The sequence below is a fragment of the Ostrea edulis genome, chromosome 9, assembly GCF_947568905.1.
Source record: "Ostrea edulis chromosome 9, xbOstEdul1.1, whole genome shotgun sequence".
In the NCBI taxonomy this organism is placed as follows: domain Eukaryota; kingdom Metazoa; phylum Mollusca; class Bivalvia; order Ostreida; family Ostreidae; genus Ostrea; species Ostrea edulis.
In genome coordinates this window covers 66,693,599-66,765,687 of record NC_079172.1, presented here as the reverse complement: position 1 = coordinate 66,765,687, position 72,089 = coordinate 66,693,599, and the positions used below count along the sequence as shown (strand labels likewise).

General features: G+C 36.6%; 4 protein-coding genes across 5 annotated transcripts; all 4 read left to right on the top strand.

Annotated features, from left to right (window-relative positions):
* The first annotated feature begins 11,069 nt into the window (after positions 1-11,069).
* On the top strand, positions 11,070-30,197 carry LOC125659982 (uncharacterized). Its single transcript, XM_056150363.1, has 8 exons — positions 11,070-11,478; positions 17,515-17,592; positions 17,676-18,958; positions 20,905-20,995; positions 22,010-22,060; positions 22,481-22,660; positions 23,874-24,056; positions 29,312-30,197. The coding sequence occupies exons 1-8, from the start codon at positions 11,172-11,174 to the stop codon at positions 29,551-29,553; spliced, it is 2,415 nt and encodes an 804-aa protein (XP_056006338.1). The 5' UTR covers positions 11,070-11,171; the 3' UTR covers positions 29,554-30,197.
* Positions 30,198-41,374: 11,177 nt separating this feature from the next.
* LOC125659977 (tumor necrosis factor ligand superfamily member 10) lies at positions 41,375-60,955 on the top strand. 2 transcript variants are annotated; one of them, XM_056150362.1, is made up of 6 exons: positions 41,375-41,551; positions 49,905-49,943; positions 56,692-57,313; positions 58,445-58,481; positions 58,715-58,819; positions 59,892-60,955. In XM_056150362.1, the coding sequence occupies exons 3-6, from the start codon at positions 56,933-56,935 to the stop codon at positions 60,314-60,316; spliced, it is 948 nt and encodes a 315-aa protein (XP_056006337.1). In that variant the 5' UTR covers positions 41,375-41,551; positions 49,905-49,943; positions 56,692-56,932; the 3' UTR covers positions 60,317-60,955. The 2 variants fall into 2 exon arrangements, with proteins under 2 accessions (XP_056006337.1, XP_056006336.1); XM_056150361.1 differs by lacking the exons at positions 41,375-41,551; positions 49,905-49,943 and having other exon boundaries at positions 56,615-57,313.
* Positions 44,444-48,737, top strand: LOC125659980 (tumor necrosis factor ligand superfamily member 15-like). The gene is made up of 4 exons (XM_048891826.2): positions 44,444-47,240; positions 47,383-47,425; positions 47,556-47,651; positions 47,900-48,737. The coding sequence occupies exons 1-4, from the start codon at positions 47,022-47,024 to the stop codon at positions 48,322-48,324; spliced, it is 783 nt and encodes a 260-aa protein (XP_048747783.1). The 5' UTR covers positions 44,444-47,021; the 3' UTR covers positions 48,325-48,737.
* An 8,105-nt stretch (positions 60,956-69,060) lies between the features above and the next one.
* Positions 69,061-71,741, top strand: LOC125659985 (uncharacterized). Its single transcript, XM_056150359.1, has 3 exons — positions 69,061-70,394; positions 70,769-70,817; positions 71,083-71,741. Exons 1-3 carry the CDS (start codon positions 70,176-70,178, stop codon positions 71,556-71,558), a joined length of 744 nt encoding a protein of 247 aa, XP_056006334.1. The 5' UTR covers positions 69,061-70,175; the 3' UTR covers positions 71,559-71,741.
* The last annotated feature ends 348 nt before the right edge of the window (positions 71,742-72,089 follow it).

Sequence of the window (72,089 nt, the reverse complement as noted above, 5' to 3'; positions counted from 1 at the left end):
CTAAAGAATTACTTGTTAAACACAACTCTGATTCTACGCACAAGTACTCTGAAGTTGAAATTAAAAAAGATGCCGGAGTTCCTTATTGGCAATATCTTTGTAATCTTTGGTGATCATGTCTTCCAACAGTTTGTTGGAATTTCCATGGGCACGAATTCTGCTCCTGTATTAGCTGACCTATTTTTACATTCGTATGAACAAGAATTTATTCAAAAGCTTCTACAAAAGAAGAAATGCTACCTTGCTATGACCTTCAACTTGACGTTTTATAAACAATATTCATTTTCATTCATATGTCGAATTCACCAGTATTACAATCACCACGAAATAAAGTGGATGGCATTGTATTTAGATGAAAGACATAAGTAGAATTACATTAGCCTGACGAGATATTCGCAGAAATCCCTTCGATAGAGTTGGTTTATACCCCGTGAATCGGTCTCGAAGTAGGTAGCTCCCTGTTTGTTTACATGATTTTTTGCGCATCTTTACAGATATTAGTATCTCACAAGTGGTCATCTCAAAAGCTTACAGAAGGTACAAACTGACTATTCAGAACGACTGGTGAGGGTAATCGGCGCGGAAATAACAAATTTTGGATAAATTATTGGTTCTGTATAAAAAACGATTCATTCTAGAAGGGGATATGTACATAAGACTTATACAAGGTAACCATACTTCATGTGCCTGTGTTCAAATTCAGTATATAAATGACGGTCTAACAATAGGCATGAAACACGTCAAACAGCATTTGACCCAATGTTAGGTTGTATAGGCAAACTAGATCGTAATAAAGACCAAAGAATTTGAGTAATGTTGACCTTAAATGAGGTTGTTGAAATCCCTGTAACATCAACTTGATTTACGAATTGAACATACGCAGAACAAGCTCTTGCGTATCGAATCAGCTAAAAGTCATAAACAGTATATGCAGGTGATAATGGAATATTGCTAAAATAAATATGGAAAGTTGGCGAAGGAGAAGCTGAAATCATCCCGTTTATCATAAAGTTGAGTTTTTATATCCAAGTTGAACTCTGTTCAGAATACTCATTAATCGTCCATTTCTGTACCATTTCGTGGTTTCCATAGCACCAATTATACAATAGACCTACTTAACCTTTCATTTTTATAAAACAGCTAGTTATTAAACATTCGCACCACTTGACTCATCGCGGAATTTTCTCAAATCAAACTGTCTTGTTATTGACGGAAGATTCACGATAAATATTGGCTATTTCATTACAAAGTACAGTTACTATCATCGATCGTATCATCTAATGATATCAAAAGAGGACACTTTTTAAAAAAGCAAAATATAAACGCTTCAAACATCTCCAGTCACGATAGGTGTAGTGTGTGGGCAAACATCATTATGAGATGCACTCGAGATCATAGGTTAATTATCGGTCATTAGTTATCGTGAACGAATATCAAGGAAGATAAATCAAAAAGAGTCAAATAATACATTTTAACATATCGGTAAAATCGCACTTTTACTAGGTCACTAATTCAATTAATGGTAGGTAGTGAAACTCTTTATATCAAGATCTCTCTAACTTCTGTCACTTCACTGGAAAAAAGTGAGACAACAACAATGTTTCAACAAACTGTTTGCCCTGTGCATATTGTTTTCACGTCCCGCTCATTTTTTCCCCACTTACTCATATATGGCGACGTCCCCATTGCCGGTGAAGGGCTGCAAAAATTAGGCCTTTGCTCGGCACTTACGGCCTTTGAGCAAGTAGGGATCTTTATCGTGCCACACTTGCTGTGACACGGGACCTCAGTTTTTGCGGTCTCATCCGAAAGACCACCCCATTTAGTCGCCTCTTACGACAAGCAAGGGGTACTGAGGACCTATTCTAACCCGGATCCCCACGGGACAAGAATGTAAATGAACGACTAGAAGTAAATCACTGACTTGACCGTTCTTTATTTTTATTTCCTCAACAACAATTATGATTTTGACTCTTTAAGATACCATTTTCTCTCATATCTACGTATGTAAGATACAGATATTCTATGAAAGAACTTTCATAGAATATCTGTATCTTACATACGTAGATATGAGAGAAAATGGTAACTTAAAGAGTCAAAATCATAATTGTTGTTGAGGAAATAAAAATAAAGAACGGTCAAGTCAGTGATTTACTTCTAGTCGTTCATTTACATTCTTGTCCCGTGGGGATCCGGGTTAGAATAGGTCCTCAGTACCCCTTGCTTGTCGTAAGAGGCGACTAAATGGGGTGGTATGTAAGATATTTCTATCTTTCATACCACGTGACGTTTATCTTACATATCCCGTGACGTCATAATCAATACACAACTAGCTTGCAACTTACCTCGCCTCGATTGACAAACACTAGCGTCTGCAAAGCTCTTGTACAAAAAATGACAGATTGTAATGTCCCTGATAATCTCCAGGTGTATGTGACCGGACACAAATATACACATTCCTTGAACAATTACTGCACAGTGACACTCAACAACAGTCACAAATTCCTCGTACACCTATGTCATCCGGTGCATTATGCCAGTTCACAGAAACCCTGCCCACACGGTCTATTAGTTCTAGGCCTACCTCCACATTCACTCTGTCAACGTCTACTGTCCGTGTCTCAGGTGAAATAAGTGCCTTCAATGTCCATGAGACTCGAGTCCTTGCACGCGTGGAAAACGAAAGTCTAGTCATACCCATATTCACCAACAAAAACCACTTGGAATCTCTCTTCACACACTCGTCATTAAATAACTGCTCAATTAATATCAATATCAATGCTCCTCTAAGAAAAAAAACCAAAAAAACAACAACACCGTGCTGTTGTGGCTTCATATTCTGATTAGGTCTGTCAAAATGTTTCGCGCTGATGGACTGTCGAGTTACGTCACGCATCACCCTGATTATTGATTTATTCAAAGAGGAATAACTCTAATACAATTAACTTATACACTCGTCGGCCGATTTTTTGTCGGCAACGTAGTTGCCAAAATGAAGGTCGTAGAATTCGATTCTGGTGTTATTTTTAATGTACAGCAAAAAATTAATTAATTGGAAAATTCTCAAAATGGCGTCGCTGGGCACAAGGAAAACGGAAAACTCTAGAAATATGAGAGAAAAATACTCTCTTATGAGTTGCCATGAAATATTAAGGTGATTCCACCCTCGGGGTTGCAAAAAAGCGGTAAAACCCTCGGAAAAGCCTCGGGTTTCACAGCTTTTTTGCAACCCTCGGGTGGAATCACCTTATATTTCATGGCTACTCATAAGAGAGTTTTATAATCTTATCTAGTGTTCAGTCAATTGATATTGATTTATCTGACGGCCGCCATATAAATTAACTGGTGACCGCCAATTATTAACTGGCGGACAACATATATAAATTAACTGATGACCGCCACTTATCATCTGGCGGCCGCCATATAATATAAGTGGCGGTCACTATGCAGTTAATTTAGATGGCAGTCGCCAGTTGATTTATGTGGCAGCCGCTAGATAATAAGTGGCGACCGCAAGTAAAATTACTATTTTGATAATTAAAATTCTACATCCTGGCACCTACTTTAATTTTTCCAAAATTGGTAGGCCAAAAATGGCATATTGTGGATCAAGTTCTTTAGACCTTATATGTTCAGCACTCAGGGCTGTAGCAGTGAGGGTGTTTGAGCGTGCCAATGTCTGCCGCGACACAGGTCCTCCATTTTTAAGGTCATATCCGAGAGACCTGTGATTCTCACATCTAAATGACGAGCGTTTGGCGAAGGAACAATCATCACCTATGTTTGAACGGCGCTCGAACTCATGACCTTCCGGTTACGAACCGCACGCTCTACCACTGAGCTACCGCGACCGGTTTGAAGGCAGTGGGGTAGCTACATTGTAGCACTGTAAGCACGTGCTTACAAATATTTTCTTATCACCGTAAGCGAAAAATTTCCTCAGCTTCCCTGCTTACAAATATTTTAAACCTAGCTACGCCACTGGAAGGTCAAGTTAATGTCCCAGAATGCCGTATTGGAACACCCCCTCCGGAGTTAAATGAGATAGCTTTGGCCGATTGTTATATTATACTGTACATGCTCTGGGATATTTAACATGTGATATATGTTAAGGAAGTTTTACTCGCTGTACGGATATAAAGAGTGGAAATGACGAAGACAATCTGTAGTATGATGTTTTCTTGTACCCAGATGCTCCACACCAGTCGCACTACTGAGTGAAAGCTGTACAAATTGTAAACCGAGTGGAAGATATATATTGTGTAAAGGATCCAAACCAGAAGTGGGGGATATATGAAAGGTGAAGATAACGAACACTGATCAATCTCATAACTCCTACACGCAATACAAAATAGATAGTTGGGCAAAACACGGACCCCTGGACACACCAGGGGTGGGATCAGGTGCCTAGGAGGAGTAAGCATCCCCTGTGCATTGTGTAAAGGTTCCAAACCAGGATCCCCAGAATGCCTGAAATTATGCAAGAGTAACTGAGGGGTCTTTTACTCCCACACACACGGGGCGATAACTCCTGTTATGTATCAAATAAGACCTTACAAAAAAGTCGTACAATTGCTATTTTGATTAAAATATACAAATTTCATCTGTTTCCCTGATCTTTTTTCTCGAAATAAACAAAATCTGTATGTGTTACGTATGTCTGGAACATGGTGTAAACAAATCTGAGTCCATACAACATGAATGTCCTTGTACAAATTATAAAGAAAGTTTTCAATTAATTTTCCAGTATATTCCTATGTAAAATTCTAAACTCGTCTTGTGTTTCCATGAAGACTCTGGTGGGCATTCTACACCACACGAGCAGGCTTGGATATTTATTTGACAAATTGTTGTATAAACTCAGACTTGTTTACACTATGAAATCCCGAAGAAAACATTGAGGATTTAACTTTTTATAGATGGAAATAGATGGTTAAATCCTTTGAAAATCTTCTGCTCAAGAGCTGCAGGGGTGCAATATGATGGAGGCCCCCTTGTGTAGATTAAACTGCTGGGGTACAATATGATGGAGGCCCCCTTGTGTAGATTAAACTTTGAATACTCTGTGACAGACAGTACCAAGGCTTGAGTAAATTCTTCTAACTTTTACAATCTTCCTTTCAAAGACTCTGCGTGTCAAATCATGATGCAAGTTTCCTTTTATAGGGTAGATTTCATTAAGAGTGAGCAAACCATGCGCCGCGAGGCTATAGTTAGGATTCAGTGCAAACCATGCGCCGCGAGGCTATAGTTAGAATTTAGTGCAAACCATGCGCCACGAGGCTATAGTTAGGATTCAGTGCTTCACACCAGTGGCGGATTTAAAGGGGGGGGGGGGAGCGCAGCCGGCGCGCGCCCCCTAAAATTTTCAAATTCAGGGTAAATCGTGGTATCTTGTTTAAAAAAATGTACTAAACGATAAAAGAAGCAATAATTTCTTCAACTCCCGGAGAAATAAATGACAAAACCTTTTGATTTCTTGAATTACTGTATTAGGAGAACTTAATTTTTTTTTCAAAAACCCTTAAAATTTGCCTCATTTTACTAATTTCACCTTATTAAAAATGATAGAAAATAGTACAAACGATTTAAACAGGAGACACATTTCAAGCCCTATAGAATTTGTAAAATCCAGAAGCTTCCGGGGGTTTCGTCCCCTGGGCCCCTACCAGGGCTTCTCCCTGGACCCACTGGGGGCCTCAAGGCGGCTCCCAGATCCCCTGCCTCATAAAGTGGCGCTCCCCGTAACCGCAACTCCTGGATTCGCCCCTGCACACGGTAAAATATAACACCTCATATGAGCGATACGGTCTCTTATGTATCATCAGTTCAACACATAAAACTATAATTTATTATTATCTTAGCAGTTAGTATGAAGAACTTGTACAATACTTTAGATACCTGCTATCATAGAACGCCCCCCCCCCCCCCCCCCCCAATTAAGACTAACAAGTTGACCCGACTTTACAACACCTGACACGTACGAAACGTGACGTGTTCAGGTAACTTTACGTACTAAGCCCATTTTCTGACCAACTTCCTGTTTTATATAGCAAAGACAACAAATTTCACTAACAAACTGCGGTATTTATTGATATTAGTCGGAAGTTGTTTTGTTCAACAGGATTCAGGATTAAAAATCAATTGTTAAAATTAGACTTTCCTCCAAACTTAAATCAATATAATCGATTCTGAATGAAGCGCTGCAGTAGGATGTACAAAATGCTCTTTTAATTACGATCGCTACGTCACAGAAAAAAAGGTAGATACTAATTTCCATTCTTTAAAAGAATTTCAATGTCCCTTTAGACAATTGGTTTTTCTGTAGATTCGAACAGACATAAGCAATAAGCTTATTCTCTTAAGAGTATGGACACATTTGATATTCTATGGACGTTAAATTTTAGAACTCGGGTGTCAGTCGACCGGGGGGGGGGGGGGGGGGGGGGGGGAGATATACTTAATATCTGTTTGCACACCGACAATGAAGAGGCAATGTTTTTTCTATCGTTTTTGAACCACAGGAGCTTTTCTTCAACCACCCAGAATGGAAGACGCGCTCTTATTTGTCAATTCAATTTGCTCCTCAATTTCGATCAAGTTAGAAACTTGAACATCGTGTGCAAGTACATGTATGTAGATTAAGGAAGCTGAATTATTACACTTGTATGTAAACTAGTTGAATCTGGTTGGTCGAGAAGCATTTGATTGATTGTATATTGTTTAACGTCCCTTTCGAGAATTTTCACTCATATGCAGATGTCACCATTACCGGTGAAGGGCTGCAAAATTTGGACATATGCTCAGCGCTTACGGCCTTTGATCAGAGAGGAATCTTTATCGTGTCAAACCTGGTCACAGTGGTGTGACATGGGACCTCGGTTTTTGCGGTTTTATCCGAAGGACCGCCCCATTTAGTCGCCTCTTACGGCAAGCAAGGGGTACTGAGGACCTATTATAACCCGGATCCATTTGATAAACACATTGTTACCCTCTGAGAACAGAAACCACGCCCTCCGAGTTAATATCTAGCAACGGGGAACAATACTTGACAACGGGTGATATTACAAAAATTATCACATGCGCACTGATTGTACGCGTAAGGTTCACGAAAGATTTCTAGACGACTTAGCCGGTGAAACATCTAATAGCTGTATGACATTCAGTATAGGTAGCAGGGGACAGTTTCGTACTATAGGCCCGACCCCATATTTGAAGTGATATTACATGTGTAAAAATGTGTACAATAATTTTAGGATACATGTCAAATGTAGCTGAGTGTTTAATAAAAAATGTTGATATACAACACGTAGGTGTCACCATGATTCCTAGCATATAGATGGGTGCAAATACGAAACTAAGACACGTGGTCAGTTGCTGAAGAAATTCCGGTGAAAACATGCATGGTCCATCAAAAGGTCTGTAGCTGAGAGGGAAGGTGGATGGCCCCATATCAAAAGGTAGATTTTTAAGAAGGGCAGACAGGGTTCTTGATTGCGCACAGTGTATAAGTCCCCACGCTTGGTACTGTGCTGGTGTGGGGGTGGTGGGGATTAGCCCAAATAAGAGAAAATCAAAGCAAAAAAGGGGCATCTGCTCAGAGTATGTTTTGTGCACCAACACCATTGTGTGTAGATTACATGTAATTTTGGGTCATAATTTTTTTACTACACCAATATGAAATACAAGTATTAACATAAAATGGAAATATGATTTTTCATTAGTCTGTCATAATCTGACTTTGATGTATACCCCTAACCACATGTTTCAGAACCAAAAGAACTGTCCCCCGCCACCACAATAAAACAAATAAAGCATGTTGTTGGGAGTAACATTTAACGTTTTCAACCATCGAAAACTATCGAAAACTTCTGCTGCGCCTCGGTTGACAATGGGTCTCTCAAGGTGAAAAGTACTGTTTATATGATACACTGCATGTCTCTTGATAAACACGCGGGTTGCACGGAAATTTTGAAGTTTAATTGAATAACCAGCAGTGTCGTGGTCTAGATTCGACGCTTAAAGAAAGTAGGGTGGTATTAAACTTCATGCCTCCCCCCCCCCCCCTCTCTCTCTCTCATGCTGTTGAATATAAAACAGTACAATGCTGATAAATATAGAGCTAGATATAGATCAACAGAATGCTGCTAAAGTGTCCACATGTATATACTACTTTCAACAAACCCGGTACAATCATATTATCTACTGAAATTATAAAGAACATAACTAAACCAACTAAAACAAACTCGTATATATAACTAAAAATGTAACGGGAGAAATCATAGGACACCGCCTACGATTATTGAATAGAATTAAATAGAATTACAACAAAGAATTCGGTATTATTAAATCGATGACAGAGTAACGGAAGAGATGAAATTCAATCCCTTTTTTTATATCACAGGTCAATACCCGTAAAATATTCATTAATTTACTAACTCAACAGAGATTTAAATGCTATTGTTTTTAAATTCTATGGAAATCAAAAGTTTACAAGATGAAATGAAAAGTAGGTAGTAAAAGCATTTCTATAGTGGATTAAAATGAATGATATCGATATAAAATGTTTTTTTTGTTTTATTTTTTAAATTTCATGATCAACATGCGTTAGGAGATTTATTAATGACGAGAACTCAACATGTAAATTTGTATTTGCGAATCTGGTGAATATATGATAAATTGTTTTAAAAATGCAGGGTCAGATTATTTAACAAATCGAGAATACAAAACAACTTTTGGAAACTGATATTAATTAGATAGATTTAGGAAAATCAAAATATGGTACAACAAAAACTTTGAAATCAAAGAAATTTTCTTCTACACATGGTTTAAATGCATGTGCAGGTGGATCTATCAGTTTTAATTTGTGTGGAGGTGGATCTATCTGTTTGAACTGTGTGGAGGTGGATCTATCTGTTTGTGTGGAGGTGGATCTATCAGTATGAATTTGTGTGGAGGTGGATCTGTTTGTGTGGAGGTGGATCTATCTGTTTGTGTGGAGGTGGATCTATCTGTTTGAATTTGTGTGGAGGTGGATCTATCTGTTTGTGTGGAGGTGGATCTATCAGTTTGAATTTGTGTGGAGGTGGATCTATCAGTTTGTGTGGAGGTGAATCTTTCTGTTTGTGTGGAGGTGGATCTATCTGTTTGAATTTGTGTGGAGGTGGATCTGTCAGTAAATCAATGATTCCACGCAATATAAAATCTTTGTTTTGACACAGAAAGTATGATGTATAAGATAAAAAAGCAGTTAACCCCATGGTTTAATTAGCGGCAAAAATTCGATGTTTGGTATCACAGATGTACATAGGAAAGCAATGCTTTTTAGCAGTAAAGAACAATAAATGCCAGTGGTCTTAGTGCAGAGTCAATCCCCACACTTCTAACTTCCAATAGTCGGATTTAGAATAGGCAAATCAGAATTTCTACATTGCATTCTTTCTATAGAAAAGGAATTATATATATATATATAAAGCACAGAAAATTTCACTTTTTTATGTGGATACCCACTTCCGCCCCTACCCGGGGTTGAACTCACGACCTGCGGAACCAAATCTCCTAGCAGCATGTAACCAGCGCGCTAGACCGCTCGACCATCTAGGCAAGTCAAAAAACTTGCTTTCGATGACGATGGAATTCTCGCCACGCTGTCACACGTTAAATGTACGTTAAATAACTGTATCCCATTTCCATTCTCAATGACCGTGTAGTGTGTGACAGCGTGGCGAGAATTCCATCGTCATCGAAAGCAAGTTTTTTGACTTGCCTAGATGGTCGAGCGGTCTAGCGCGCTGGTTACATGCTGCTAGGAGATTTGGTTCCGCAGGTCGTGAGTTCAACCCCGGGTAGGGGCGGAAGTGGGTATCCACATAAAAAAGTGAAATTTCAGAGCGGTCTAGCGCGCTGGTTACATGCTGCTAGGAGATTTGGTTCCGCAGGTCGTGAGTTCAACCCCGGGTAGGGGCGGAAGTGGGTATCCACATAAAAAAGTGAAATTTTCAGTGCTTTACATTAATTATTTCTTCACTTAGGGCAGTTATGTTCATTTAAGAGTTCATTGCTATTTCTGTGCTTTATATATATATATATATATATACTGCGCAGCAGTATATTAAGACTAAATGTACTATTTGCCATTAAAAACTATAAGATTAAATGACATCTAACATTAAGCGTTGGTCACTCAAAGAATTTTAATTTCTCAAAATTCTTTATAATCAATTGCTTATTTCTAATTTCTTTATAATCAATTGCTTATTTCTAATAATCGGTACATTTATTTATCAATAACTGTCAAAATATTTGTCCCTTCATCCCAGGATATCAAAAGAAAGTCAGCGTTCTTTAGTCTTTAGACAATTAATTAGCTGATTTTAACACTCTCAAGCCAAACGTTTAAGAGTACACTACCAATTTGAGACACTGCATTGCTCTCTCTCTCTCTCTCTCTTAGAGAGAAAACTTTAATGGAAATAAATAGGTATATCAGTTAAAAGTATAAATGCATATTTACATTGATACCCGGACTATATGTACTTTTAATCAATAAATCGGTATATTTATATATACACTATATTTTAAGATATACACTATATTTAATCCTGTGGGAATCCGGGTTGGAATAGTTCCTCAGTATCCCTTGCTTGTCGTAAAATGCAACTAAATGGGGCGGTCATTCGTTTGAGATTGAAAAAACCGAGGCCCCGTGTCACAGCAGGTGTGGCACGATAGAGATCCCTCCCTGATGAAAGGCCGTAAGTGCCGAGCATATGCTTAGATTTTGCAGCCTTTCACTGGCAATGGTGACATCTACATAAAAGTGAAAATTTTTCGAGAGGGACTTTAAACAATATAAAATCAATCAATCAGTATATTTAAGTTTGCATTCTTACAACAACAAAAAATGAAATAAAAATAAATAAAAAGTGAAAAAATAATCAAATGTTTTTGAAGACGAATCCCTGCTACATTAAAAGAAGATATACTATTGACGTTCACGAGAAATACGTACATCTATTATGTAAACAAGGACGCGATTGGTCGGTTTTGCACGTTTATATATTTGATACAAACACCCATTCATTGCCATTCGCGGGTCGATATAGATTGCTACTACACACAAAATCTTTATTTTTCTACCAGGAAAGTTGCTCTTTCTTCCCAGCATTGGCATGGGGTTTATCATTTTTGCATTGTCGTTTCTCCACGCTGTAATTTCTACATACGGGCATTGTTGTCTTTCTTGGTCCAGAAACGAAGCCTTCACGGACAAATATCGTCATTCGCTAAGCACCAAGAACTCCTCCAGTACATGCACGCTCCGAGAATGTGCGTCTCTGTGTATGTCCAGTCCGGACTGTAGCTCACTAGGCTACAACGAGGGAAGTTGTCTCTGCTTCGTGTATGACAAACCAACCACATCTATAACAGCGAGTTATCTGGATATGTTAGGATGGCAGCACTTCGATATACATCAAGGTTAGCATTGGTGATGTACACACAAATCTTAATCTTTATCTGTACTAAAAAAAATCATATTTACCAATACAGGTGTTTAAGATATATCTTAATCTGTAGACTTATAGAAATACTTTACGGAGTAAGCGTTGATTGCACCCACATCGTGCATTTTATCTTAACATGTCACAATGAAGGTGTTAGCATATCTTGTACTGATGTGTTTTGTGTGTGTGAGTATAACAAAATTTTTGAAATTTACAAGTTGATTCAAGAATGCGAGTATCTTTTATGAGATCTCGGGTCAACGACATTATGCTCGCTGCTTATGTTAGTTAAGTTGAATGATGAAAATATTAAATAAACAGTGGTAAAAACACCAAGTCTGCTTCAAACGTGGTACAAAATATTGAGCGATTTTAAAGGCAGCTCAGCTGGCGATCAAAGATGGCTATATAAGCTATAGTGTTTTGTAGTATCCCTGTACACCACAACGAATCGGTATCAAAACATTTATTGTCATAAATCAAGGTCTCAAAGATTTCATTGTAGTAAATTTATCTATATTTATTTTTACGGTAAATCAACAATTATATACGAAAGCCGGATGGGCTCATTTTTGAGAAAGCAAACTCGTTATAACAAGTTGATATCTCATAATAATGGCATGCGTTAATATCTTGGTATAAGGAATCAGTATTGCGATATAAAGAATTAACGAACTCGTTATAATGAGATAACGAACTCGTTATAATGAGATAAAGAACTCGTTATAATGAGATAACTAACTGGTCATAATGAGATAACTAACTCGTTATAATGAGATAACGAACTCGTTATAATGAGATAACTAACTCGTTATAATGAGATAACTAACTCGTTATAATGAGATGACTAACTGGTTATAATGAGATAACTAACTGGTCATAATGAGATAACGAACTCGTTATAATGAGATAACTAACTCGTTATAATGAGATAACTAACTCGTTATAATGAGATAGCTAACTCGTTATAATGAGATAACTAATTCGTTATAATGAGATGACTAACTCGTTATAATGAGATAACTAACTCGTTATAATGAGATAACTAACTCGTTATAATGAGATAGCTAACTCGTTATAATGAGATAACTAATTCGTTATAATGAGATAACTAATTCGTTTTATCGAGATGACTAACTCGTTAGAATGAGATAGCTAACTCGTTACAACAAGCTAGATATAACTAACTCGTTTTATTGATATGACTAACTCGTTATAATGAGATAACTAACTCGTTATAATGAGATAACTAACTCGTTATAATGAGATAACTAACTCGTTATAATGAGATAACTAATTCGTTTTATCGAGATGACTAACTCGTTAGAATGAGATAGCTAACTCGTTATAACAAGATCACTAACTCGTTATCTCAAGTCACTAACTCCAACCTTCCATTCTCAAAAGACCTTAAAAAAGGAAACATTAATGGCTATGTCAAAACGTTCGTCAAACAGAGGGAAAGACATAGAAGTGACAAGAGAAAAATGTATCATTTAATTTAGTGTCGGTGCTCTCATTTCTAGGGGGACCAGTAGTTCAAACGGTAAAGCGCTTGCTTTGTAAGAGTTTGAGTATAAGTTCTAGCTTGCTTTGTAAGAGTTTAAGTATAAGTTCTAGCTTGCTTTGTAAGAGTTTAGGTATATGTTCGAGCTTGCTTTGTAAGAGTTTAGATATAGGTTCGAGGTTGCTTTGTAGAGAGTTTATGTATAGGTTCGAGCTTGCTTTGTAAGAGTTTAGGTATAACATCGAGCTTGCTTTGTATGAGTTTGGGTATATGTTCGAGCTTGCTTTGTAAGAGTTTGTGTATAGGTTCGAGCTTGCTTTGTAAGAGTTTAGATATAGGTTCGAGGTTGCTTTGTAGAGAGTTTGGGTATAACATCGAGCTTGCTTTGTAAGAGTTTGGGCATAGGTTCGAACTTGCTTTGTAAGAGTTTGGGTATAGGTCATAGCTTGCTTTGTATTGGTTTGGTTATTGGTTCGAGCTTCCTTTGTAAGAGTTTAGGTATAACATCGAGCTTGCTTTGTAAGAGTTTGGATATAAGTTTGAGCTTGTTTTGTAAGAGTTAGGGTATAGGTTCGAGCTTGCTTTGTAAGAGTTTGGGTATAAGTTCGAGCCTGCTTTGTAAGAGTTTGTGTATAGGTTCGAGCTTGCTTTGTAAGAGTTTAGGTATAACATCGAGCTTGCTTTGTATGAGTTTGGGTATATGTTCGAGCTTGCTTTGTAAGAGTTTGTGTATAGGTTCGAGCTTGCTTTGTAAGAGTTTAGGTATAACATCGAGCTTGCTTTGTAAGAATTTGGGTATATGTTCAAGCTTGCTTTGTAAGAGTTTAGGTATAACATCTAGCTTGCTTTGTAAGAGTTTGTGTATATGTTCGAGCTTGCTTTGTAAGAGTTTGGGTATAAGTTTGAGCTTGCTTTGTAAGAGTTTGGGTGTAAGTTTGAGCTTGCTTTGTAAGAGTTTGGGTATAACATCGAGCTTGCTTTGTAAGAGTTTGGGTATAGGTTCAAGCTTGCTTTGTAAGAGTTTGGGTATAGGTTCGAGCTTGCTTTGTAAGAGTTTGGGTATAAAATCGAACCTGCTTTGTAAGAGTGTATGTATAGGTTCGAGCTTGCTTTGTAAGAGTTTAGGTATAACATCGAGCTTGTTTTGTATGAGTTTGGGTATATGTTCGAGCTTGCTTTGTAAGAGTTTGTGTATAGGTTCGAACTTGCTTTGTAAGAGTTTAGGTATAACATCGAGCTTGCTTTGTAAGAGTTTGGGTATATGTTCGAGCTTGCTTTGTAAGAGTTTAGGTATAACATCGAGCTTGCTTTATCAGAGTTTGTGTATATGTTCTAGCTTGCTTTGTAAGAGTTTGGGTATAAGTTTGAGCTTATTTTGTAAGAGTTTGTGTATAAGTTTGAGCTTGATTTGTAAGAGTTTGGGTATAGGTTCGAAATTGATTTGTAAGAGTTTGGATATAAGATACAGCTTGCTTTGTAAGAGTTTGGGTATAGGTTCGAACTTGATTTTTAAGAGTTTGGACATAAGATAGAGCTTGCTTTGTAAGAGTTTGGGTATAAGTTCGAGCTTGCTTTATATGGATTTGGGTATAGGTTCGAGCTTGCTTTGTATGGATTTGGGTATAGGTTCGAGCTCTTCAGGCAGCGACAGTCGTGAGTGGTTAGAATTCGTAGTGACGTTTCCTTTGCCACGCGATCGAATGTATTTAAAGTAAAATGGTGTTTTGGATGAAGTCTTTCTAAATGCTCGTGTACATGTTGTCACATTCATGCCACATTCGTCTTGTAAGTGTTGCCACATTCATCGCATAAATGTTGCCACACTCATCGTATACATGTTGCCATATTCATCGATATCGTGCACGTGTTGTCGCACGAGGAATCCCTCCTTGCACGAGTTCGTATCACGTGTAGCTAAGTGAACTACGCCTGCCGGGAAGATGAACAAACGTCATTCAATCGACAGAAGTTGAGTAATATGAAATGGCCCGTTGTTCCGTATTTAACATTAGCGTCTTTATTTGGCGACGGTGAGATTTCGTCTAAAGCAGCTTCAATCAGCCAAGACCTAATTTAACTTAGTTCAGACAATCCAACTACTTCTCCGCTGTGTACAATTTCAGATTCAGAAACGGATGCGATGGATGTCATCTTTTGTGAGTTCAAACGATTGCCTTTCTAGTACATGTATCTATTGGACATTGGAGTGAACTTCATTTGAAAAATGTAAACACTCCAAATTGCACAGCTCAATACTTAAAAGTGCCCGGCATAAGGGGGTGTAAATATTTGATTTTCCACGTATGTATACGACATGACCTTTTTTATGATACCCATCAATAATCCATGTTTTGGTAAAATTGAATTCACAAAGTGTGTTCCAACTTTCCGAACCTTTTGTATACTCTACAGCTCACAAAATACGGAGAAAAAAATTTGCAAAATTTCCGTCTCAGCATTTCCAGCCATATTGAGCAACACACGCCCTACACAGGGTGCAGATGGTGTACACAAAAAGTGTTATTGTGCCTTTATTTTGCATTATAACGCCTTTGATTTGCATTATTTCGCGTTTAGATATATTTTTGATTGTTTTTAAATGATCCTTATTAGGGTTTGTACGATACAAATTATGAAAATATTTAATTTTTTCTAAATTTCTACAAATACAGATTACTCAGAGAAACAAATTTAATTCAATATACATGTAGATAGATTTCGGCATCATCTCATCATCATCTTTACCTCACTGACAAATAAGCATCTTGTTTTCATAAAAGATTTAGTGCCGCAGATATTGATATTTTGTGAAAATGAATTTTTTTATGGATCGACTAAATGGGGCGGTCCTTCGGATGAGACCGCAAAAACTGAGGCCCCGTGTTACAGCAGGTGTGACGCCCCACGATAAAGATTCCTCCCTGCTCAAGTCTACAATTTTGGAAGCGTACTGTTCGTTTTTTCTGTTCTGAGAATTATAACTTGCCAAGTTCCCCATTTTGGAGGACTTCGTAACCGGGAGGTCGTAAGTTCGAGCCTCGCTCGTGCCATGGTCGCGTAAAACATAAGTAGTGATTGCTCCTTCGCCAAATGCTCGGCATTTAGAACTGAAAATCGCGGGTCTTTCGGATATATCCTTTAAAAAGGAGGTCCCGTGTCGCGGAAGACATTGGCACGCTAAAAAAAACACCTTCTACAGCCCTGAGTGCTAAGCATAGCTCTAAATTTGTAGTACTTCACCTATAGCTGGAGACGTCTCAAAATGAGTGAAAAATTCTAAACTGGACGGAAAACAAACAACTACCGGTATGTTGGGGGGAACGATGTCTATTAAATCTTTGTTACGGGAAATGCATATCACACAATTACTATGTCATCAAGAAATAAACGGTATCAAACGAAGTTTGGCTCTTTAATTGGATTGATATTCACATAACTGTCTTTATATCCAACGCTATTTTTTCTAGACATCTTTTTCTTAATTCCTACCCATTTTTTGCCCTGTACATCTGAATTTTTGGGTCAAACTATTATATTTTCATAAATATCTCTATATCATTATTGCTTCCCGTGGGAATCCGGGTTAGAATAGTCCTCAGTACCCCTTGCTTGTCGGAAGAGGCGATTAAATGGGGAGGTCCTTCGGATGAGACCGCAAAAACCGAGTCCCCGTGTTACAGCAGGTGTGGCGCCGCACGATAAAGATCCCTCCCTGCTCAAAGGCTCTAAACGCCGAGCATAAACCTAAATTTTATAGCCCTTCACCGATTATTGAGACATCTCCATATGAGTGAAAAATTCTCATGAGGGACGTTAAACAAATCAATCAATGATTATTGCAGATTTTTCAAAAGGTAATTCACATCCGCTCACTTAACGTTCTGGTTGTATAATGACACAGTTTTTAAAATTTCTTTTGCAAATCGCAATTTGATTCGATCATTTTCACTAACATGCTATGTAGTTATCGTTAGGATGGGGTCCGTTTTTGAAGACTTTGAAGACGAGAAGTACAATGTAAATAGAACATTTCACAGCGGAACCAACTATTCGGGGCAAAAAAGTCCGAATTTGTTCGATTCGTGGTTGCTAATTACATCAATTTCTAGCCTATTTTTCATTCAAAACCGTTGCGTGGTAGCTTTATTTACGTGTCTCCTCTTTGACCTACTTTTAGACCTGATGGCGCCACCTGTTTGCAAATCCAAAATAAAAATAAAAACAACACTTATAGGGGACCTTAAATACTTCATCTCTACCAAGTTTCATGAAAATCTAAACAATGACTAGATAAGAAGTAAGAAATGTGAAGTTTTAAGTCCCGCCATATGACGTTCTCGGGTTGACGCTAACGCGTCGACTGTAAAACTAAGATATTTACCACTAGGGGGTGAGTGTGGCACACAGAACAGCGATATTTGTACTCTAGTAAATCTGAATAAACTCAGGACTGAATACTCACATAAATTCCTCTTTTTACAAAAAAGTTTTGTATTTTTACAGAAAGGGAAACTGAAACTGAATTCTGCACGTTTGACTATGAATATGACGGATCCAATATCGAATATAAAGAAGTGCAAAGTAAGTCTCTCTCTCTCTCTCTCTCTCTGGGTTAAACCTATACGATGTGATAAAAACTCAGGTTTTCTATTTTTGCTTTGTAGGTTTACCAGATAACAAAGGATCACATTTTGTCGTCGCGTTTATGGAAAATAGCCAGAAATCGTTACCAGTAGAACTGTTCATAACTACCGCCAAGCCTTACGATGTCAAGGTCACAGTTACATCTCCCAAATGGAATTCGCCTTCCGTTTTCGAATCTTTCACGATAGCGTCTGGTCAGACAAAACAAATACTCATAAGTAATGATTTTCGTATGTATGGAACTGGCAAGAGTGAGAAAGCACTGAGTGTGTCTGCTACTGATGAAGTCATTGTATACGGCGTGAATAAAGAGGTTTACTCGACCGACGCGTTCCTCGCTTTGCCAACTGACGTCATAGGGTCTGAGTATTACACAGTATCGTATTTTCCATCTAGCTATCACACGGAGATTTTGGTTGTAGGTGTAATCGCCGATACTTCAGTAGAGATAAATCTAAAATTGAGTGATTCTTCAAAGGTTGAATTGAAGAGGAAGCGGTATGGTAATGGTGACGTCATTAAGCTTGATATCGATCCTTACGACACTGTTCAGATACAAGCCACAGCGGATATATCCGGGACGTGGATAACATCAACTCGTCCTATCGTAGTGTACAGCGGAAACAGGCGGACCAATGTAGGGACTGGACGAAGCATGGACCACCTGGTCCAACAGATGACCCCGACCAACACCTGGGGCAAACGATTCATTACCTTACCTATCCCAACTCGAACTACGGGCGACTTCTTTAGGTTTGTAGCCAGTGAAAACGACACGACTGTCCATACTATAGGCTTTGACTATCAGTTGAATGAAAATGTATCTTATACACTGAATCTTACTAATGCAGGCGATTTTACAGAAAGATATCACTCTTCTTATTTCTACGGTCTGGTTACATCATCGAAGCCTATCATGTTAGTACAGATAGTGTCCAGCCAGGTCAGAGAGATGGCGGATCCCGCCATGACTCTTATCCCACCAATAGAACAGTTCAGTTCCGAGTACGTATTCACCACACCTAAATACTCTCTCGGCGAGTACACAAACTTTTTCATATTTGTCGTGCACTCAAAAGACAGGACTGGGCTACAACTGAACGGCGTCAACTTACCAGCGACTCAAGTTTACACAAAGATCACGGGTACAGAGTATCTGGCCTCATACGTCGTGGTGCCAACCGGTTCCCACTCGTTTCGTCACACGTCACCTATTGTTGTGTTTGGCGGTTATATCTATGGACTGGCTCGGTTCGAATCTTATGGGTTCCCGGCTGGAATGCGGTTATCTCCCATTAACACGGTATGAAGCTTTTAAAAGAGTAAAAGCATGTCAAACACAGCTACGGATATGCATAATAGGTTGAAATTGAATGTCATTGTTGGAAATCGTTCATGAGAAATGTTTGATTTAGTGATACATGTATATTAGATTATATACTTATATATATACTTAACTTGCTCACAGCTACGAGGTGACAATCAGCAATAGTAATCAATAAAATTCTTCTTTGGATGGATAAATATAATTTTCATCAACAGAGTAAAGTCTCTCACAAACTGAATACCAGCCGTAGAGAACTGGAACAAAGCTGGGGAATTTTCGTCAAAAGTTTTAAAATTTCTCAGAAAACAAGATATCAAATTCAAGCAGTATTCCACCTTATTCTCGTAAATGACTTGTTCTAAGAAGCTAGACTATCTATTACAACAATTAAATACAATACGTAGATATATATATATATACATGTGAGATACCACATAAAAATGTTCGTCTATAAATGATTTCTATATCTTAAAAAAAGCTGCCTAGTTTATTTCATTCTGAAAGGTTTCGTTATGGACTATTTCTTGTGGTGGACTAGCTTCATAAAACCAAGTAAAATGTTAGATTCGTTCAGATTTTTTAACAATCAAATAGATTGAATATTTAGCTGTATTTTCGGTTACCATGATGGATTAATCCGAAAATATATATAAAGTTTCAAGCTTCTTACGATGTTCAAATTGACACTAACCAATAAAAGTAATATTACATGATTTTGATTATATCACACACCAGATTTTCAACTTCCTTTTAAAAATTAAAATCGTAACTAGAATTGCAAGACATGAAAATTTAATTACAATAGAAAATGTATGATCAATTGATACATTTTAAAACTAAAGGTCTTTACTTATTTTTCCTCCTGTCATTTCCTTACCAACGTTCACGTCTCGGACAAAAAGAGGTTCGCATCTGAAATTTGGAGGAATACCATTTTGGGGGGCGGGGAAAGCGTATTTTTAATTTCTATATTGAAGGAGAAATGGAATATTAAAAAGAAAAACTGGGGTCTTGTTATTCAGCTACAGTGTTCTAAATATGACTTTTTTGTACTTAAAATTTACTCAAGATTTATTCAATTAAACTTGATTTGTCTGTTGGTGTCAACACAACAAACGCAGCACAAGTCAAGCATTACAGAAAAATGGTTTAATACTAGTTCTGGAAATAAGTAATGGTGTTTTTGCACTTGATATACGAAGAAATTCATGATATCAAATTTGAGAGTTTAAAAGAAAATATTAGAAGTAACGTCAATTTATAAAATTTCACATAATTTTCAAGATCTCCTCTGAATATTTGAAATGTAACTTCAAACAATGGGGGTTAGAGATCAATTTTTTTAATTATTGGCGAGAATACTGGATTTTTATACAAAATTTCGAGTAAACTAATTCCAACCTTTTTAAGAATCCATGTTCTGTTTGGAAAAATATACTAGTATCAAACAAATTAATAAATTGCAACATTTGAACTAGTTCCAAGTCTCAACTACTTGTATCATAAATCATAAAACTGAAATACACGTATAGGAGTATAAAAATAGAAGATGTATTGGATGAAACAGAAAATGTAATATCATGCAGATTTAGAACGTTTTAATTAATCAATCCTTCCGCCATAAAATATAGTCCCTGACGAAAGTTTTCAAAATTTGAATTGACACAAAAATTTTAAACTGTGTAGGGTTCAGTAATAAGTGTGTAATATATTGGTACCGATAGGATCAGTATTGAACCAGTAAATACTAAGTTGTAGCTATAAAATCTCAGGAGCTTACATACTAAACATTTACTAATGATGATTTAAAAGTTCATGCATTCGTTGTGTTAATCCCCCCCCCCCCCCACCAAAAATCGGCGATGGTTACATTATTGCAGCAAACTAATCAGTTGCTAACATTCTTTGTGTATTACTTTCAGCCCTGCAATATGACCCCTGGAAATATTCCGGATGGTATAGATAATGACTGCGATGGACTGATCGATGAAGAAATATGTGACAATAACTCAGGTAGGGTACAAAGTTCACTATCAGGGGAAGTTGCTGGATGTCAATCACAGAGTCCACCTAAATCGGCAGTCGTGCCTTTGTTTCAGAATTACGTGTATTTTGTACTAAACTCTCGATGCAACTGGGTTGTTCTTCTCCATTTGATCAAAGACGTAGAACCGGAAATGTGACATCATAAACATGACGTTTTGCCACCATTTTGGTACTTTGACATAAGATGACTTGTTTTCACGGAGGGTTTCTTTTGAAGAACATCAATGTTACTGTTACCACAAAACAATCCTTCGATAATATTTTACTCGTTCAGAGACGCCATCACAATGATTTCAAACCAGAACATGTACCATTGAGAAGATACACAATGACCGGATAAAGCATATATATATTTTTGCATTATATTTAGCTAGATAGATGTACTTAGCTTTGGTCCTCTGCATCCTTATCGCGATATACAAAACAAATGCATCGATTTTCCCCTGCAGATTACGTGTAAACATAAATTAGAAGAAAAAAACCTCTAAGTGATTACGAAAGAGAAATTTCATCTAAAGCTGTTTGTATATATCAATAGTTTGAACAAATACGATACACCGATACCATTGTGTATTTTTCAAATGCTTTTACTCCACTACAAAGGAATGCACGCGAGCTTTCAGAACATCCTCCCATTGGAATTCCAAATTAGAGTGGATTTCAATTAATTTCGCCACTCTGGTGTTCATCCATTTTATAAATTAGCATTGGCTACGAAAAATAAATAATCAAACTTCATATGTTATTAAACTGTATGTTTGCTAGTTTGAAAATATCGTCTCCGAATGTAACAGAGCATCGCATTTTCTGTGTTAGTTTTCACTTAGTCACACACATTAACATCTTTTAAATGATCAAGATTTAGAATAAAATGCATTTTAATATATTTTATTTCAAAGTTATGTTTTTATATTTTGACATGTATCACAAATTGATGTCGTTTGTCAGCATTTCTCTGACATCATTTCCTGTTTGTCACAGATGACGATGCTGATGGAATGTTGGACGAGGATTGTGCCAAGCCGCCAGCGAGTGAGTGAAATCAAATCTGTAAAAATTCATTATAGTATGGCTCTAATCAAAAGGTGCACAGTAAACCTTGGATTTATTAAGGTCTTTATATACATCAGAGCCTTCAGGCATTGCAAAAATAAAGTTGCCTGAATAAAGTTGGTAAAGTCCCATGTTGTTTTTTATTAGAACCATTTCCTCTTTGTGCATGCATTCATAATATAAAATATTGTGTGTAGCACTTTATCTTGTTGAATATTGAACACTTTCACTTGTTGAAGATATATGAAATTCACATATCTACTGACGTTTTATTGAAATCCAGATATCTCTATGTGACTAACTTACCAAAACCTTCGGGGGGTACACGTAAAGACTCTATATTTCAGTATTTCTGCATTACCCCCTGTCTCTGATGGTCACAAATTAATTTATCAACAGTTGACGGCCAGTGGAACTTTTGGACGTCTTGGTCAGAGTGTCAATCGTCTTGTGGAAATGAGGCATCTGCAATTACCGGAGCGTCCTTTCGTTCCCGTGTTTGTGACAACCCCAGTCCACAGCATGAAGGCTTGCGTTGCCCCGGAAGTCCGCTGGAGCTAGTTCACTGTACACCCAGTGGTAATGTACCTCTCACTTCTGTTTGTACCTGCTAGAGAATTTCCAAGCTGCGTTGTTGCTATTCTTGTCACAATATACAGACATATTTCATTTCCGGAAGTTGAGGGTGGATTCTACCCATCATTTCCTATTTAAAAAAAAATATCTTTCATTTCCCCCAAAAATTAGATATATATGAGATATCATATCATTTCCCAAAATATTGACGCTCTTTGACAGGTAACTTAATGTACCTGTTCAGGTAGGCTATTGGCTTAACTATCGAACTTTCTGTTCTTCTATATACATCTCTAAAACCAGGCTGTTTGGGGGTAGATTAGCGAGTGGGTTACTTTATCTAATATTCCGGCCAGTGATACGTAATGGAGATGATGCTTTAAGTTCCAACAGCGGAAATATAGCTAAGAAAATGGCGAAGGTATTCCTCAAGATTTCGTATGATTCGATCCCTAACACATTTTCCAGCAAATTTTGTTGCGATACTTAAATAAAAGCTAGAGAGAGGGATTCTGATTGATTTCTAGGTCTAGAGGTCAAGGTCAAGATTCCATTGTTCTATTACATACTTGCGACACACATAGCAGGTAAGAAAAGGAACATCCGCATGGGTTAATTGTAACAGAGTTTTGACACCTAAGATTGCGAATATAACCCTTCTCATTGTTACAGAGCTGACAGAGAAAGCTCTCGAACGATTTCTGTATCAAACCTTGAAGTTACAGGTCAATGTTGCATTCATCAATTGCAAATGTAGATCCAATAGATAGAATACGCTCTGATTTTTCACACCCATTCTCGTCTAATGTACAAAAACTACATTATATGTATATGTGTAGAATGTCTAGGTCAAAGGTCAAGCTAAATAGGATGTGCCTGCTGCCCAATGCTATTCATTTTGTGAATGAAAGAGTTTGAATTTAAATTTAAGGTCAAGGACATATCAATTTAAAGTACTTTACCTATTGAATAATTTCATGTTGCAAGGGTTTATCCCGCTTGGTAAAAAGCTTTCAATGACAGATCTAAAAGGAACAGTCTCTGCTGCAGTTGAAAAAAAAAGTTACCTGCTAAAAATGTACATATTTACTTGCTGTGCAACATGCAGCTTCCTTCAAGTAAACCATTCGGGAATGAAAAACTTCAGAAAGGAAATAATGCTTCTTTTAGATCTCTGTAGTTGTTGTCCATCAGATTTCCATTGTGCTTCTTTTAGATCTCTGTGGTTGCTGTCCATCAGATTTCCATTGTGCTTCAAGCAACATGACGATACTGTGCTACCGGATACATAATACGTCTTCTAAAATCTCGGAAGTGAAAGGAGAATGTGAGGCGGCAAACTACAACCTGTTAAAACTGGATACCTACGAGAAAGTCTCTCTATTCGACAATTCTACTGGTAAGTGGTGGACACGTATTTGTGGTTGTTTAGCATCACTTATTCTTTAAAGAATAACCCCACGAGTGATTTCCCCTGAACCAAAGTCATTTTTCAAAGTCAATGTGGCTGGATGTATCTGTTGTTGAAATCATAAGAAAAGTTCTCTTAAGGACGCTATGGCCTTGATGAATAGTGAAGACAACAACAGTCATCAGTATTATAACTCCTTTAAGGAATACTAAATAGAGAGTTGGGCAAACACGGACCCTCGGATATAACCAGAGCATTTCTACAGGTTATTGTGGTGGTTAATTAATAATTTTTTTAGTTAAATCTATAATGAGATGGGAATGATATTTCTGTCTTTATGAATATGTTATCAAATATTTACTTCCCTTTACAAATTTTCAAATATATTAAAACGTCACCAGCTTAAGGGGGGGGGGGGTACATGTACCACAAAATGTCAATTTTCACCTAAGCGTTGTGTTCCATGAACCTTTTATCTTATTTTAATGAAATATCTACTCCCTTAAAGTTTCTGCATTTCCGCGAGAGATTTATTTTGGGGTTGAAACTGCTGGTGCCCATTCAGTGATCGTGGTATTACTAGCGTTGGAGTTTATTCGCTACAATTGTCTCAGAGTACGTCACTTTTAGAAGTTTAGCTCTGGGTAATGTGCGGAAAATGTCCATCGGCTTTATCACGAAAGGCAAAGGATCTATGGCCTTTGAAAGTTTAAAACTTTATTTTTTTTTTTTTAAAAGAAAATGAAATCGAACTGTGCAAATATAAAAAGAAATCAAAATTTCCTCAGAATGATAATTGATTAAAATATTTCTAAATTATCATCAGAGCTGGTAGAATATTTGAAGTTTGAGAAAAAAAATTAATGAATAGTAAAAGCTCCGATGGCAAAAACTTTTGTATTCTTTGATCTTCTATAAAACATAGGGAGGGAAATTAGATATTGCACACCTTGTTAGAGAATGAAAATAATCTGCTTTATATGAAGAGAACACATATCAGATTTCATTTTATCGGTGCATATTGTTTATAAAGAATTTCTTTTGGTTTGATTTTGCTAGAAATATCGATATTACATACAACTACTTTTTCAATAAATATACGTGATTAAAAGGTTATCTAATACCGAAAAAGAATCCTGGTTAATTAGTGCATAGAATATTATATGTCATAGCTTATGATAAAATATTAGTTCTATACCGAGGTTTATTCTATACAGTGTAGTTCATGATGAAATATTAGTTCTATACCGAGTTTTATTTTATACAGTGTAGTTCATGATGAAATATTAGTTTTATACCGAGTTTTAAGTATGGAATTCTGATCCGGTCACTTCAACCTTCGCGAAAGTGCGAGAACGACGTTCTAAATGAAAGAGGACGAAAAAGCGTAAAGGTGAAGGAAAAAGATCAATGTAGCATCTTCGCTCCTTCGTGATCGCAACTTCTGACTTTCAATTTTGGATTTACATGCCCATTGGGTACCAACAACTACTGATTCAGAGGGCACCGGAGCGAAAGAGTGAAAGCGAAGGAGCGATGTAAGTTTCTCTTATTCTCCTTCGCCTTCTCACTCTTTCGACCTCGCAACTTGGCACTTAATTCGCAACATCACCCTCGCAACCTCTCCTTCCAGTTTCGTATCTTCGCCTTAAAAGCGAAGGAGCCACTGGCTTGATTAAACACAATAAGAGACGACAGAGACAGTTTGCAAATGAACGTGTACAGGTACTTGCACGTGTAGATGGGAATTCCCACCGGAACGTGTTCTACGTCATCATCACGTACATCCTCGATTTCGTTTGCTTGCGAAATATTACACGTCACACCAAACTTGTAAATCCCCAATTATAGTTTATATATTATTTCACATAAGTATTGGTAGCTTATATATAATTTCATACAATTAAATCTATTAATAGGTTATTCTAGTACGAGGATTTTTGTAAACTTTCTAGTATTGTGTTGATTTACTCACGCGATTTATTCCAGAGTTTGATAGAAAATTTTTAAAGCCTTATGTTAAAAAGTTTTTCTATTGATCGCTTTCATATTGTACTCATGATTATTGCATAAAATTGTGGCGGGTTATCGAATATTCAAACGAACCCAGTTCGGAATCGGAACCAAGGACAGCTATCGTAGAATATGTAAGTAGAGGAGGTGTGGTAGCTGATGGGAGGAAGAGGAGGAGGAAGAAGAAGAAACTCCTCGTAGATCAACATACATGTGTGTAAGGTCAGGAAAACCGGAAGTAAGAAAATAAATGAATAAATAACATGCATTTACAAAAAAAATATATCAATCACATATGCAGCATATGTATTCACGTCACCATATGAGTGAACAGTTTTGGAGAGGGACGTTCAGGAAGACAGTGAGTTACGAACTGCACACCCGGTGATTTTTATAATGAAAACTTTACTAAAGAGTATTGATGAATATAGAACTGACATGAATAGTAATCCAAGGTAACGTGTTGTATACAGTGGTATGCAGAAGATCACATTAATGGTCTCCTGCAATGTGAAGAATTTCTAGAATGAAAAGGTGAAGATAACGAGCAGTGATAAATCCCATAACCCCTATAAAGAATACAAAATTCAGAGTAGGGCAAACACGGGCCCCTTGTTATATATGTATTAGGGTAATTGTTTTATTATCAAAAATGAAACCAGATTTTAGGTGCATGTCGATTGCATGACTTAGCTCAGTAGAAATATCCCGAAATAAAAAGACATGCGTTATCATAATTTTTTTTTTTATTCTGGTACCCCTTTAGAGGAGTTTTTGAGGGTCTAATTGAATATGCATTTCGTGTTCCTGAAAAGGGTGGTATTGGACTAGTCATTCTGTAAAATATTGAACAATTCATTATTTCCGAGTTTTGTCTGATCTTATTTGTACATAACTGTACAACACTTCAATATCAAAATCTCAGACAAAGAATTTCATCCCTGGAAGTATGCTAATTGCTTTCCAGTGCTTTCAGTACTTTGATTGACTTCGAGTATGGCTCTCTCCAGTAGCAACAATCGGTATTACTTGTCCACATCAGTTTTGTAAAGCAATAGTCGTCTGGATTATACAGTATTTTTTCATATAGATGCGGTGTAGGTTTTAATAAGATTATCATGAAGGAACCATGCTGGAAAATTTGAACAAGTGGAAGATTGAATCAAAAGAGGAGAAAGTTGAAACAGAGAAAAGGGGAAAGAGATGTCTAAGAGAGCTTTGGAAAACTTAGCGAAGGTAATGTTATAATATCACAGTACCCGCAATAACGGGACTGCATGTTTAAGCTGTTCACTGAATCTGTTTTGAAATAAGCAGTTTTAAATTAATTCGATCTGGGGGTGGAGCTGGGATTAAGCACTGGATTAAATAAACATTTCTCGCAGCAGACAGATTGTTAAGAATTGAATGATGTAGATATTTCTTGCAGCAGAGAGATTGTTAAGTATTGAATGATGTAGATATTTCTTGCAGCAGAGAGATTGTTAAGTATTGAATGATATAGATATTTCTTGCAGCAGACGACAAAAATGGAGCAACACCACAATACATCAATCTGATGAACAGAAAAGGTCGCGAAACGTTCCACCTGGAGAAAGATGAAAGACTGGGAAATTAGAAGAAAGAAAACTAATTTAGCTACAGCTTAAGCAGAAAATAATCCAAATCAATAGAGATTGTATAGTTAATGACAACAAACTTTGTTCAATAAATTAATAAGTAACATTTAAAATGTTTTATTTTATAATATGATCAATTTGATTAGAATATTGATACGCTGCCCGTGTTTCTTGCACTGTTCCTGACTCATGTAAAGTTATCGGTTCTAGATCAAAATACCAACTTGTTTCGCAGCCAGACAATTAACAAGAGACACAACAAGCAAACAGTATTTATCAAGAGGCTGTGGATACAGCTTCTGGTTCCTCTTGGATTCATGAAAAGCAAACAATCTTTGGGTCTTTCTAAATGTCCATTCGACGCATGCTCTGGCGACGAACATTTCTCTGTTGGACAGGCCTAACCATGCCGTTAGCTCTACATCTCTATGTTAGTTTGTTTTATGTCCAGTCGAGAGAATTATGTTTCCCCACTAGTTGTAGGTGAATGACCATGGATTTAGACCTACGCGCGGCGTTCAAGGCCGTAGTAGTGAGGGTTCTTTATCCTACCAACGCCTACAGCGACACGAAACATCCGTTTTTAACGCCCGTGATTCCCACCTCTAATTTCGAGCGTTTTGGCTAAAGTGCAATATTATGCATGTTTACGTCTTAGGTTTGACACGGCCATGGCACGAGCGGGGCTCGAACTCACGACCTCCCGGTCACAAAGTGAATGCTCTTACACTGACTGGCACTGAGCTACCGCGACCGTTACTACACCTTTATGTGAATCACGTGGACCGTTGGTAGGTGTGGTCAACATGCATTCCACCCTTTGAAGTGGTCATATTCTGTTTCAGCTGCACAGGTCACTTTCTTTGGCCACCCCACCACATCATGATGTCGTCCCTCGATAGGTCTATGCATATTAGAGAAACAAGACTGACATATTTTTAAAATTATGAACTCTTTTGAACTGATTTCAATCAATATTTTGCCGATTTCGGTCTTCCAAAAATTTCTACGATATCCGAAAGTCTATTGGAGTAGGCCAATTTCTGCATTGCGCTACACGGACCTTTCAATCCTATGCATACAATTCAGTTGTAGCAAATGACTTTTTCGAGCATTTAAAGAACTTGAATTAACATTTTTATGTCTCCTTTTTCAAACCTGTTCATTATACGATAATCTTCTGTTTTCAAGTCTTTGAATGATTAATTATTGTCATATTTTTGCCTATCACTTTCAGTTGCTGGCAAGAGCAGCAATTCTTTTCCAATTTCTTGTTTCTGTCGCTAGCAAACGTAGATCGTTCCATTTTTTTTTTTTTAAAGATAATTTCTTACAGGAAATGTCATTCAATAAATTCTAATAAATTAAATTCATTTATAAATGACATGCACACTAATATAATTAGTTGTGCATTAATAACGCGAGAATTGACGTGAATGGTGACCGTGTATATTTAGACTTGAGTAATGAAATGAGCAGGAACGTTTACACATGTATACGTGAGACTTACATGTGCAAATACCTGTACACGTTCAATAGCAAAACATCTCAGACTGTTGTTATATATTCTACTTCCATCCCCCACCAAACCATACTTCTTTGTAATTGTAGATGATACTATGGGTTCCGGTTCCGGTTACCTCATCCAAGGAGAGCGAACGAAAGATGGCGGTGAATGGCTGTACAAAGACGGGTCAAAGGTGAACAGCTATTACACACAATGGAGTAGTCAATCGAACCCGACGTCAAATAACAATAAGAAGGAATACATTGTTCTCCTGCCTCACAGTAACTACACGTGGTCTAACATGGTGGGGAGGGACATGGTGTCGGGCTACATTTGTCAAGCATAGCTAAAGTCCAGAAATATAATATCGCACATGCGCACAATTTCAGAAGTCCAATTGTATCAAGCCAGTATTTTGTAAACCTTCATCTTTGTTTGAAAATTAAATTCATATCAAAGTCAACGTATATTCAATACATATATTAGATTCCAAACTTCGTGCGAAAATCTTGCTAGAGATAGTTTCATACATGGATAACGAATTGAATGTCTCCGTGGTATTTGAATGTATCTGTGGTAATTAAATGTCTTTGTTGTATTTGAATGTATCTGTGTTAATTAAATGTCTCTGTGGTAGTTGAAAAAGAGAAGAAACATTGTAGACCGCCGTAAAGACTCCTTTTCACCACCTCAAAATGTATAACTGAGATTGAGTTATTCTCTCATGTATAACTGAGATTGAGTTATTTTTTCTCATGTATAACTGAGATTGAGTTATTTTCTCTCATGTATAACTGAGATTGAGTTATTCTCTAATGTACAACTGAGATTGAGTTATTTTCTCTCATGTATAACTGATATTGAGTTATTTTTTCTCATGTATAACTGAGATTGAGTTATTTTCTCTCATGTATAACTGAGATTTAGTTACTTTCTCTTATGTATAACTGAGATTGAGTTATTTTCTCTAATGCATAACTGAGATTGAGTTATTTTCTCTAATGTATAACTGATACTGAGTTTTTCTCTCTAATGTATAACTGAGATTTAGTTACTTTCTCTTATGTATAATTGAGATTGAGATGTCAACGTTATGGTCTCGTGTGGGTTGTTATATCAATGATATTATCTAGTGTGTTGTTATGATTTCAGTGTTATTATGAATTGTGACATTGTGATGTCAATGTTATTATTATTATGTCTTCCCTCTTTCAGGGGGAGACACATTGTTTTTGTATTTTCCGTCTGTCTGTCCGTCTGTCTGTCACGAAATCTTGTGAACACTTCTCCTATATGGCTTATCGGATAAACTTGAAACTCTGTACAATGGTTCATTGCTATTTGTAGATGTGCATATTGGTGGGACAGGAGAATCCAATTATTTTGCTAAAAGTTTAGTGGATCTAAGAGAGATGGAGGATGTAAAATAGCTTGTGAACACTTCTCCTCCTATATGGCTTATCGGGTAGATATGAAACTTTGTACAATGCTTCATTGCCATTTGTAGATGTATATATTGTTGGGACAGGAGGATCCAATAATTTGCCTAAAATTATAGTGGATCTAAGAAAGATGGAGGACTTAAAATAGCTTGTGAGCATTTCTCCTCCTATATGGCTCATCCGATATACTTGAAATTTTGTACTATCCTCCATTTGCAGATGCGCATATTGTCGGGACAGGAGGATTCAATTGTTTTCCTTAAAGTTATAGTGGAGGGTGTAAAATAGTTTGTGAACACTTCTATGTGGCTTATCGGAGTTTATAATGTCTATCTTCCTGCTCAAGCTTTCTCCTCCATACCATGCAGTACATTGAGGGGAGGAGGTTTCATTTGGAGCACTTCCAATTTGGGGAGCTGGAGAGACATTTGTTTTTCATAAAGATAATCTCTAGTTTAGTATAAGGGTTATATTACACCATATTGTTAAGTATGTCAAAGTAGCAACAACAAAAAATCAGACAGGAATACAAGTATACCTAAATAAATCATTTATAGCAAAACTGAATATCTTCTTTTGAATGTTTGGGACAGCCTGTTCCGTTAGACGGATAACTCCGTTTACCTGATCAGGATATAGGGCTCACGGAGGGTGTGATCGGTCGACAGGGGATGCTTACTCCTCCTAGGCACCTGATCCCACCTCTGGTGTGTCCAGAGGTCCGTGTTTGCCCAACTATCTATTTTGTATTGCTTGTAGGAGTTATCAGATTGATCACTGTTCGTTATCTTCGCCTTTCACTGTTCCATTAGACTTATTTCTGCATGTAGAGACTCAGTCCTCAAATCTATACGTTTGTGCCTATAGAATTATGCTGCATCAGAACGTCATCTACGTGGATTTGTAAGCGTGTAACGTGTAGTGTATACGTGTTGCATGTAGTGTATGCATGAAAAGCGAAGGTAACGAACAGCGATCATTCTCACAAATCCCACAAGCAACACAAAATAGATTGTTGGGCAAACACGCACCCCTGGACACATCAGAGGTGGGATCAGGTGCCTCGGAGGAGTAAGCATCCCATGTCGACCGGTCACACCCGCCGTGAGCCCTATATCCTGATCAGGTAAACGGAATTATCCGTAGTCAAAATCAGTGTGCCACGAACGGCCTAACAATCGGTATGAAACACGTCAGACAGCATTTGACCCAATGATCGATTGAAGTAAGCATTTCGCAAATTCTATGGTCGTTATAATACATGTAGTTCGTCAACACAACCTATCATTGGGTCAACATGGGAACAGACTGTTGGAAGACCTGATCACCAAAGACTACGAAGATATTTAGCATACATGATTCTAACGATCCGGCGCACACGGGTTATTCGGCTATGACCGGCGACACACTTGATTGTGAGTCGGAATTGCGCACGCATCCCGCCGGGTAAGCCGATTGAGTCGGTAAATTTTGATAGGCGTCCTTGGAGATAGTAGTATCAAAGAGTTGCTTATTCTAAGACAAAAAGTCTTAATTTTTACACTGGTGAAATAAACATGATTTGTAAATATGTTGGTCATTTCTTTAAGAAATAAGATATCATTTTAAAATATGTATCGGGATATAAATACGGGTTGGTCACGTGATCAAATTCCATAAAGCCCGAAGGGCTTTATGGAAAATTTGATCACGTACCAACCCGTATTTATATCCCGATACATATTTTAAAATGATATCTTATTACTTATATTTACATTTTTGATCGATAACCATGGCTGAATTGTGTTAACAACACGTTTCCATACTTTCGATGTTGTTGACCTACTAATGCTTCGTTCAAAATGACGACAACACAAAACAAAGTTCCATCAAAGGAAGAACTGTTTTAATCATTAAGACGCTAAAGGCAAGTATATGAACAAAAACATATACATTAAATCAAAAGTAAATAATGAACAACTCTTCCTTATGTCCATTTTTGGAAAAAAACCTGATAATTTGAACTCTGGCGGAAGTTTGGGGTGCGCGCAACGTCACACTAGCAGTTGTGATACGGTTTCACTTTTGAAAGTTGAAGACGCAGTTGTTGAAGACTGATTTTGACAGATATTCTGCGGACATTACGGAATTAACAGAAGACTGAGGTGTTGGAACATGAAGAACAGGGCGACAGTCGGCAGATGTAGGCAAATCATTGATAGACAGGACAGAGGACGCAGATGAATCTCCTGAAGGAACTGACATCGCAGAGGATGTGCCACATGTGGAAGTGCACGAAGGTAAGGGACGGTCTGGATTGGTAATTGTTGACAGACATGAGCTCACTGTACGCTTCTGCTGACTAGATAAATGTCTGTTATAGGTCTTCAACGACGCCTCGCTTCGATGCCCCGACATAAACATGATCTGGCGTGACTGGAAACCAGCATCACTCATGGCTGTAATGGCTGTGGCACGCAGGCAGTGCGGTGTGTAAGTTTTAATACACTTTGACGACTTACAAATATCCGTCATAAATCCTGAGAATGACCTTTTTGCTAAAGGTTTAGCAGTGTACCACACTGATTGAAAAGCTGGAAGAGAGAGTGCGTCTTTGTAGCATGAGTTAAAGAGGTGTGTAGCATTGGACTCTGTTTTGCTCATCAGCAGATGAAGCATTTTTATTGGACATGCTTCACTCCCTGGAATTTCATAAATTCGTTTGTCGGATGGAGCTTCATGACATCCAATTCCACCCTGGAAATTTTTTTGTTGTGTTTCATGACGAAGCGTTGCATATTCCAGGCCATTTTCATCCTTCTGGAAGTGAAATGAATCCATACGCAATTGATGGTGAAATTCTAAGCCACGGGAAATAAAATGAATTGAAAGATTGTACCACACGCATTGTCGCAGTACAACAGGAGAGGATGGTGCACATTTGAAATACGAAGAAATTCTCTGCAGATCCTCTGTATGGATAATATCTTTGTGGTTTGTGGCCCTGGATGCCCCTGTTTTTGTCATACATTTTAACATCCCATCCAGAGTGTGATTTGCAGTTTTAAATTCTTTGTCTCTAACAACATCGATGGACCTACCCAAATCCTGCAGGTGTCTGTTTACTGCGGACCTTAAACTTTTCAGGGAATTCTTATGATAAGTCGCAGCTTGAACTTCAGTTAATTCTAAAGACCGTTTTTTTTATTCTTTAGGCTTTGCCTCACAATAAAATTTTCTCAGTCTGTTGGCAAGGAATTCAGCACTGACTGTCAAGAAGTCAAGACGTTCACCAAAGGCTTCCAAGTGCCAATCTAAAAATTGATCGGAAATATGTTTTGTAACTTGCTAGCAAGATATTTGTTCATATCTGTATTTCATTATTTGCTTTAGCCTTACATCTATTATTTTTGTTTAATTATTTACTTTTTTTTTTAAACTTTTTTCCTCCAGTTAGGGCCTATTTGATTTCTAATACTTTTCAGTTTTACTATTCTGTACATACTTTTTTATTCATGAATTTGTTGATCAAATAAACAGCTAAAATATTGATAATATTATTTGATTTGCATGAAATGTACATTTCAACTGTACCTTGAAATAGCTTGATCCCCCATTTTGTACTTCTCTTTGTTGATGCAGATTGCCTTGCATCCTGAAATTCTCGCATATCATTTTCAGAGACCGTTTTGAATCTTTTGGGTGGTGGGGGTGTTGAAACAGGCACACCTGGGCAGGGCAGACCCTCCATATCTGACATTTTCAGATTTTGTTTCATTTCATTAGTTTCCTCAACACTCTGAGGTGCCATAAGGGAAAGATCTAGTGATGCAAATATATCATCGTCTTGCAGAAAGTACAATTCCACCTCACCCATATTAAAGTCGCCAAAGTCGTCCATTGTTTACATACGAGTGACCAGGAGTCAGTGTAGCAGACGTAATTTTAGACATACTGAGTGAGACAGTGTTTTACAGAAATGTTTTTATTATTGATGAAAGTCCACTGCTTGGAATAAAAAAGAAATCATAAATACATTTTGTGATGTCGATTTCATCTATTTATAGACTTCTGTAATAAGCGGAAGCGATGACTTGATGTGTATTGCCTTAGTAAAAGTAGTACCGGTAACCTACTTTTTTTAAATCAAATATTCATACGCACAGCCGTGACCTCTGTTGACCCCGTAATGGATTTATCCAGGGATAAATATGTTTGCTCGTAATAGTGTTATGTAGGAGAAAACGGTTGCAAATGTAAATATATGCCGAGTAATGTTTATACAATAAAAGGTAAGCATTTTCATTACTGTACTGTAGCCGGGTCACTTGATTCTTGGCGCGTCTCCAGGTATACCCGGCTTAGTTCGATTCGGCCGGATTTTATCAGAATCAAGTACGCTAACGGTTGCAAAGGTTGTCATAGCTGAGGGGTGGTGGTGGGGATAAGCTCCCATTATCTATAAAATGCTCCTCATGGCGTGCGCCTCTAATAGCCTCTGACAACCAAGTCCAGCTCCTAGACTGCTCGTGTGGTTTGCATCAAGTCCGGCGGAACTGCTACTCCTGTTATTCTCTTCAGAGATGTCGAGAGACAGAGCCTTCATCGACTTCTCTTCGCAAGCATTCATGTTTTGATTCTGGAAAATGTGTAAATGCCGGAGTCGGTGACGGTTTATGCTTCGACCGACGTTTCGACTCAGATGTGCCTGGATTTACGCAATAGACAACTTGTTTTCAAACATTTAACAGCAATGCACAAAACCGTCACAAGGAAATCAAAACTTACTTACTTTTAATCCATTTTCAACATGCCCCTGTCCTGGGTTTAAATCACAACTCTGATTACGTCAGCCTGCTTTTTCTCTTAACTGGTCCCCTATTGTGACAGCTCCCAAGACCAGTTAACGTAAACCCGGGTCAGGGGACATGTTGAAAATGGATTAAGAGCAAGCAAGTGTTGACTTCCTTGTGACAGTTTTGTGCATTACTGTTAAATGTTTGAAAACAACTTGTCTATTGCGTAAATCCAGGCACATCTGAATCGAAACGTCGGTCGAAGCATAAACCGTCACCGACTCCGGCATTTACACGTTTTCCAGAACCAAAATATGAATGCTTGCGAAGAGAAGTCGATGAAGGCTATGCCTCTCGACTTCTCTAAAGAGAATACTACTACTGTTAGAAGAAGGGGTGAAGGCGGGTTACCTGGCGCCTGAAAACCAGTGCTTTGGATAGATGGGGCTCATCAGTCTGGAAGGGCAGCTCATCTAAGAGAAGAAAAACTCTGATTCCAAACCTCTGATGTCTTGCGGCCATACCCACTTATGGGAAAGGCTAGGTGAAGGAAATCACTTGTATAAAACCAATGGGCGGACTGTGCTCAATATCCAGGGATGGAAAGCAGTCTAGGAAGGAAACTCCAAAATCAAACCACTTTCCTCGAGGTTATTAGAGGTTTGCGCAGGGCTAACAACCCCACCTATAAAAAGCCAAGTTACAGAAGCATCAACGACAAACCAAAACCAACATAACCTGGGCCAGATTAAGCGCAGGACATGACCTGGCACGACGCAGCAAAAGCAGATCAGAGTCGTGTTCGTTGGAGGACTGTCGTCGATGGCCTATGTTCCTCACGGAACGACAGGCCCAAGTAAGTAAGTATGTATGCTAACGGTCGATAAGGAACTCCAGCATATTTTTTATTTCAATTTCAGAGTACTTATGTGTGGACTCGAGCTGTGTTTAGCAAAGTAATATTTTGGATGACCGATCACAAGATATGAATATTTCCTTTTCCCATTTTTATTGACGAAGCAACTGTTTATGATGTCAAAAAATCTTGGTTTTGATTTATCATGAGGAACGGTCATGTAAAGTGTTGAAAAGTCATTCGTTTTGATGTTGTTGATTTGAGAAAAGCTTTGCAATTTCAAGTTTATTAAAAGGTCTTTAGAATTTTTTTAGAATCTACATTTCATTCACACCACTTCCGGTATATGTAGTGACATAGCTCGTTTGAAGTTTCTCCTTCACAGCTGTTGATATTTTCGTGAGGAGTAAATATAGAGGATTGGTAGAACATTTACTGGACCCAACAATGTATCTTTTTAAAGATTTTTTTAAGGAACTTAAGGAATACAGTATAGGTACGGAAACGCATTCATCCAACCCGTTGCCAGAGATATTTAAAGTGTCTAAAACGCTAATCGTGTAAAGTGTTGAAAAGTCGTATGTTTTGATTTGTTGATATGAAAGAAAGCTTTGTGATTTCAAATTTACTAAAATTAAAGTTCTTTAGACTTTTTAAGGATCCACATTCGATTTACACCACTTCTGGCATATGTTGTGGCACAATTCCTTTGAAGTTTCCCCCTGACGGTCCACACTCCCCAGTTTGATATTTTTTATACAGAACTGTTTGGGGCATAAATCCAATATCTATAATTGATTTAGTCCGCAAGTGTGCTTTATTTAGAATCTTAGATATGCTCCAAAATTATGAATAACGCCACCGAGATTTTTACAAATTATCAAAATTGTTTTTGTATTCTCTGAGTGCCCTCTTAATCATGGTACAATTTACATGTACATCACACAGTATGTTGGTTATTTTCTTCAATATGTTATAAAAATGTTCAATACTATACAAGTTTCCATCATTATTATATATATCTTTGATATAAAAAATACCGCATTTTACCCAGTTTTCAAAACGAAAAGCCTTTGAATCATATATTAAAAGAGACCATTTTCCCCAGATGAACTCTGTTAAAAATTAGTCTTTCTTTAAATATATGATTATTTGTATACTTGAAACCTCTATGCTACATGTTTTGATATTTTTTATCAAAGCATTAAAAATAAAAAAATAAAAATATTCTGTGAAATTGTATCGATCGATTTGTTTGTGTATCATCGTAGCTCAATGCATAGAGTACTGGATTAGTGACCCGCAGATCTCGAGTTCAAATCCACCAGTCTTCTGTTCATATTTGTTGAAATAAAGTTTTGAAATTCATGATGTTAATCCAAATTTGCATATTTTCTGCCTTTTTGAGATGTGAACTTATTATGTATCACCAGCTGATCTTTCATAATTAAATCACTTAGTACTGATCCGGAAAGGTGTAGTGAGCCACCTAAAAGAGCACGGGCACGATTCCCGATCGATTGAAATTGACAGTATTTTGTTATAGAAATAAAAATCATATAGATTAATGGATTGAAAATACCTTTATACAGGATATATTAGTATTTACATGAAAATCGTCTCCAAAACCCTGTTTGTCAACACGTTTGTCATAGCCAGGAAACCACATGCAGAGATTTCTAACCCCCCCCCCCCCCCCAAATGTAAAAAAACATTCAACATTTCGACATACGTTAATGATAAATCAATTCATTAGAGAGTGAGCACAAAAAATAAAGAACAGAAATTTCGTCGTAATATTTTTTTCACCGATGCCGTTATCTTTGTAGTTGAGTCGCGTGACTTGTATGTGTCAGTTTTGTTGAATCAGATACCCTTTCTCACTAAAGGGAGTCAATCGGCATATAATAAACATCCGTTAAATAATATACTCTGGTGAAATATGTGAAGGCCAACATATCACGGAACAAAATTTGAAAAATCAACAACACCATTAAAAGACTTTTAGAGATATTCACGGTGAAACACAGGTAGTAGCCTTGCTAGTTTTATGCACATGATATCTACGTGACTGTTCTTCTATGCTTCAATAATATATCTGCATAGCGGGAAATTGTTATCAAAGGTCATGCTTCAAAAGTTGGACATTGTATGTTTAACATGAATCCAGGCAAATAATATATATCTGTAAGTTACATGGTTGTGAAAACGAATACATACACAATTTTTTTTTTTTACGATATGGTTTTAATTTTTCTATTAAAACCTTTCATGTTATTCTTCAATAAAACAATGATTCCCCTAAATCTAGCTTCTTAAGGGATACATCATGATTTTTAAATATATTTCCCATCAAATCATCCGAAATTTGACATAATTAACTACATAGTTACCAAATATTTTACTCTCAATAATCAGTAACGTAAATATGCATCCTTGTACTAAAATAGTGTACAAAGAATATAGACAATATTTGGTTTGAAACAAGTTACAATTCAATTTATTGTGAGAAAAAATATCCAACAAATTATTGGAAAGCAACTGCAAACAATAAAAATAAATAGCATATGAAAAAAAGAATGCTTTCTACATCACGTAACGTATATACCCTGCAAACCATTTGCATTAAAATACAGTGGTCTGTTTATAAACAAAGTGGTCTTTCTATAACCGGCGTTCACGAAATAACTTAACATTTAAACGGCTAACTACAAACATGGAAATAATCAACAAATTATATTGAAAACACAGAAAACGATAAGTATGTTCATGGTAACGTATGTATCAAAATTATTGACACGTCTTTAACAAAGAAAACCTATTTTATGTTATGGATGATGCAGTTTCATTTAAAAAGAACGTTTTGCTAAAGATGCAATGACATATTTTTAATTTAATATGGTATATATAACCGGAAATGGAATTATTAGGTAAAACTTTAGGTCTAACTTCGGTTACATCGACTTGGCGACAGTAACGTAAGTATCGATTCAGAGCGTTTACAGAGACATTATTTCAAAACTTCGTAGACCATGATGATTTTTATATGTGTACATTTGGGCTAGACATGTAACCTTCCATAAAACGTATTCAGTTCGTTCATATTTGTTTCTGTTCGTAGCAGATCGACCGGTAACATCAACTGACTTCCTTTAGTGAGAAAGGGTGAGATATGCATCACACGAGTCAAACACTATCATATCATTTATTTAGATATGTACCAAAATCGTGTCCATGCATATTTGTTTCGAACGTAAGTTTTCCGAAAACATTAAAACCATACTCATTTAACATATTGTCGGTCACGCATTTCTATTCATTTAAATCGAAAATGTAAAATCGAGAAAATTGTTTTCAGAGCAAGGGCAGATCACTCTGATTTACTTATAGAGTGTGATTTGCGATGTCGATATATATTTTAATACAGCCCATTACAGTTTGGAAAAAAAAAAAAATGATTTTCCAAAGAATTTCACGAAATTGGCTTAAAAATTGGGTTTACTTTGAATTGAGCATTATTACATTTCAGAAGGTCAGCTTTGTATAATGCGTCTTGTTACGTTAATTAATGTACTAGTAATTTTACTGATGCATGTGGCGAGGAATATCTGAACTCCGAAAGGCCCACGAATCTCGCGGATATTTTTCGCAAGCGTGTAAAAAATGATTTACTGGGTAATCGATTAGGTATGTTTGCATGCAAAGGTTCAGATATTTTCTGGATATCAGAATCAGTCAAGTACTTTTATCAGAGACATTCATGTATCTATAACAGAGATTACTCCAACTCTCGTATTTTCTCGCGGTCCCTTGTTTTCGGTAAAAATGCACACACAGATTTAATTACGTATACCGAATTAAGAATGAAATATACCAAGTTCAACCGTTCCAAATTCAATCACTAAAACATTTCAAGATACAATATTTTTAGAAAATATTTTTCACTTCAAAATGAAAATGAAAGTGAAGTTTTAAAAGTCCAAACTCGGAAAAATCGGCGAGATTTCAGAAAATGTTTTCGATTTGCCAACTTTTATTTGTTGATCATCAAATCACTTCAAAACTTGTTACGTTCGATTCAATTTATAATAGGAGTAAAATAAAGTTAAATCAGTATCAATTTACAAAGGAATAAATAGGAATTAACGATTAACATATATAACAAATTCTGTAACACGAGATTAAAACAATGAAAAACAAATCCAAAGGTTAATTAGGTCAAAGTTTCTCAAAGGAAATACACTGCACTAATGTCGGAAAGGCTAGCGACTTCGGAATAATTTTTGCTTGGTTTAATATTCGGTTTCGCTAGGATTGTTTCAACTATCAGATGATATAAAGCTATGTCATAATATGTCGTACATAAGATAATATAGATAAGATAAAGCTTTGATTTAAGTATTGGACTACATGGGGAAAATAAGCTCTGCAGAGCTGGTGACCGACAAAAAACACAATGAAATAAAAAAATTAATATCCCAAAAGGGCGCTTTTCATCTTTATTCTTCATACATTAAAAACTAAGCATAGTTAAGTAATAATGCATAGTCTAAGAAATTATGTGATTTACTAATTAAGTTATCTTCTTTTCCAGGACTTCTTACTACTTGTTAAGGCCAATGTTTGAAAATATTGCAGTGGCGGATCCAAAAACATTTCGAGAGGGGAGGGGTTGCGACCCAAGTTTGAAACTCTTCTATCCAATGGGTGGGGATGGGGGTGGGGGGGGGGGGTGGGGGGTGGGCTGGGTTGAAGACCCCAAAATGGCAAAAATAGTCATTTTTGTTTTTAAAAATATTTAGCCAAAGGAGAAAGAGGGTTGCAACCCCCGTAAGCCCGCCTTTCTAAGATCCGCCACTGACAGCTCCAGTAAGCCCGCCTCTAGATCCGCCACTGACAACCCCGTAATCCCGCCTCTAGATCTCCCGTAATCCTGCCTCTAAATCTGCCACTGACAACCCCGTAATCCCGCCTCTAGATCTCCCGTAATCCTGCCTCTAAATCCGCCACTGACAACCCTCGTAATCCCGCCTCTAGATCCCAGTATTCCGCCATTGACAACCCTCGTAATCCCGCCTCTAGATCCGCCATTGACATGAATCCCGACCTTGGATAACATAACCTAGTACTTTTGAATTATTACTCTCTTCCCAGAATTCACTTCGAAAAGCCCTTTTCGAATATGATTACTCAAGAATACATGGATTCATTTATGAAGTGATCGTGAAAGAGAGGATTTGGATGGAAACTGTGCTGGGAACTGCTTCGTGTGTAAGTATATATCTGCACAAAATGTCATTAACTGTACCGTAATCAAACAATCACTGAAGAGTTCAGGGGGAATACAATCAATAATCCAAACAGTGTATAGATAACTAGGGGGAATACAATTAATAATCCAAACACGTAGTGTATAGATAACTAGATAAATAATAAATGGAGGAAGTGATTCAAGCAAAGTCCCACAAAGCTGAACATTCTCCCTCACATGAAAGATAGAGTGACATTGACCTTTTTTATGTGACCTTGATTATGACCTAGATCTTGTACATGGAATGCGCAAATCACTATTTCCATTTACAACACTGGCCATGGTGCGAGGGGATAAAAAGAATGAGTGATAAATGGGGGGATAAATGACTGGTTTGTTGAAGCCCGGGTCCCAAGCTCTGTGTGAGTTCTGAGCAGAGTTGTCTTTACAAATACATGGGATTACCAGGAATGGTAGTAGTTTCATAATACAATGCTGTTCATTTGCATATGACAGTTTGAAAAAAAAATTGCAACGTCATATTTCTACGAATTAGGATGTTTTTCAAAAACTATCTTGAAAAAAGTTTTTCAAACTGTCATATGCAAGAGTTTGTTCTGCGTATTGTCAGTTTTTAAATCGAGACAGGCTACCGACAAACAAGTTGATGGTACAGGGGTTTCAACAGTCTCATTTAAAGTCAGCATTTTGCTAATTCTATGGTCGTTAAAGCGATCTAGTTTGCCCATACAACCTATCAATGGGTGAAATGCTATCTGACGTGTTTCATACCGATTGTTAGATCGTTCTTGGCACACTGATTTGACTACGGATAACTCCGTTTACCTGATCAAGATATATGGCTCACGGCGGGTGTGAGCGGTCGACCGGGGATGCTTACTCCTCCTAGGCACCTGATCCCACCTCTGGTGTGTCCAGAGGTCCGTGTTTGCCCAACTATCTATTTTGTATTGCTTATAGGAGTTATGAGATTGATCACTGTTCGTTATCTTCACCTTTCATTAATATCGTATCAATACCAAATACCCACTGTTAACCTTGAGGTTTTAGCAGCTCCTAACTCCTAACAAAAAATATGCTAACTATTCAGAGATTTGAAACCTTGAGGTTTGCTCAGAATAAGAAAACTAATCATGAGGCCAGTGCCTAACCAAATAAGTAAAACTGATCAAACAAAGCCTAACTTAAGTCAATCAAAACCAAAGAAACTACCATGACTTATCCAATCATTAATGTTCACTAAATGTTGTAAACATGGCGGTATTTTGTAGACTCCGACCGGATGTTACGCGTTCACAAACGTTGATCAATATGAATGTTACATTTGTATTGTAATGGATTAGTGCATCACATGATGAATCCTTGGAATTTCATTGGATAACGTCATTTAATGTATAAGTGATAGTACCCGGTCACTATATACCAAATGCCGGGACTATGGACTTTTGCTTTACAGAGTTATCTTTCTTTGATAAAAAAAAAAAAACAAAAACAAAAAAAACTACGCGTTTTGTTTGCAGACGATAAGATAATAAAAATTCGGACAGGGGTTTACCATACAATTTTGTATCAATTAAAAAATGTCAGAAGCAATGAAGTTTAAGGGAATTCCCTGAGATTAGAAGCCAATCGAATAATTTTAAAAAATGTGAAAAAGAGTTGCAACATGTACATCAATACACATCATCATAATTTGTTATAACAAACTGGGAAATCCTACCTCTGGTGCAGTGTATGTTCCGGGGTCCGTGTTTGCCTGACTTTTTATTTTGTATTCTTTATAGGAGTTATGAGATTGATCACTGTTCGTTATCTTCACCTTTCATAGCAAATTTCAGAATTCGTTATTTCAAATTTTGAAATTCGTTATTACGAAGTTTACAAATTCGTTATAACAAATTTAATCAGTTATAACGAACTTTAAAGTTTGAAATAACGAATTAAAGTCGAAATCTGAAATTCGTTATTTCCATTTAACAAGAGGTCCAGAGGCCTTATCGGTCACCTGAGTACTATCTAAAAGTATCATTAGTTCTAAGGGCTACATGGAATCTAGAGAAAAAATCCTGTTCTGAATATCTAACCTAAATTCTAATGTTCAGCAACAAATAATTCGAAATGTGTTCTTAAAACTTTAATGCCCTCAAAACTGCATATTCTGGTGAAATTCACCATTTTTTGTGCATCCTTTTCTGCTATTCCTAAATATGCATTTAGATTTTATACAATAACAGCAAACTTAAAGAAATCCTTCAAATCATTATGATAATATTGGTACCACCCTGGAACCAAAGTGAACCCTCTACTCCATAGGATCATACAATTTTGGTATATATATATATATATATATATATATATATATATATATATATATATATAAATAAAAAAAGCAGGAAAATATGCAGTTCCAAAATATATTCAAATCACAAGCGCTTTCTGGATTTTAACATCCATCCTCAGATGAATACAAATATTGAATACAAAGTTGTTTATTTTAGAGACGTCTATAGTGATTTGAATATATTTTGGAACTGCATATTTTCCTGCTTTTTTTATTTAATTATTTTGACTGTGTGATATCAACTCTTTCTATTTGTAAATTGGTCAATTTTTGGCAGTTTTTGCCTCGCCCCTAAAACCCAAGAGGTGCATAACTTATTAAATTTCTCCTACGTTAGGTAAGGTGGTACTTTCATATTATGTATATAGATTCTTTATAGCAAGAACTTTATTTGATAATATCAAATAATACTCAGGTGAGCGATTTGGGCCCATGGTTCTTTTGTTTGCATATATTTATAACTATGTGCTATTTCTCTAAACACTTAGATGAAAGGGAACATTTTTAAAATGTGCACAAAATACAATCTATTGAATAAACTATAGTGCAGGGCTCAGTGGCGATCCAGGATTTTCAAAATGGGGGCCCACTTGTGAATGTCAAGTATTAGCCGAAATGCCATATAGGTCGCCAAATCTGGTATTTTACTCACATTATCTCTTATTTTTAATCTAATTAAATTTCTATCGATCTTTATCTTTATCTTATCATTAATTAATGATATTGTACCTCAGGTACCACTGATTGATGATGTAAGCGAAATAAGGGAACTTGAACTTGTATAAATATAGATCGAATTTTAATTAACAATATATGCCAGTAACGCCTTGTAATTTGTGGCGAAAAAGAGGGGGGGGGGGGGGGGGGGGAACGGACTGCCTCTAGGACTGGCAGCAGTTCGATACAAAATCATGAAGGTTGTGACAAGAATGATCCCAACAACTATAGAGGGATTACTGTAACGGGATTAACTGGAATTTTTTTAACAGTGTTATGAATAATAGGCTAGACAAATTTCTTGTAGAAGACAAAATTATTGATGATTATCAGATAGGATTTACCAAGAAAGCTAGAACATGCTAGAACATGCGATCATATGTTTATTTTAGAATGTTTTTTTTTTTTTTTATAAATATTGTAATAAAAAATTGGAAAACTGTATGCATGTTTTATAGATTTTCACAAGGCTTTTGATAGTGTTATACATACTGGGATAAAAATTAAACTTCTTCAAATAGAAGTTGGTCAGAAGTTTTACAAAATTGTTAAAGAAATGTATCAAAGAAGTATTTGATGTATAAAAATCCACAATCCAATTACTGATTTTTTCCCCAAATCCAACAAGGTGTCAAGCAAGGGGATCATTTAAGTCCAAACCTATTTAAGATATTTCTTAATGATCTGCCTAAGTACATGGATGACTCTATAGATTCTGTTACTTTCAATTATCACAAAATTCACTGTTTGATGTATGATGATGATCTAATCTTGCTATCAAGAACTTCAAAAGGTTTGCAATCAAAACTAGATATTTTAGAAAAATATTGCGATGACTGGTGCTTTAATGTTAATTTATCCAAGACAAAAATAACGATTTTTAACAAACCAGGGGGAAAATTGTCAAAAAAAATTTCTCTTCAAAACAAGTGAATGTGTTCAACAGTACAAGTATCTTGATGTCTACTTCTGTAACTCGGAATCCTTTGCCTTTGCTCAAAATGAATTGTATAAAAACCGGCCTTGAAGGCATGCTCAAAGTTACAAGAGATTTCCATTGTAATATCAAATTATCAAAGCCATGATGAATTACTGGTTTCGACTTGATCCATCTTCTATCTTATTGAAGGAAGCATATTTAGTGTCAAAGAACATTTATCTTCAAAATAAACCATCATAGTTTGCATCTATCCAAACAATGTTGGATCACTTATCTGAACTTAAAATATAGATTTATATGAGAAACTAATATGGAAAACTAATATGGATTTTGAATAATGAAAGTAAAGAAATTTTATGTTTGCTTTGAAAATTTATTTTTGAAAAAAGTAAAAGAACTAATGTATAAACATGTATTTTCATGTGCATGCAGGTTTTTGGCAGTTCATCGTTTGTTGTTAGATGCAAAAGAACATTTAAATGTATGAATACAATATGTACATTTATTAACATCTACTTTTACACAAAAGTATAATGATATTTCATCAACAATAGAGACATTGATGCCTGGTTATGGTTATGTAGTGGGCAATATTGTGGAATTTTTATAGAAATAATGTTTAAATTTATACTTCTCTTCCGGGGCCCTTGATTGGTCAATAAAATATCTTGTATCTTTAATGTATCTCGGTTTGCTTTACATAAAGTATTTGTTGAAGACCAATCTGACTATATATAATAATATAGGTCTGTACTTTGGTCAGCTCAGATTGGCTATCAACTATTTTTGCAATCTCTCACCAGAGGGCGTATTACGCTGCGCTACAACACCTCTGTCAACGTCTAAATGTCAAGATTCTTGGCAAAACTTACCTATACCTATAGCATCATGGATAATAATTTTATAAGTTTAAGTTTTATGCTTTAAATCTTAATTAGGTTCACAAAAACAACGAATTCCATGATTATACTAGTATTATTGAATGAATGAATATTTATATAAACCTTCTGATTCGCTCAGGTGTCTCATATTTACCATCTTCTGATTTTAGAAAATTCAGAGAAGTGTTTGATTTGCTCAGATATTATCATTACAGTTCGATATGCTAAGTTAGTTTTTGTACATTTTGATATAACTTTTTAGACGTTGACAGAGGTATTAGTGGAGCGTAGCGGGAACGATAACTCTGGTTAGAGATTACTTGGCAATCTATTTTTGAACTGAGTCACTGGATATTCTCGTAAAGCAAAATGAAACCTAAATCTACCACGTGACTCAAAGCCTGTGTATATTGGCCTTGTAATCGCTACCACGCACACAGAAACGCGCCGAACTCACGGCGACGATTACTGTTAACCAGCTGTTGTTGAATTGTTTGTATGTTAAAAATTAAAGTCCGACCAGCGGTCGGATAACAACGCACAACGGGTATTACGAATTGTTTAAGATATTTTCATAGGAAATTTAAAAAATGGCGATGAAACTATCAGCTTTTGCTAACGTGCGCGTCATGGCAATCTTAATATTTCTTACGGATGTAACCGTCCTGGTCGTCGTGCTGGCGTTGTTGTGGAACATGGCGGGGGAAAAAGATGAGACCTGTGCAAAGCTGTGTTTACCGTGTGCAGACAACAAAGACAAAATCTGCTGTAACTGTCACGTGCCATTACTGAAGAGCTTTATAACACAGGTATATTGATTTGTAACTGACCTACTTCTATACTGTTTGTGTCGGTGCATGATATTAGTTGATCGATAGGGATAAATAGAGTGTAACGACCGTAACCATGGCGAAAAACAAAACTTGTGTATTTTAAAATTCGTTTTTTCAGAGATTTAATTCGACTCTTCACACGGAGAAGGAAAGAAAATCAGGTATTGAGGATTAAGTATTTTTAGTGTATTTATATGTTGGCTGTCGGCCAATACGAGATAGCGGTATGAATTTCGTGCTGTGTAATGTGAACTTTGTTCATAACATATTGTGTTATCTCATTCTGTTTAGCTGCCCAAATGCATGACTTGACAAAGTTCATGGACGTGAGCTGGAACCTAAAGCCTACAGCACACATCACGGGATCCAAAATAAACACTGCAGATGGTACTTCATTGTTAAAATTATAAATGAACATGGCTGAAATCATTTCAATATTCATTTCATAACATAACTACACGAAAATGTCATTAATCGTTATAGTATTGATTTCATAACATAACTACATTTGTACACGAAAATGTCTTCAATATCTTGACAAATAAAAATATACTCAATTCAGAAAATATCTAAGTGTTTGATATATGCCTGAGGTAGTGTAATAAATGCACGCACAATAAATTTGTATTTAACAGCTGACAGACCACGTGATTTGTATTCCGTCCGAGAGTGGAACAAAGACGGAAACAACTGTCTGATGCAGAACGGCGTGGAGTACAGAAATGGCCGACTAGTGGTCCCAGCTTCCGGATTCTATCATCTCTATGGCTTCCTAGACCTTCATCAGATCTACGACAACAAGGCCCCGATGCCACCCGGGATGCCAAACTCCATCACCATGCGGTTCTACAAGTACAACATCCTGAAACCCGATGAAGAGGCCCTCATTGAAACCAACCGTCCGTACGAGAGGTCGGCAAACCAGCAGTTCATGGTTTACCAGTCCTTTCTCGGGGCTGACGTCCAACTACAGGCTGGGGATGAAGTTTATCTGAAGGTGTCTAATCTGACCTACATTAAAAATCCATCCAGAAACGTATTTGGTCTCCACATGTTGTGAACGCTGAGACGAGAATTCGAAGATCCGCCCCTAAATTCCAACATCCTACCCCTGGCTTCGGTGTACTTCGTGCTCCAAAAGTTCCGCTAAAGTCTTGGTGAGAAAAGGCGATCAAACTGACTGATCTGTAGTTCATTGCATGTGTCACTGCCATTGTATCAATAAAGGATGCAGATAAAAGAATAGACTCGGAGAAATGTAATTGCATTATTTACATTCCGCGAATGTTGCCACATCTTTTGCGGACAGAAAGATAACTGTTAATAAATATGTCTGTAGTTCTTTAATATCTAACTAACTACATTAAATTTGCATGTTTTGTGACATTTTAACATTGCAATTACAATGTTGTTTGTAGGTCTGGAACCTACTGAAATGGAAAAAAAATGTTGAAAATAAAATCAGAAATTGTTTTCTCTCTCTACTTTTGGTCTGAAGACTGCAGTTACGGGTTCAATCGCTGGTTAAGAACGATAACTGGGTAATAAGGTATAAATTTACGAGCATGGAAACAAAGTACTAAAATCGGCCCCGTCTCCAATTTTTTTTTAAAATTCTCGGATGAAAGGTAAAGTTTACACTCTCTACAAGACTTTAATTTTTGCTATTATTTCCACTCATCTTTTATGTAGCCTATAGCCGTTTGGATATAATTAAACCATTGTTTTATCTGTATTAACATCATGACTTTAACACAGCGTTATTACATATGGAAGGTGAAGATAACGAACGGTGATCAATCTCGTAACTCCTATAAGGAATAAAACATTAAGAGTTGGGTAAACATAGGTCTCTGGTCATGTCGGAGATGGGATCTAGTGCCTAGGAGGAGTAAGCATCCCCTGCCAACCGTGAGCCCTATATCCTGATCAGGTAAACGGAGTAATCCTCAGTCAAAATCAGTGTGTAAAGAACGGACTAACAATTGATATGAATCACGTCAGACAGCATTTGACCTAATGACAGGTATTGGCAAATAAGATCGTTATAACGACCATAAATGTAAAATGCTGACTGTGAACGAGACTGTTGAAACCCCTGCACCATCAAATTGTTTGTTGGTAGCCTGTCTAGGCTTAAAAACTGATAAAACGTAGAACAAGCTCTGCGTATCGAATTAGTTGAAAGACATAAATACCATATGCAGGTGATATAAATGGAATATGTATTGCAATACATAAATATGGGAACTTGACGATGGAGAAGCTGAAAGCATCCCGTTTGTCATATAATTGAGTTGTTTGCCGTTAACATCTATGTTCAATAAAATATCTAAGTATGAAGCAGATGTGGAAGACTGGTGTCTTTCAATTCAAGTTCACTGAGATATATCGAATCCACATATTAATCAGCATGGTCCAGGAAATGAGGAACCCCTTTTCAAGAATTGTATTTCTGAGATGAAAGTCTTTACAGAAAAAATGCTAACGTATGGATCAATACACACACACCCCGGGGAAAGAAACTATGAAATACCATCTGTCTGTGCGGGGTCCTACGTAACTTTGCATGGTAGAAACGGCTAAAGCAAATACATATATTGACAAAAAAACATAGATAACCAAGTTTTCACTTTTAAGGACACGCCAGAGAAATCTGATATGGATGGAAAGCGAAGGGTATGTACAGTACTATTGTGAATCTGAAGTTTTCAAGATAAAGATCTGAAATTAAAGTTAGAAATGATGCAAGTAGTATAACGCGCCTCGATAGACGGGTCAACTGAGTGCAGTTTTGAGTGCGGGCCGATGGTCGGTTCAGCGGCTATTTTCAGAAAATCGCCCTGACTTTGTTTTGTAAACAATGAGCTCAGCTATTCGGTAGTTCTAAAAAACTGAATTCGGTTAACATGCAAAGAGTTTATGCATATGTTCACTATATTGTATGGTTTGAGTAAGATCTTTCTGCAGGAGACGTACTGCCCGTGAAGGACTGCAAAATTTAGGCCTATGCTCGGCGCTTACGGCCTTTGAGCAGGGAGGGATCTTTATCGTGCCACACCTGCCGTGACACGGGACCTCGGTTTTTGCGATCTCATCCGAAAGACCGCCCCATTTAGTCGCCTCTGACGACAAGCAAGGGGAAGTGAGGACTTATTCTAACCCGGATCCCATATAGTTTTACGCTATATATTTAAAAATAATTCATTTTTACTCCATTAAGTACTTTGGACATCAACTCTATTATGGATATACATGTAGCAGAACAGTTTTATTGTATATAAAAAACAACTATCTGTGCACTTTGCACCCTATGAGATCACAACAAAAAAGTACGTCACGACGTACATCTTACAATTCATTGTCGTTATATTGATAGGCGTTATCAAGTGATAAGCTGTATACGTGAAAAATTTTCTTGTCAAATGCTGGTCAGATAATATATTATTTCAATTTCGTATCAAATCACTCAACATTTTTATATTTGCGCGAAGGTCATAATTCACATTGTGACCTTGATCGCCCCTCTATTTTCTCCCGATCCCGATCATCACTACGTTATGTAAGGAAATCTAATTTACATAATTTTTGCGAGCAGAGTGTAAAGGGGTGACGATATACGGTGTATGGTGGTGTATAAAGTGTATAATTATATTTATATTCCTGTTACAAGAGGAAGAGTTAGGACACACTTCTGACACCTAAAGAAACCCCCCTTTCTGCATCTGATTATTTCTAGCATACTCTTGAAAATGAAAAAAAAGAAAGAAGAGTATCCTGCATTAGATGCATTTTAAACTTCCTTTTATCGGAGCACTTGGTCTCTCTATAGATCTGAGTTTTTACTATATCAACTATAGGAAGTCTCATAATTTTTCATGAAAAAGTGAAGATAATGAACAATTTTAATTTTTATAATGATTACACAATTGAGAGTACGGTAAACACGGATCCTTGTTAAAGTAAATATGAGTGGTGGCAACTGTGGTGCCAGTAGTCGTGTTCATGAGAATGTGAGGGGTGATAGGTGGTGGTATGTGGTACATAATTGGTGGTATATGATGTTAATGAAAATTTGGGTGGTAGTATGTGGTGTTAACGAAAATGTAAGCGGTGTTATGGTGGTGAAACATGCAAACTAATAACGCTAAATCAATCTCTTTAATTAATATGGAAAGAAATGCAAAATTAAGGACCTATATAGGTAATAGTGTGAGTAGTGTTAAAGAAACCCTAAGTCATGGGAACTAATGTGGCAATAGTGGGGAGTAGGTTTTATTTAGGGTATAAGTAGCAGTGTGTGGTGTATAAGTGGTGATATGTGATGTTAATAAAATGTGGGTGTTACTATGGTGGTGACACACGCAAACTAATAACGGTAGATCAATCTCTTTCATTAATATTCTGATGCTAAGAAATGCAAAACTATATAGGTGTTGTGAGTAATGTTAAAGAAGATGTAAGTGATGGCATCTGGTGTGGCAGTAGTGGTATACAGGTGGTAGTAATGGGTGTATAGGTGTTGGTATGTGGTGTATAGGTGGTGGTAAGTGGTGTATGAGTAGTGGTATGTGGTGTATAGGTGGTTTTCTTGTAAATATCAGCTTTTCTGACTCAGTGGTTAACTGGTTATTGAGAAGAAGATTTTAACTATCAGTGGCGTAGCTTCCATTGAGGCAACCGAGGCAGCTGCCTCGGTAAAAAAAACCCACCTTTTACGTTGTTAAAATGTCGATAGCTTCTGGGGGCTGCGCCCCCCAGACCCCATGCCTCGGTAATATTCGAACCCAAGCTACGCCTATGACTATATATTTGTATGTAAAACTTTGATCCCCCCTTGTGGCCCCATCCGACCCCCGGGGGCCATGATTTGAACAAACTTGAATCTGCTAGTATGTCAGAAAGTTTTCATGTAAAAATCAGCTTTTCTGGCTCAGTGGTTCTTGAGAAGAAGATTTTTCCTATATATTTGTATGTAAAACTTTGATCCCCTATTGTGGCTCCATCCAACACCCGGGGCCCATGATTTGAACAAACTTGAATCTGCATTATGTCAGGAAGCTTTCATGTAAATCTCAGCTTTTCTGGCTTAGTGGTTCTTGAGAAGAAGATTTTTAAAGTTTTTCCCTATATATTTGTATGTAAAACTTTGATTCCCCTTTGTGGTCCCATCCTACCCCCGGGACCATGATTTGAACAAACTTGAATCTGCACTATGTCAGAAGGTTTTCATGTAAAAATCAGCTTTTCTGGCTCAGTGGTTCTTGAGAAGAAGATTTTAAAAGATTTTTTTCCTATATATTTGTATGTAAAACTTTGATCCTCTATTGTGGCCCCATCCAACACCCGGGGCCCATGATTTGAACAAACTTGAATCTGCATTATGTCAGGAAGCTTTCATGTAAATCTCAGCTTTTCTGGCTTAGTGGTTCTTGAGAAGAAGATTTTTAAAGTTTTTCCCTATATATTTGTATGTAAAACTGTGATCCCCCCTTGTGGCCCCATCCGACCCCCGGGGGCCATGATTTGAACAAACTTAAATCTGCACTATGTCAGAAAGTTTTCATGTAAAATCAGCTTTTCTAGCTGAGTGGTTCTTGAGAAGAAGTTTTTCCCTATATATTTGTTTGTAAAACTTTGATCCCCCCTTGTGGCCCCATCCTACCCCCGGGGGCCATGATTTGAACAAACTTGAATCTGCATTATGTCAGGAAGCTTTCATGTAAATCTCAGCTTTTCTGGCTCAGTGGTTCTTGAGAAGAAGATTTTTAAAGTTTTTCCCTATATATTTGTTTGTAAAACTTTGATCCCCCCTTGTGGCCCCATCCTACCCCCGGGGGCCATGATTTGAACAAACTTGAATCTGCATTATGTCAGGAAGCTTTCATGTAAATCTCAGCTTTTCTGGCTTAGTGGTTCTTGAGAAGAAGATTTTTTAAAGTTGTCCCTATATATTTGTATGTAAAACTGTGATCCCCCCTTGTGGCCCCATCCTACCCCCGGGGGCCATGATTTGAACAAACTTGAATCTGCACTATGTCAGAAAGTTTTCATGTAAAAATCAGCTTTTCTGGCTCAGTGGTTCTTGAGAAGAAGATTTTTCGTGTATATTTGTATGTAAAACTTTGATCCTCTATTGTGGCCCCATCCAACACCCGGGGCCCATGATTTGAACAAACTTGAATCTGCATTATGTCAGGAAGCTTTCATGTAAATCTCAGCTTTTCTGGCTTAGTGGTTCTTGAGAAGAAGATTTTTAAAGTTTTTCCCTATATATTTGTATGTAAAACTGTGATCCCCCCTTGTGGCCCCATCCGACCCCCGGGGGCCATGATTTGAACAAACTTTAATCTGCTAGTATGTCAGAAAGTTTTCATGTAAAAATCAGCTTTTCTGGCTCAGTGGTTCTTGAGAAGAAGATTTTTCCTATATATTTGTATCTAAAACTTTGATCCCCTATTGTGGCCCCATCCAACCCCCGGGGCCCATGATTTGAACAAACTTGAATCTGCATTATGTCAGGAAGCTTTCATGTAAATCTCAGCTTTTCTGGCTTAGTGGTTCTTGAGAAGATTTTTAAAGTTTTTCCCTATATATTTGTATGTAAAACTTTGATTCCCCCTTGTGGTCCCATCCTACCCCCGGGGCCATAATTTGAACAAACTTGAATCTGCACTATGTCAGAAAGTTTTCATGTAAAAATCAGCTTTTCTGGCTCAGTGGTTCTTGAGAAGAAGATTTTAAAAGATTTTTCCTATATATTTGTATGTAAAACTTTGATCCTCTATTGTGGCCCCATCCAACACCCGGGGCCCATGATTTGAACAAACTTGAATTTGCATTATGTCAGGAAGCTTTCATGTAAATCTCAGCTTTTCTGGCTTAGTGGTTCTTGAGAAGAAGATTTTTAAAGTTTTTCCCTATATATTTGTATGTAAAACTGTGATCCCCCCTTGTGGCCCCATCCGACCCCCGGGGGCCATGATTTGAACAAACTTAAATCTGCACTATGTCAGAAAGTTTTCATGTAAAATCAGCTTTTCTAGCTGAGTGGTTCTTGAGAAGAAGTTTTTCCCTATATATTTGTATGTAAAACTTTGATCCCCTATTGTGGCCCCATCCAACCCCCGGGGCCCATGATTTGAACAAACTTGAATCTGCATTATGTCAGGAAGCTTTCATGTAAATCTCAGCTTTTCTGGCTTAGTGGTTCTTGAGAAGAAGATTTTTAAAGTTTTTCCCTATATATTTGTATGTAAAACTTTGATCCCCCCTTGTGGCCCCATCCGACCCCCGGGGGCCATGATTTGAACAAACTTAAATCTGCACTATGTCAGAAAGTTTTCATGTAAAATCAGCTTTTCTAGCTGAGTGGTTCTTGAGAAGAAGTTTTTCCCTATATATTTGTATGTAAAACTTTGATCCCCTATTGTGGCCCCATCCAACACCCGGGGCCCATGATTTGAACAAACTTAAATCTGCATTATGTCAGGAAGCTTTCATGTAAATCTCAGCTTTTCTGGCTTAGTGGTTCTTGAGAAGAAGATTTTTAAAGTTTTTCCCTATATATTTGTTTGTAAAACTTTGATCCCCCCTTGTGGCCCCATCCTACCCCCGGGGGCCATGATTTGAACAAACTTGAATCTGCATTATGTCAGGAAGCTTTCATGTAAATCTCAGCTTTTCTGGCTTAGTGGTTCTTGAGAAGAAGGTTTTTAAAGTTTTTCCCTATATATTTGTATGTAAAACTGTGATCCCCCCTTGTGGCCCCATCCGACCCCCGGGGGCCATGATTTGAACAAACTTAAATCTGCACTATGTCAGAAAGTTTTCATGTAAAAATCAGCTTTTCTAGCTGAGTGGTTCTTGAGAAGAAGTTTTCCCCTATATATTTGTATGTAAAACTTTGATCCCCTATTGTGGCCCCATCCAACACCCGGGGCCCATGATTTGAACAAACTTGAATCTGCATTATGTCAGGAAGCTTTCATGTAAATCTCAGCTTTTCTGGCTTAGTGGTTCTTGAGAAGAAGATTTTTAAAGTTTTTCCCTATATATTTGTATGTAAAACTGTGATCCCCCCTTGTGGCCGCATCCTACCCCCGGGGGCCATGATTTGAACAAACTTGAATTTGCAATATGTCAGGAAGCTTTTAGGTAAATTTCAGCTTTTCTGGCTGAGTGGTTCTTGAGAAGAAGATTTGTAAATGACCCCACCCTATTTTTGCATTTTTGTGATTATCTCCCCTTTGAAAGGGACATGGCCCTTCATTTAAAGAAACTTGAAAGCCCTTCACCCAAGGATGCTTTTGGCCACGTTTGGTTGAAATTGGCCCAGTGGTTCTGGAGAAGAAGTCGAAAATGTGAAAAGTTTACAGACGGACGGACAGATAGACGGACAGACAGATGGACGACGGACAAAATGTGATCAGAAAAGCTCATTTGAACCTTCGGTTCAGGTGAGCTAAAAATGAAAAATATTTTACCAAAAAATTAATGATAATAATGATAAAAATGAAAAATAATAATGATGATAATAAGAATAAAAAGGAAAGAAAAGAAAAACCAACTAAACAAATAACCGTGAAGTTACGAAGTGCGAAATCAATCATTCACACTTACTCATATCCGGACAATATTTGTGGTCAACAGGTAAATGTTTATAAATGGCGAGTCACGGATCGGCATTTCCCAAAGTATTGCATGATTCATTACTCTCAGTTCCCCTTCTTATCTTCCTTCAACAACGTTGGCTCAATTCAAAAATTCTAAATGTCATACGAGTAGGCTATTTGGAGGATCGGAGGAATTTTAAAAATCAAACAAGGAAAACAAGATATCATATTGAGATGAGAGCAACCACAATGTATTTGGCAATGGCGGGGGTGGGGGTGGGCTACGGGGGGTGGGTGGGTTGTGACCAATCTACACACCCCTTTTCATAACAAAAATGGCCATTTTTGTCTTTATTTTATTTTTATTTTTTTTGGTCTTCAACATCCTTTAACTCCCATCTCCCCTTTGATAAACTTCTGGATTCGCTACTGCTTAGATGTACAGATAACAGCTGGCATGTGCGACGGTCCTGATTGATTCATGTAACATGGGACATCTATTTAACAATTTTCTGTCTAATCTTGACCAATGCATATTCAAAGGTATGCACCAGATATAGATTCTAGATCAACCAAGCCAATGTGAAGGAGTAATAATGTCAATACTCAAGTAGTACAGGTGTACAAATTACAGGTTCTTTTTTGTAAGTATATCGAATCACATATATATGCATGTCTTAATCATAAGCATACCCTATTTACCGAATACAGGTAATCCTAACTGGTATAATCTCTCTTTCTTTTTATCAACATGTTATACATGATGTCAATTCTGACTTTCTTCTTTTGTATGTTGCTCTTTATTTTTGTAGGCCTGCCCTCAAGGGCCCCACATAATTGGTTTCAAATAATCACTAGGCCAAATGCCAAGTCCACTCGTTTTAATTTGTTTCTTCTTCAAAATCATTTAAATGAGAACGAAGACTTGGGATTTTCGGAAAATGCCTGTTCACACAGGCAGAGGAAATCCCAGGTCTTAAAATAGATCTACTGTGTAGCTGACCTAGAACCGCTCTACCGAGGTAGGCTTTATGATAATGTTTATCGCGACGAATGACAACTAAAATGGCCGAGGACAAGGAGAAAACTAAATTTCTAGGGACAGAAGACGGAGGGAAATTAGAGGATTCTAACAAAAAACACGATACTACAGATTACAGGACAAGATGGCGGAATTTCGCGATAGTGATGATGATTTTAAATATGTTGTTGTTGATTATCGCCTTGACTGTTGTTATTGTGTGGCAAAATGATCGCGAGGACAGAGAAGTGGTACCCCATCCCACGGCCCTCTGTCTTCCCTGCCAGGACCTGTCCCTTCATACGGACGACGATTTACTTAATTTACAAACATTCTCGGAGACAACGGATTCCGACGGAGAGAGGGTGTGTTGTGCAGACACCCAGGAGCAGCTTCAAAAGTTGGTGGATCTAGTAAGTTTTTATGAATCGGGCGTGGATAGATTATAAAATGTGCCTCTGGTGGGATTTGAACCCAGGTTTTTGGTACACAAGTACAACACAAAAATATTGTGACGGAACAGATATTTTTATAGAGAGCTACAGCTCTGCAGCTACTTCATAAATGGCAAGAGGATGACAGGACCTACAAACTAGTATCAAGGTCAAGTGAATCCAGTGACCTTGATCTCTGACCTTTGAACATGACTTTGGTATTACTTAAGAACTAGGTCTGAAAGAGACATTGGGTCTTAAGAAATGATGAAAGAATGATGGGATGTACAAATTAGTATCAAGGTCAAGTGACTCCAGTGACCTTGATCTCTGATCTTTGAACATGACTTTGGTATTACTTAAGAACTAGGTCTGAGAGAGACACGGGGTCTTAAGAAATGATGAAAGAATGATGGGATGTACAAATTAGTATCAAGGTCAAGTAACTCCAGTGACTTGACCTCTGATCTTTGAACATAAATTGGTTTTACTTAAGAATCAGGTCTGATAGAGACATGGTGTCTTCTGAAATGATGAAAAAATGATGGGATCTACAAACTAGTAACAAGGTCAAGTGAATCCAGTGACCTTGACCTTTGACTTTAGATCATAAGATTGGTATTACTTAAGAACTAGGTCTGATAAAGAGATGGGATCTTCAGAAATAATGAAAAGATGATGGGATCTACAAATTGGTATCAAAGTCAAGTGATTCCAGTGACCTTGGCCTCTGAACCAGGATTGATAGAGACCTGGACCTTTGAGTTGACCTTGATTATAAAAACTCATATAACTTTAAAACCAGGACTGATAGAGACTTGGGATCATAAAAAATGATGAGAGGATGTTGGGACCTACACACTAGGATCAGGGTCAATTGACACCAGTTTCACTGAAGGAAAAAAGGGGATTCCTTTTTTAAAAAAAATTCCAAATCAAAATCTTTGTGATCTTGATTTGTTAAATAAACTTAAAATTGGCATGGATTTGTCAAGGGAGGAAAATAGTAGTACTTGGAAAAAGCCACTTTTATGCAGCCAGTACTTCGTTTGGGAGACTTAATATATTATAGATTATAATCATATCTTGTGTTTTTTATTACTATTTTAGTTTGTTACCAGAAAATACCGAGAGGATCGGGCTCGAAGTAAGTGTCATTATAGTGTTTGTTATATCAGAGACATCTATATCTATACATTGTTATGTCTATATACTTTACTATATACTTTACAGAAAAACATGTACTTTTGATTATCATTATGATAAATAAGTCAGTGATAAAGATAGTTAAAAATATTATTAACACAATATCATGATTTGTTCTTGTATGGTAGGCCTTACTAACAAAATTCATTATATTGTTGAACTGTCGTCTCACAGGTCCGCAGTATGAAATCAACTGTGCACAGAGTGTACGCTATGAAGATGAAAAGAAACATTTTGCTGCGAGAGTAGTCAACGTAAAACGAGAAGACACATTAAAACGTAAGTGAATTAGCAAGTCATTAAAACGTAAGTGAATTAGCAAGTCATTAGAACGTAAGTGAATTAGCAAGACATTAAAACGACTTAAATGTACGTGAATTAGCAAGACATTAACACGACTTAAATGTACGTGAATTAGCAAGACATAGACATTAACACGACTTAAACGTACGTGAATTAGCAAGGCATTAACACGACTTAAACGTACGTGAATTAGCAAGACATTAACACGACTTAAACGTACGTGAATTAGCAAGACATTAAAACGACTTAAACGTAGCAAGACATTAAAACGACTTAAACGTACGTGAATTAGCAAGACATTAAAACAACTTAATCGTACGTGAATTAGCAAGACATTAAAACGACTTAAACGTACGTGAATTTCACTATTGATGTTGAAGCCATTAAAACGTACGTGAATTTCACCATTGATCATGATTATGTTAAAATTACTGGAACTTACATTAGAAGTACACAAGTGTGAAGCGTTACATGCAGTTCATACCCTCATGTATTTTCTAAAAAGAAATTTATTTCTTATATTTTACATTATGATTTCATTTCTATCGAAATTGCTATCTGTTAAAATAGACTCTACATAGGCCTATTTATTTAGTTCTCCATTTATACACATACAATTGCAGTGCATTCATGCCTTTCATTACTATTTGAACATGTAAAGATATCAATGAGAAAAACATTGGAAATTTAAATATTATCTGAAAATAGATAGCCTCTAGCAATCGTTCAATGTAGTAGACAATAGCTAGCCTCTAGCAGTCGCTCACTGTACTAGACAATAGATAGCCTCTAGCAGTCGCTCACTGTACTAGACAATAGCTAGCCTCTAGCAGTCGTTCACTAGCCTCTAGCAGTCGCTCACTGTACTAGACAATAGTTAGTCTTTAGCAATCGTTCAATGTATCGGAAAACAGCTATAGCCTCATTTTTTTTTAAGTTAAGCCGTCATAATTTAAACAATGTACACATGGACATCGATCTCAGTATGTATCACATAGTAAACTCCTGACTAACTCGTGTCACTATGAATCACATGTTTTATTTCCAGAGAAAGATAATGTATTATGGGACTATAACGACGCCCATTCTTTCATCAACAACGGAATCACCTATTTCCCGAACACTGGGAGATTCAACGTGTCCAAAAAGGGCTTCTACTATATTTACAGCCAGGTTACATTCCAGATGAATAAGACCATGGACCAAGAGGACGCTAGGTCTATGTATATGTCTCTCTCACATTTCATTTATCACCAGAGGGCGAACATGAAAAATCACCCTCCCGAAAAATTATTGGAAAGTTCGCAGTCCAAATGCGAACTACAGTCCGATCTAAAAACCAGCAACAGCACGAGTTATATCGGGGCGGTGTTTTATTTAGAGAAAGGGACCGAGGTGATGGTCAGAGTGACGGACTTTGACCGATTGACCGATTCCTGTTATAGTAACTATTTTGGACTTCATATGATTTAGTGAGGATTTCAAGGATTATATAAATATATATGATGCGAGGATCACATAGATTTTACAAATTGAGTGTGTCAAACATTTCCATAATCTTTGATTTCACATAAACTCTGACATTGAGTGTGTCAAACATTTCCATAATCTTTGATTTCACATAAACTCTGACATTGTATCATAATTCACAAACTACATGTCCATACTGATAAGTGATTTAATTTATACCTGTGGCTTTAACTGACTTGTGATGAATGATGAGAATGGATCATACATTTTGACCTTTGCTTATCATGCATCATTCACACTCCATAATGTACATATTTCATTATTCACAGTGCTGTTACTAATATATATATATATTAGTATATACAGTGCTGTTACTAATATATATATATCATATACATGTATATATATATATATATATGTGTGTGTGTGTGTGTGTGTGTGTGTGATATTGTCATGCTGATGGAATGTTGTGGCGATTTAAGCTCATACTATTTGTTGCCCATGTGAAATATAATCCTCGTCTTTGATGGTTGAAAATACATTGGAGACTTTAATATTCAAAATAAAATATTCAAAATAATATGGATTTTAAATGGTTAACTGACTAGGATACTCAGCAGCAAAAAAAAAAAAAAAAGAAAACAGTGCTTGAGAAAGCCTTTTAAGACCACATTCGAGCTGGACTACCACAAAAACAAAACTATCAAAGGAAGACTTGTAGCCGGATACCACAAAAACAACAGCTAGACAAGAAACTGTGCATTAATCAGGACATATTGACTGCTGCAGTCAACAGAGTAGGCTCCCCTTATACTCCCTGTCAAACAGAGTAATCTCCCCCTGCACTCCCTGTCAAACAGAGTAATCTCCCCCTGCACTCCCTGTCAAACAGAGTAAGCTTCCCCTGCATTCCCTGTCAAACAGTAAGTTCTCCTGACACCCCCCCCCCCAAACAGAGTAACCTTTACACTCTCCCTCAAACAGCGATCGTCCCATTACCACCGTGGAACATCGTGACCATGGTGAAAAGATTCAGTAACGCAGGGGTTCTAGATTTTTGAAGCGATCGGTCTATCTATTTTTCTCAAAAACAACATAAATGAGAGTTTTCTTTGTCTAACACAAATCACACGGAACGCACAGAAGTATTAGGAAACATAATATGCCCCATACTTTGAATGAAAGTAGTTACTTTTCTTAAACACTCGTGTTGACTTCACAATTATTCGAAACAACAGACAAGCGAAAAAAGGTATTTTGTTTGAATGTAGGACAGAAAGTCACAGACAAAAAGTCACGGACAAAATGACCATGGACAAAAAGTCACAATAAGAAATTTTATGAAAGTAGGACAAAATGTCACAGGACAAAAAGTCACAGTTTTATAAGAAAATAAGACAAAAAGTCAAAATTAGAAATTTTATGAAAGTAGAACAAAAGGTCACAGTTTATAAGAAAATAAAAAGTATATATATATATATATATTTTAAAACATATCATTATCTGTTCTTTTTGTAAAGTTTAGGAAAATATATATGCAGGGGATGCTTACTCCTCCTAGGCACCTGATCCCACCTCTGGTGTGTCCAGGGGTCCATGTTTGCCCAACTATCTATTTTGTATTGCTTGTAGGAGTTATCAGATTGATCACTGTTCGTTATCTTCACCTTGCATATGCAAAATTTATATTTTCTATGAGATTTTGATAATAATTATAAAATTGTTATTCCTTTTATCATATTCATTGTAAAATATTATTTTGATTTTTAAAAAGAGATTTTTTTTATTGAGATAAAATAAAAATAAGCTTTATGATCATTTGGTTTAGTATACTACATATTAATGATTGTCAAAACAAAATCTAATGGCAGAATTATGGTTGGCTTCCTTTCACTCCAGATTGTTGTCAAAACAAGAAGTAAGTGAACTGTCATCATAATAATTGCTATATAAACAAGTTAATGATTTTTCCTTTCTTATTATCTAATAATGAACTGAAAGTGCTAAATGTGGCAAAACAAACACCAATAACAATGATGACATGTATTCCCTTCTACCTCCCATCCACTGTAAGAAATGTCTGGTGTCTGAACAACAGCTTTAGTGAGCATTTTTGTGACTTTTTGTCCAGTGACGTTTTGTCCTGTGACTTTTTATCCTATCTAATCAAAAGTCAGCATTGGGACTTTTTGTCCTACGGATTTTGTGACTTTTTGTCCTGTGTCTTTTTGTCCTGTGACTTTCTGTCTGTATACCTTTTGTTTTGCCCAATTTTCCAAATCCTAAAGTCGTAGTGGTGAGGGGGCATCGTTATTGGTTTTATAAAAAAAAAAAAAAAACGAGCAAAAAACCTACGATATTTTCCCCCGCATTTCAAAATGATATCGTGGTTGTAGGGGGAGGGGTGTTAACCTTTTATCCTTCAACTTCCCTGACTGCCTCTTTTCCTACGCCCTAGTATTACAGTCATCATATGGTGTTTAACATGGGACGGGGATCTGCACCGAATAGTATAATACCTCCTGTATACAGGTTATAAACATATGTCAATTGTGTATATCAACTACATGTACCTTTGATAAGTCAGGGATCAGATATTGAACCCACACTCTTTTTGATCCACACCGTTTTCAAGACTGAAAAGAAATATTTCCTGAAAATTTGTTTTATTTCCAGGTACTTGTGATCAGAAAATGAAACATCTGCAGGGGTTTTCTTTCTATTTATAGAGATTGGTTTTTACATTCCGTGTACAAATATCATACATATTTGTGGTTTTTTTGGTAATTTAATCAGCAAAAATGCACATTTAAATTAAAAATAGCAAGGAATGTATATACATTGGACTGATTGAGTTTCATAGCCATAAAGAAATGATGATAAGATTGATTTAAATCGGGGAAAATTAGCTCTGACTCGGCCTTCTATATCAATGCACTGGCTTGTTATGTGTAGAAGTAAGCCTCTTATCTAATCTGGTGGTTTGGTGCCACACACGGCACTGGCCACACGTTCTGTTCAATTTTAAAGGTCATTTTCATAAAGAATGTGATATTGCAAATTTTTTTGGTTTGGAGTTGTATACTAAAAATGTAATCTCTAAATATACATACAACTTTTCCATGAATAATGAGTATTCTTTATCATACTTCTTAACCGGCGTAATATTGTTTACACTGAATAAGTAGATATTTTGATAATGTAAAGGGTTGACAGATTTTCAACAAAATGATTATTATCATTGGACCTTCACCTTCAGGCTTTTCCTGCTTCACTTCATATCGATTCAATTTATCAGTACTTAATCTATATTGTATTTATAAACTGCGTCCTTCACTGTAAGTGCAGAACACGTTGAATAACACAAAATGCGTACATGTACATATATTGGGGAATTAAAGGCAAAAAAAGTGTATTCTTTATTAGATTAGAATTCTTCCTATTGTGCATATTACAGTGAAAACCCAAACTTCTCGTCTTGGTGATAAAAGATAAAAGCGCACCTACACAATTCGTTGCTGAAGTCCCCATCCAGGTCGTCATGTCTTATTTAAAGAAGAAATATTAGAAATACGGTTCTATAAACAATTTTCCTGGAAATTCATTGCATGTGCTCTTTTATAGTCTATTCTCCATGTCAAGAGGGACAGGGGTACACACACACACACACACACACACACACACACACACACACACACACACACACACACACTCTCTCTCTCTCTCTCTCTCTCTCTCTCTCTCCCACCTACTCTCAAGAATCTATGGTTAACGTTCTTAAAAATGCAATCTACACGAAGCACGTATATATCTTCCCATCCCATCTTCATCCAGACCCCCTTTCCAATTTCCACCTCTTCCATCATATCTCCCTTCTCTATTTATCTGGACGAGAAAGAGAGAGAGAGAAGAAAAAGGGAGGTTGAATTATTAATTTTAGCACATTGCTGACAAGTCCAATACAAGTATCAGTTCCTTGAATTTGATATCCTAGTATTTAACATTTTCGTATTGATTACAGTGACGGAGATACCCTGATACAGCAGCCATGTAGCGCAGCATCCTAACAATGGGAAAACTATCCTAAAATCTACAACGTCATGCAATTTTTTACCCCCATCCCCATTGTGTACACACAGGTCACGTGCTACCCGATGACGTGACCTCTAATTATAAAATGACCCCATCCCAATTTTTAACACCCCCCAAAAAGATGATTACAACGGAACTTAGCCAGTACTGAATTGGCGTACAATATTTATTGTCTAGCAAAGTTCGGGGTATTTCAGGAAGGTTGCCCACCGGGATCAAAGCGGCCTCTAAACCACTGTCTGGCTTTCATTGTTACCCCCCCCCCCCCCCCCCCCCCCCCCACACACACACACACACTTCGATACAGTGTTCTTAAAATTTACCAGTACGAAGCATTCGAGTTCCCAGTACATTTCATTATTCGGACTGATAAAATTCTTAAAATGTCTGATACTACAGAAATAAATTGCAAGAATTCTGCAGATATATTGTAAATGTACAGGTTACAAATAGACAAACCGAGCCGAATATAAGTGGCGTAAAGTATTTGTATCTGTATAAGCGATAGAAAATATACTGGCCTTTTTGTCTGTATTATAACACCTAAGATATCCATCCTGAAGATGTTGTCCTCCAACGCTGCACGCATATATCTAGATCACAGAAAATACAGAGAATTAATATACATACTATCAATACAAAAATAAGTATGTCATAACTTCTACATCACAGAAAATACACAGAATTATACATACTACCAACACAAGAATAAGTATATCATAACCTCAATCCAATCTCTTGCACTTATACTGATGATATTAGGTAATGATTATTATTGTTTGTAGTTTCTATGGATACCTATATTTATATTCTTAAGGTATGATATCATCTTTAAGATAAATTTGGTTTCAACGTTATCAATGAGCCCGATGAAACGTGAAGACATACGAACAATACGAGATGACAAATTAGAACATCTGTTGCACCGGTATTAATTAGATCTAATCAGCATATCTAATCAGCACAAATAAGTTTACATCGGGTGGTTATACTGAACGATTTTAAAGAAGTTTCATTGTTATTTTTCGCCTTTGAAAATTAAAAGCTTTACAAAAATAGAAGGTCCGTTGTAGCCCCCCCTGCAATATCTGTTAACATCTGCGGAGTGTCATATCGTAATTATTCGATGTACGGGGTGTAAGTATAAAAATTACAAAGTTGTCATATTGTGATTTTGTATTTAAACTCACCCAGCAAATTCAAATATTACAATATCACACGTGTATGAATACATGTATGATGTTACAACGATAATAAGTTTTCATGTATTTATTTTTAGAGTTTGAAATCAACATTGTCCATGCAATGACTTAACCATCACAAAGCGGAGATGATAGGATGCGGACTTATTATTTTCATACAACATCAGGCCCGTAAATTACATGGAGGCGGAGGAGGCAGCTGCCTCCTCCAACTTTTGAGCCAAAAAAAATTAAAATTTAAAGTTCATTAGAATTTATGTTGTTTCCAATAACTAAGAACATGATACCTCCCTTAAAAAGCATTCCAAATCTTTCTTTTAGAATGAGTTAGTCAAGTAACATCTTAGAAGGCCCTAGAATCAAGGATTTTGCACGAAACGTGTTCAGTGTGCACAAAATGTGCTCAGCGTCTGGGGGCCTACCCCCGCCTAATTTCCTGCCTCCTCCAAATTGAAGGTTAATTTACGGCCCTGAACATTCGTATGATTATGTACACACCGTTCGAATTTTGGAAGTCATGAATAATGGCGAGATCACATGTACTAACCTAAATAGGCGGGAGTCCTATATATATGTGATTCGCCTGCGCATGCATCCGTGGCGGTACTTTGACAGTTTTCCCGCACTTCTTTTCTTTTTTGTCTATCCCTGCAGCTATTCGTTTGATAATTCATACATCATCTCATATCAATGGGTTACAGATTAAGTTTGAATTTGAGCTTGTTAAAGAATTTTGGACCTTAAACTTAATGCTAATTTCAAGGATTTGACAGTTTTCCTGACTTTTGATTTTGGCTAAGCGTTATGGACCTTGAACCTGGCTATTTCAAGGATTTGACAGTTTTCCTTGAACATAGCAAATAAAACCACAAAGCGGGGCCCTCTGGTGCTTACCATCACAAAGATATCTAGTTTTATTTATTGTGCACATAAGATTTATTTTAGAACGGCGTCGTGCGAAATTCATAACCATGGTAAGTACGCCGACATTCAGTACAAACTTCAGGGGGTAAAACCTCGTATTATGTGCACAGTGGATCTGAAAGACACTCAAGTTTAAAATCAATCATGTATTGATCTTCTTGTCACAAAGTCTCGTCTTCTTAATGTGTTTAAATAATGGTTTACCATTGCCAATGCTTAAAATTATAGCATTCATTTCTCGATCACTATGAATGCTTTATACGCGTTGTTTTTTTAAATCCATAACGTGCAAGCTGATACTCATGTTCAAGTTGACTGTATTCAGTTTATCTAAATATCGTAAACCGGGTTGGCATGTATTGTTCTATTAGGTCAAGGTAGAATCAAATGAGATATGTGCATGGAGAGTGCGTATTGAAGAAGAGGCATATGGGCCATATCACTCACCTGAGCAGCAGTTTACAACTGTGATGAACTATGTATCCAATAATGTTTACATCGCATTCCTAGTCCACGGAGCCATGGTTAAACGAATGTGTTTCAATGAAGAAACAAATCTTGCTTCTCTATTCACAATTCCCATTTATCTCATATAATCCAACATGAAATGGATACAATGCGAATCGCACATGGTTCCAATAGACAACAAACTGATTAATATTCCGTCCTTTTTTAAAAAGATTCATATGGTATACTCGTATATCCTCCAGACTTTTCATTGTGATTCATATGATATACTCGTATATTCTCCAGATTTTTCATTGTGATTCATATGATATACTCGTATATCCTCCAGACTTTTCATTGTGGCCCCTCTCCTAGACAGCAGCGACTAAGGTGAGCACAAATTTCAAACAACGCCCTATCAAGCATGTTACTGTATTCTTGAAACGTTTTACAGAAATGTAATGGCTATTGCATTTCCATTAGGGATCTTTCTTGGACCGTGAAGGGGGTGGGGTAGTTATGATTTGAACAACTTGAATGCTCGTGGAAATTAGCATGTTTCTATATCTGTTTTAAAAATCATAACTTATGTTGTTGTTTTTTTTAAATAATAAAAATTAAACATTTTTTTTTTTTACATTTCCATGTAACATTTGTCACCCCTACTGTGGCCCCGTGATGCTGAAGATTGTAACTTAAAACAACATCAATTCTATCAAATATAAGAAAGCTTATGCAAAAGTTATAAAATACCAGCTCAGTTGTTCTAGAATAAAAATACCTTCGAAAGACTTCTCAGTATTTTCACTATTTTGCTGTTTTCTTGCGAAGGGGTGAGGTTGGTCCTTCTTGTGAAGAAAAAATATCATCCTGTCTACATGCACCCAATGATACTTTAAGCCAAGTTTAGTTGAAATTTGCTCACCGACTCTGAAAAAAGACCCAGCATTTTGAAAGGACACCATCGATGGATCGAACGTCATCATGTGTAAATATTAATCGTCAATAGGTTTCTCTTGATACGTATTATCAACAATATTTATATATTCTTCATATCGTGTATACAACAGTGTGTGTATCCTCTATAAAAACTGATTTTTCCTCGTGCAGTAACAACACCAATATAACTGAAATTTCGACATACATAGCGAGATCTTAAAATGTGCTTCATTAACTCATTCTATAGTATTACGGTCTTCTACAGGAGGGAACGATATTATTGGTCTCTTTAAATTTTCATTTTACTCACCCAGAACGCATGGCATACAGAGAATGATTAAAACTATTTAAAAATTTGATATCATTGCAAAATATATTTTCATACTGTTTTTTTTTTTTTTTAATAACAATGCCATTTAAAAAAAAAAAAAATTCTTAAATGAATGTATGTTATATATTGCAGTCATTACATGATTGTATGTTGTATGATTTTAGTTATTGAATGATTGTATGTTGTATGATTTTAGTTATTGAATGATTGTATGTTGTATGATTTTAGTTATTGAATGATTGTATGTTGTATGATTTTAGTTATTGAATGATTGAATATTACACGTCTAACAATGTTACATCTTCCGGCCCTGTTTTATCAGCTTTGAAATCATCATCAACTCCTGAACTATATAATGAAATTCACTGTTTCCCGTATTCTCAGTTATATCAACACCCTTCTGATATTCCATGTATTTCATGTTTCCAACACTACATAATGGCTTATGTTCTTCCTTTAATTAAAGGGACTGATTCACGATTTTCTCCAAAATTTGGTTTGTCACTTTTGATGATCAGAATCTACTGTCTAATGTGTTTAAAAGATTTCACACGAAAATTAAGGTTATACATTATCACAGAAGCTTATTTGAGAGAGTTCATTTTTTGTTTTGTAAACAAAGATTGCGGTATGTTTTTGTTTACGAAATTTTCAAAAGAAATGGTTATTGATCTAAGTTTATTATATCTTTCATATTTCAAGCATTCTTCAGGTAAAATATGTCATCTAAAAGTTAAAAATTGTGACTATGCAAAATTTAGATGCTTTATATTAAAAAATTAACATTTCACTGGTGTGTTTGTATACATGAAAGGACTCGAGTCTTTGTTTACATATCACAGATTTAAGGCTAAAATATTGCTTTTATTTTTGCATTCATAAGGTCATAATGTTGGCTGTCAACATTAAATGAGTTATATTCTTAATGTTTCACATAAAAAATAAAAAATATTTTGTTCAAAAATCGTGAACCAATCCCTTTAACTAAATACCGAATTTTGAAGAAAAAAATCCTTGCACTATTGAATTTCCATATTTGCAACCATTTCCATTTTCTTCAAAATAACTCACACCTAGAAACATATAATGACGATTATCCCGACCCCCTCGCTACTTACCAAACAATCCAATATATTAACCTCAATAACCGAACTAACTTTAACAGAATATTATCTAATGTCTCCATTGATGGTTTGGTTTAGTGCCGTGCATGTGACGTAACACGGCAGCATAAAACAGAGCGTGCGAACGTCAGGTGATGCGCACGTGTGTGTATATTATTGCTTTACGCTGATTGGTAAACTTTTCCTTGTTACGCTGATTGGTAAACTTTTCCTTGACGGCCAGGTGTAATATTGTGTTACTATAGTTTAAAATTCAAATACGTCTAGAGATTTCTTGTGTCGAAAGCTGTGGGTAAGCTAAATCGCTTGGCTGCTACGTGGGTCAATATTTAATTTCAAATATATATCTGATGAAATTCAGGTAACGTGTGCTCTTACTTAATGACACTCTATATACATGTAAACTTATCAGACAACCTGTTATCTATGGACGACCAGAACATACAATCATTTAAAGTAGTACATTGCAAGATTTAAAACCTGTTTAATTTTCTGTTGTGGGAATTTTCACGTTGACTAGTATACATACCCCCTTAGACTGTCTTGGCGTTTAGTGTACAGCATAAATGCTGATCGATTATCAGAACTCTGGCCTGAACTGTGTATAAAGGTTCTATAAGTTCAGTATTGATCCTGTTTTGTTAAAAAGAAGTAAACGCTTAATAAATAAAAGACCTCAAATGAAAAATGTGATTTTATGCATTCCTGATCTTCTTCTATCACTCATGCATGTCAATACTGAGTGTATGCTATATATAGAACCAAACATAGATATGTAGATCTTTAAACTTAAATTTTAAGATATGATCAAAATGGCCAATCCAGCCATGTTTGTATCCCTATTACTGTCCGTAATAGGGGTCCTGAACCTGGCTGTGTTGGTCATGCAGGCTTATTTTCTTCTGACCACGTCTTCTCGGGACGACAAAAACTGTACCCGCCTCTGTTTACCTTGTGAGACTGGTAAAGACAGGGTTTGTTGTGGTTGTCATGTTGACAGTTTGAAGGGATATCTCACCAAGGTACGTATACCTACACTAAAGGTAAACAATGAATCGTACCCGTCATTTGTTATTAAAAGTTTGCTGTGACGATGACACAAAGTTTTGCTATGATAGTGTTTTGTTTGTTTTTGGCGGGAGACTAATTTTGGCGATAGGTTCCAAATTGCCAAAATAACAATCACCAAATTAGACCCCTGTAATATTTGCATTGTAGATATTAATCAAATTGTGTTTTACATCCGTCAGATTGTTGTTGTATATGTGTATCTCTGAATATTTTACAGTTTCAGTTTACTTTATTCACTCACACCATGTTATGGTACATGAGGTACAATATATACAACATTACGCTACAACATGTTCATATGCAATTATATGCTTGTTTTCTGCAGCTATATCAAAGATCTAAAGACGATGCAGGAAAGCTCACATACTTAACAGGTAAGGACACGGGACGTACAGGTAAGAAAACGGAATTTACAGATAAGGACGTGAAATTGACAAGTACTGAGTAGTACAGGTCCTCACAATACAAGTTCTCTTCTCATGGAAAAATACATCAAAGAAAATTCACGCATAAAAAAATTCTTCGTATTGTTAAAATCTTGTATCAGCAAATGATTTTTCTTTTCTGTTTGGAACTATTATCATTGGAATGTTAATAAATCGTCGAATTCTCACATTTTCCCCTTTGTGTTATTTTTAGACCCCCACGTCACAGATGCCCATTATGTATCGTCATCTTACAACAAACCAGCAGCAAAACTCGCAGGGGACACAGAGATCGAGTCCAAAAAGTCAGAAATGAAATCAGTGAAAGCATGGCGAACTGACAATATGTGTTACCTCATCAATGGCATGACATTACGTCATGGTCGCTTAGTCATCCCATTGGCTGGTTTATATCACGTGTATGTCATGTTTGATTTGGTTCGTTACCTAAACAGTACGAAAGGGGCGTCCATCGTAGTTATGAGATACAATATTCTAAAGAACGATGAGGTTCTCTTCTCACGGCCCCTGCCCGACTGGGCGTCATTGGTCCCACAAAATAATTACCTACATGTCTACTTAGGGGCAGATTTCAAGTTATACCCAGAAGATGAAGTTTACGTAAAAATCAATCAAGGTCTACTTTTTAGAAACCCCAGTGCTAATGTATTTGGAATATATATGTTATAATTATTTATGTGGTTTATATTTATATTGTTAAAGTGTAGATTTGTTATTCTATACAATTTTCTGTGATAGAAACCAAGCCTACTTCAATATGAATATGCAATATACAAGTATATATTGTGTCAATACCGAATCTGATTGGCATGTCAATTTTTGATTTCTACAATAAAAAAATATTTGGATTAATTTTTAAACATGTACAACATAATTTTATTTGTAATCGATATTTCGATTACAAACAAATCCACAAACATTTTACCACGATTCACCAGTGTGAAATTTCCAGCTAACCTCCTGCTGTTGATAAAAAAAATATATTTTGCGTCAATAAGTGTATCGGAGATTTAATACCTTGACGTCATGAGCAATGAATCCTGCAGAAGGACTGTATGTATTACAAATATCGCTGTAGCAAAGTAGAAATAATTTCCGCGTCCCCGTTTTGAAATTCTTGAAGAATAACACCCCTCCCCGATCTGTGGATATATTTGAAAAATAAAAGCATTGTTCTCCGAGTTTGTTTTTAATTTTACA

Excerpts from the sequence above, each read along its gene's own strand:
- LOC125659982 (XM_056150363.1), top strand. The coding sequence starts at position 11,172 with ATGGGGTTTATCATTTTTGCATTGTCGTTTCTCCACGCTGTAATTTCT. Across the intron at positions 17,593-17,675 it reads CGAATATAAAGAAGTGCAAA|GTTTACCAGATAACAAAGGA; the intron begins GTAAGTCTCTCT and ends TTTGCTTTGTAG. Across the intron at positions 24,057-29,311 it reads TCTATTCGACAATTCTACTG|ATGATACTATGGGTTCCGGT; the intron begins GTAAGTGGTGGA and ends TTGTAATTGTAG.
- LOC125659980 (XM_048891826.2), top strand. The coding sequence starts at position 47,022 with ATGGCGATGAAACTATCAGCTTTTGCTAACGTGCGCGTCATGGCAATC. Across the intron at positions 47,426-47,555 it reads GGAGAAGGAAAGAAAATCAG|CTGCCCAAATGCATGACTTG; the intron begins GTATTGAGGATT and ends CATTCTGTTTAG. Across the intron at positions 47,652-47,899 it reads CAAAATAAACACTGCAGATG|CTGACAGACCACGTGATTTG; the intron begins GTACTTCATTGT and ends TGTATTTAACAG.
- LOC125659977 (XM_056150362.1), top strand. The coding sequence starts at position 56,933 with ATGACAACTAAAATGGCCGAGGACAAGGAGAAAACTAAATTTCTAGGG. Across the intron at positions 57,314-58,444 it reads TTCAAAAGTTGGTGGATCTA|TTTGTTACCAGAAAATACCG; the intron begins GTAAGTTTTTAT and ends TTACTATTTTAG. Across the intron at positions 58,820-59,891 it reads ACGAGAAGACACATTAAAAC|AGAAAGATAATGTATTATGG; the intron begins GTAAGTGAATTA and ends TTTTATTTCCAG.
- LOC125659985 (XM_056150359.1), top strand. The coding sequence starts at position 70,176 with ATGATCAAAATGGCCAATCCAGCCATGTTTGTATCCCTATTACTGTCC. Across the intron at positions 70,395-70,768 it reads TGAAGGGATATCTCACCAAG|CTATATCAAAGATCTAAAGA; the intron begins GTACGTATACCT and ends TGTTTTCTGCAG. Across the intron at positions 70,818-71,082 it reads AAAGCTCACATACTTAACAG|ACCCCCACGTCACAGATGCC; the intron begins GTAAGGACACGG and ends TGTTATTTTTAG.